The sequence below is a fragment of the Cotesia typhae genome, unplaced genomic scaffold (assembly GCF_013202065.1).
Source record: "Cotesia typhae breed Kobodo isofemale line unplaced genomic scaffold, CoteBio_Ctyphae scaffold_152, whole genome shotgun sequence".
Taxonomy (NCBI): domain Eukaryota; kingdom Metazoa; phylum Arthropoda; class Insecta; order Hymenoptera; family Braconidae; genus Cotesia; species Cotesia typhae.
Window position 1 is genome coordinate 2030996 of NW_027423776.1, and position 72089 is coordinate 2103084.

The following is a 72089-nucleotide window of genomic DNA, read 5'->3' on the forward strand; positions in this document are numbered from 1 at the left end:
AGATCACGATTTTTCCAACAGGTAAAAAAACATTACGAGATACAGCTCTGCCAACGGTCGAACATCAGTTTCTCCCTGTAGCCATACATGACGTTGAACGAAATGTTATAAATCAACTACAAAAACCGAGTTCTAACCATAATAAATCTGAAGAAAAATTAAAACATGAAGATAAATTTAAACAACAAGAACTATTAGTTGATCAGAGAGTCTCTGATAGAGTTATGGATACGATTACACAAAGTAAACACGATTTAGAAATAGTGCAGTTGAATGAAGAAACTCATACTGATCAACAAAATGATAAAGAACCTGAAGTCACTTCTCAGCCAACCTAGAAATTTTTGATAATCTGAAATCTTCTGTGCTACCGCAAGGTTGGATGTATTTTGAAAAACCAGAAGGGTTGGAATTCTTTCGGATGGATGCTAAAACTATGCAAATCGTAAACCGTTTACGAGTAAACAAAGACTTATCTGTTACTGTAAGTTCTTGCAAAATAATTGTATTTGTCTCAATCTCTTTAATACCAATAATTAATTGAAAACACATTATAGGTTATTTTCTCGACGAATGAGGAATTGACTACAAACGATACTATATTTTCATTCAAAACCATCTACGAGTACTTGAAATTCGTAGAAAAATGGCCATTATGCGTTGGTACTCAAATAGACAAAAAAAAAGTATAATCGATTTTTATATTAGCAAAGAAATATACTTATATGACGAGTAAAAATATAATTAACTTTTTTAATTATTCCATCAAATTTTAGGTTTTCACAAACTTGTAAGGGTGTAATTTTTAGTGACGAGTCTTATACAAGAAATCAAGCGAATCCAAGATGTAAATCTTGTAAAGTTTTACGACATCGCTTACAGAATTGTAATTCTGCTTCAAATATTTTAGAAAATACGATTTCTCAAAAACGTCGTACTTCAAATCTACAAAAACGATGTAAACGTTTAAAAAGATCGGTAAGTTATTATACATATACATACCAGAAACTTTAAAGCTAGATTTTATTGTGTGTAGATAATCCGGTGATGGTTTTAAATTTTAGACATTAAAAGAAGCTGTAAAATCTAATGATATTATTTTTTTTCTCCTGCAGGAAAGCCACACAATTTGTGCTTTTTCAACGGTTTTTTGACAGCGACTCTCATTTGTGGGCCCATAAATTATTGTTTTTTTTCATCCATTTGTCATATATTACATTTTTAATTTTTGAATATATTTGTATATTAATGATGTCGTCAAGATAGCTATAATTTTGAAAAAATAATTGTACATTCGTCCTAATATCGAAAAAATTTAAAATTTTTATGTTTTTCAAATGGTACATATTTTAATTCCTATAAAATAATTGTTCTATATACTGCTTTTATTTCCGTTTACAGAATTAATAGCTGTTAATTATTTTATAGAACTCTTTTTATACATTTTACAATACAATGACAATAAATACAAAGTTTTTAAATAATATTTGTGTTGATTAAATGTTATACTCAGTAGCTTCTTCAGATTAAAACGATAATAATTTTAATTTAATCTCGGATTTAATAACTTGATATGAAGAAGGAAATGTTAGTTGTACATAAGTAATACTTTAACGTCAAATGGTGAATGTCGTTCTATTACAACCGAGGTTTATTAGTTATGCTGTTTGATGAATTCCGTAAAATGGCAAATTTTTTTGGATTAACTTTTAAGTATGTAACATTTACAATTTTCTTTTTAAGTTTAATACTAATTATTTACAGAAAATGAAGCTGAGAGAAAAAGTGTATCAGGCGAAATTTGAATGTTCTCAGAAATCAAAAGTTGCAGTTAATAAAGCTATTATGAAGTTACCTAAAACATTTCAGAGCGTAGTTAATTCATGCTTTGACGCAGCTCAAAAGAAAAATTGTAAAGGCCGGCGATATACATTAGAATGGATTTACGAGTGTATTTTAATACGCATAAAAAGCCGAAGAACATATCAATTTTTACGTACTAGAGATATTTTACCATTACCGTGTATTGAGACACTAAATAAATTTATACGAAAAATAAGGTGTTATGTCGGACTCAATGTCCGACATTTTTATTTTATAACAAATAGAATTTAATTATTCATAAATAATTTTATGTTCTTACAACTAATTACATACATTTATTTTATTTTTAAAATTTTGTTACCTTCAAATTTATCAATAGCATTTTCAAAAGAAACTTATTTGTAAAATTTAGTTTTAGTTGGGCCTGACCATACTAAGGGATTTGAGCCTGAACATATACCCTAATAGAATTTTAAACTTTGTCGAGATCCGAAATAGAAGTTTTCGATAACAAAATAAATGTATATATAAACAATAGTTTAAATAAAATAAAAGTAAATAATGATAAAAAAAATAAAAAGGAATGTTATGATAATTCTAGTATCAACAGAAAAAAAAATATTTATATATGTTGATAATTTAAGGAACAAAATTTAATAACTATAATTTAAGTTTAAACAAAAAAAAATAAATAAATGTTTTCTTTTATTTTCGAATAAAATAACGACTTAAATAAAAAGAAAAATTTAGATCTAAAAACTAATGACAATTTGTAATCTATGCACAAATTAATTTTTATCTAACTAATTTAATATGAAAATTTGGTCACAGTAAATAATTTAATGTAAAATAGTACACATGTATGCTTTTGTCTATGCATAAATGCGCTTACGTATACACAAACACATAGATGTATAATAGAGCATAATAGTAAAGGAGAAGCGATATTGTACTCTGACCCAAGTAGAGGGGACTCATGCAACATTATAGAAAAATCTAAGAGAGAGGGCAAGGGCTCAAGGAAATAGAAAAATAATTGGACATTATTTCTCCCATTTAGTAAAAATAAGTAACGCCCTAAAATTCGACACCTTTACGATTTTTCAACAAAAATATCTCTCGTTGTCCTGACGTCCTAGTGTTAACATCGAAAAAGTTTTTATAAGTTTTAATGAAACCACGCGTCAGATTAAAAAAAAATTGTTAGTAAAGTAAATTTCAATTATGTAAAGAAACGGTAACAATGACATTTAAGTAAGTTCTTAATTGAGATTTTTATGTTTGTTTAATAATTCAAATCTTTGTATGATAATTTTATAATATATTTATTAAATTGAATTCATTTTCTTATATTATAACTTCAACCCCTTCCCATAAAGCTTCAGATCCTTATCTATTAGCCTAACGGCTAGGATAAAAATAATTAAATTTTAGTTGCGTTTTCGACGTAACAAAGCAGTTCAGCTTACGGGTTTCGGCCAGCTATTTTTCAAGGATTACAGCAAAAATGTGAATCAATGGATAAATGTCAAAAACGTGGAGTACTTCTTGTTGATGAGATGAAATTGAGTGAGGGTATTTATTTTGATTCTCAAGAAATGAAATTTAATGGATTTGTTGACTTGGGTGAACACACTCCAGAGGACTTAAGAAATAAAACTGCAGATCATGCTCTTGTTTTTAAGTTTGTACCTTTTCAAGGTCGATGGGTTCAAGCTTTGGGTTGCTTCCTCTCTAAAAGTGCTTGTAAAAGTGAACCACTACACAAACTTATTCTAGAGTGTATCATATTGATGGAAAACAGCGGAATTTGTATAGACGCAGTTGTCATGGACGGTGCATCATGGAACTGAGGGGTATGGAAAATATTAGGAGTGAACGAAAATAACATAAGCTGTGAAAACCCTTCAGATAGTTCACGACGTTTGTGGATGATTTCTGATTTTAATCATTTAGTAAAATGTTTCCGAACATCAACTTTGGATGAAAAGATTAGCGAATTCATGGTAACGTTCAAATATAAGTTTATTTCCGACAATCCAGAATAATATAATTAACTAAGGCTATAAATTTTTCAGACGCCCTATGGAATCGTTAAAAAAAAACATTGGGAAGCTCTTCTAGAGGAAGAAAACTATCGTCAATCAAATATGAAAATAGCTTATAAATTAACACCTGCACATTTGAAACCAAAAGGTTTTCAAGTAATGAATGTACCTCTTGCAACTGAAGTATGTATACTTGAATATGTTATTACATACTATTTTCGATTGATAAACTAATAAGATAAATATTCAGACACTTTAAAAATTTTATTCTCAATAGATTTACAATAATTTTTTTATTATTTTAATTATAGGTTTTTGGTCATGAGGTATCTGTCGCGATGGCTCATTACCAACCTATGTGTGATAAGTTGAAAGATTCAACTCCGACACAAAAGTTCATAGATCTTGTTTTTAATTTAATCCAAGCTATAACTTCTCGCACACCTAGAGATGCCCTGTATGCAAGAGAAGATTGTCGTCAAAAACAGGTAAGAATTATTTAGTAAAACATAATAATTTAAAATTTTAACTTTGTAGGTTTCATAAAAAATTTGAAAGTTGAAAAAACATATACCGGAATGACAAAGAATACTTCTCTATTACAAAACTGTAAGGTACTTCATACATTATGATTACTTCATGTACATGGGCTAATAAAATAATGTTTTATCGTTGATTTCTTAAGTAAAAATATTTTTAGATTCATCCTTGATTTTTGTTTTGCTGTGATTGCATTTGTGGTCCAGTTTATTTACCATTGTGATCTTGACTTCATAGTAAAAACACAGTGGAGACATTGGAATCGTGATAAATATAACAGTGGATATTTTCAATTAGTACATATCTTTTAAACAGTTATTTTAGAATGCTTCCGCGTAAACAATATTTCCACCGTGAAGTCAAAACTGCGAAGATTTTTCTTAGCATGTGAACTGCCTCTAATGGCAATAAATGATGATACAGATTAATAACTTCGTACAATTAATCTTTGCCATTCTACGTAATTACGTTTTAAATCATCTCTCTCAAATTTTTTAGTCAATTTTAGAATTCCTGCAGTTTTTGCAAAATTGGGAAAATTTAGAAAAAAAAATTCCCATATCGAAGAGCACTTTACTTGGTTTGAAAGTGACGTTGCGAGCTACCCTTGAAATCCTAGATATGCTTAAAACCGAATGAGGATTTAAATATTTAATGACAGCAACGTTATCACAGGATCCTTTAGAGGTAATTGTATATAATTATTATTGACTATATTTATTATAACATGTTAAAAATTATCATTGATATTTTATTTCAGAGATTTTTTCTGTCATGCGACATTCATGTGGAGGAAATGATCACCCTGATCCGAAAATGTTTGCTCAAGTTTACAGATTGGCTTCTACATTTTCACTCATACGTCCTCCGAAAGGATGTAATGTTTCTGGGGAAAATCTTTTGAGAAGCTTAATCGAACCTGAACTGTCAATTTCTTTAAATTTAGAGCGACAGCTATGGCTTCAAGGTATTGATGACATGCTACAAAATTCTGAACCGCAAGTGGAAAATTCTTCAATTGATGAAGATCATGATTATAATGAGGCAGTAACCAGTGATGCCGTGCAATCATACATTGCGGGTTACATAAGTCGCAAATTGCAAAAAATTGTGAAGTGTTCAGATTGCTTCAAAATATTCATATGAATCCAAGAGATGGCCAACGATTACATAGAAACGATGTAATTCTGAAAATGGATTTATATGGTGGGCTTATTTATCCTAGCGAAGAGTTATTTGAACTGACCAAACAATTAGAGAAGTGTGTTTTAAGAGCTGTAAGCAAAAATTTGACAAACCTAGAAACCATCACTCAAATATCAGATGAACTTAAAAAAGAGTACTTGATAAAAGTTGGGTGCTTTATTCATGAAAAAGAATTAACTGTTAAGATTATTGACATTTATATTGTAATGCGAGCGCATTTTTAGCGAAATCAGAAAATAAGCGCTACGACGCAGCAAAAACGAAAACAAAAATGAATAGAAAAAATGCAAAATTAATTTCTTGAATGTACGACTTATTTTTAAAGAAAAAATATTATACTATATGTTATATAATGTTAAAAAATTAATCAATAAATGACTATTATCTTGTTATAAAATCCTTGATTAAAAAAAATCATTCAAATGGATTCAGAAATTTTTTCGTTGAATTGTATCAAATACGTTTCCATTTTTCTTTATCGACAGGGCTTTTGGGTAACAAATTGGTTTATTTGAATTAATTATTAATTTTATTTTATTCCTGATTGATTTTAATGTAAATAATGAACATTTTTGTAAAAAGCGCGGTTACAAAGAGGAAGTCTTTCTTTCCTTTTTTAATCTAGTATCCTACTCTAATTATTTGTGGCGCTATTTTTAATTACTTTCCACTTGCTACAGTGGCGTCATCTTAATTTGCTGTTTTCCGTGGACACTTTTTGATATATAGAGATGGTTCTCCTTACCTCTACCCTCCATACTACCGGGCTTCCGTAAATTTATCTATCATTAACTAGATAGTGTGCAAGGTGGACTACTCCAGCTGTAATAGTGAAATGGTAGTTCAGCATTGATCACTTAAAATAATAGATTATAAAATAATCTAATGGTAGTGAAATAAATCACAATCAATAGTGTAAAATTTATTTATTTGATTTCTATAAGTTAGTATGAAGTAAAATATAAAGTTTTATGCTCTACAATGATAAAAGCATGAACATATATTACTCAAATAAAAACTTTATTTTTGTACGATAGTAAAAGTAAGTTTTTTGACATTACGCATTCTTTTTTATGTGTGCGTATACATATGTATATAGATGATTCTCTGTAAGGATGTTTTTAATGTCCCGGACATTTTTTGACCCGCTTTTTTTTATTAAAAAAATTGTTATTTTTTAACTAAGTAGATTCTCATGAACAAATAACTTCTCGAATTTTAAATATTTTCAATTTTCTTACCCGGAAGTTTCAAAAATTTATTATGAAAGTGAAAAAATATTTCTATTTGGAGGATTGCAAACTAAAAAGCAACAAATTTTGGTTTTTTTGCTATAAATTCGTGAACTACCGACATCTCAGTCCCCTGGGCTGTCCCTTTCCCAGAATTGGAACTGAAAGACTAAATTTAAAGTTATTCGTCTATGATGTATAATTTTGTCCATAATGTTGATAAACTTAATTAGTTAACTAACAATTTTTTTCAATAAAAAGTAATTTTCTTTTTTTTTTTTTTAATCTAACTAGCCTTAAGTTAATAACAGTATTGCTATTAGCGCTTTATTGCCATTTTATTTAGTATCAAAACACCGTTTGTGTTAGAAATATGTGTCTGGGCTACATGCCCTGATAAAACGAAATGATTTGAAATGATTCAAAATGATTAATTTTTTAATCATTTTTAATCGTACCAAATCATTTAAATCATACCTGATATTTCACAGTTAATCATTATGAATCATTTTAAATACAAATCTATTGACAGGATAAAAAATGATTTGGTATGATTAAAAATTTTTAATAATATTAAATCATTTCTAATCATAAAATACTCTGTGAATTTCTGTCCCCTGGTATGATTAAAAATGATTCAAGTATGATTTGAAATTTTTAACCATAACAAATCATTTCTTATCATAAAATACTCTGTGAATTCCTGTCCCCTGGTATGATTAATAATACACCGGCACACAAAAAAATAAAAGTTGTCTGTGCATTGGACGCGACACATATATTCTCATGTATTTTGACCCGCTCAATCCGAATCCGAGGTCCGTTTGACCCGTATACCTTCAAATTTTCGAGAAAACCTTAAAAAACCGTGAAAAATGACTTAAATTCGGGGTTTTAGTAGTATAAAAAATTTTTTTGATCCAAATAAAGCCTGATGAAACAGAATGATTTGATATGATTAAAAATGATTAAAAAATAAATCATTTACAATCATTTTATATAATCTAAATCATTTTCTAAATTTCACCAATAATCATCATTATAATCATTCTTAATAATAGAATAAGAGCATGATATAAAATGATTAAAAATGATTAGAGATTTTTAATCTTTATAAATCATTTCAAATCATCAAAAAATACTCAAATTTTTGTCGCAAGTTATGATTAAAATTGATTCGGTTAGTATTAAAACTTTTTAATCATTTCAAATTCTTCGTAATTGTTAAATTATGTTAGAATTTTTTTACTCGTTATTATTGAAAATGATTTCATTAGTATTAAAACTTTTAATCATTTCAAATCGTTTTTAATCGTCAAATAACGTTCGAATTTTCGTTATTTATTATGATTTGAAAGGATTCTGTTGTTATTAATAATTTGAAATCATGATAAATCATTATTAACCATAAAATATTTTCTGAATTTGTGAGACCACTTATGATTGAAAATAATTCGGTTAGTATTAAAACTTTTTAATCGTTTTAAATTATTTTTAATTGTTAAATACTGTTAGAATTTTTTTAATCGTTATTATTGAAAATTTCATTATTCGTATTAAGAATTTCGATGGTAAATTGTTTGTATTGCAGAAATTCCGATTAAATTAAATAAATTGATAAAATCATCCATGGTCAATATTAAAATTATTTTAACTGCTTTAGAATTGTGTACAATACTATGAAAATTTATTTATTTTTATTTGAAATCTTAGGAAATTACTTTCCTCGGCTAGAAATATATCTGAGTGAAGACTGAATTTAAAATATTTCGACTTGTAATCGTTGTTCATAATCTACATAGAATTTTCTTCACTGTTAATTTTACTCTAAACAGAATTAATGGCCGAAAAATTATTATTTTTCTATTCCTGCCTTGTATTTTTACAATGTATCTTTGCCTTCAAGGTTTATCAGTCATTGAAAAAAAAATTTCGCTCACGCAAGTAAAAAAATTATATATATTTCTGTAATAATCACGAAAAAATTTTTACTGATTATAAAAAAATGGAAAACGGTCGACCCTAGAGGCCATCCCTGCAACTGCAACTTTTCGCTCATCCATATATATATATATATATATATATATATATATATATATATATATATATATATATATATATATATATATATATATATATATATATATTATTACGTTTTTTAGCTGTTCAAACTCAAAAATCCGACAGCCCACGGAAAAAAATGATATGTTAAAATTACAGTAATATAGCTGCAAAATTTACATTATTAATAAAATGTTAATTTTACAAGAAAAAACTCTAAAATTTTTAAAAATAAAAGTGTAAAAATTACAAAAATTCGATTTATAACTTTAACAAGAATAAGCTGTCAAATTTACTAAATAAGTAGATTAAAATAATACTAGTTACTTACTTAATATCCACAAAATAATAAATGTTATTCTTACAATAATCAATCGATAGTAAAGATTGTTCTACACGGAAAGAAAAAAATATGGGAACTGTTTCCATAATTATAAGAACTGTTACCATAATTATGGGACAATTCCAATACCTATAGGAATGGTTCCCATAATGATAATGGAATGGTTCCGATAATTATAGGAATGATTCTTATACTGTCATGGGAACCATCCTATATAATTTTGGTAACTATTCGAAAGGGCTTTACTAAACTCAAATTTACTGTAAGCTTGAACCAATTCAGACCGATAGATTTTGAAAAATACTCGTTTAGAAAATTGAAAAATCTACACGAATATTTTTTTTTTTTTACTAAGAAATTCAAAATTGAGTTTTTTTATATTTCAAAGTAAAAGAAATTAACAATAAAAGATTTGTAACATTTTAAATTGTTAAAATTTTTACAAATATATAAAATATGTAAAAGATTGATGTGGATACTCGAATGAAAGGTATCGATGCCTGTAACATCGGGATGCCCTGATTAAAAAAAGTATTTAGACGAAGGAAAAAGTATTAAAAAGAATTAGATTGATGATAAAAACTAATTCTTTTTAATACTTTTTCCTGTGTTTGGGATACTTTTGTTTAATCAGGGTGAGCTTATATCTCCAAAAATATCAATATTCGATAAAATACAATACCATTTCTTAACTATTGACATTTTTACATTTATACACTAATAAAAGAAATTAGTTGAACTAGGAAACAAATCTTGACTTAAGATAATAAATTTGAAGAAATTGATTGCCATGAGCTAAAAAGAAAAATTCTGAAACTAAGAAAAATTTACTTAAACTGAGAAAATGTTCTTGGTTCAAGAATTTTTTCGTCGTGGCTCAAGATGATTAATTCTTTCAAAATTATTTTGTTGAGTCAGATTAATTATTTTTTCAGTGTACAGAGAAAATACTGAACTTTCAATAAGTATCATTTTTTAGGTGTAAAATTAACATCTTTTCGAAGCAAAGTTTGCTTTTTTTTCATATAGATATTATATTTTGCCAGCTGTAATATTTGCATTTAAAAAATGTAAAGTTAACATCTTTTCAAATGTATGTTTAACATTATTGATTTCACAGTGCAATTTAATAAAACACTATTTGATAAATTTTCAAATTGCGATAACTTTTGAATGGATGAACCGATTTTCACGTTCCTGGCGGCAATTGACGCGGTTTTTCGAGTTCTAAAAATCTTTTCATTGCATCAAAGACGATCCTATCAGAAATGTCGGAGTTACGTTAAAAAAACACTTTTTTTTATTTTCTTGGGTTCACGATATCTTCCGAACGAATCGATTGATTTTGACCAGATTGGTCCCAATCGACGTGGTCTTGTAAGCTTTAAAGTTGATTAGTTTTTGAACTTGATCAATTGAGCCGTTTAAAAATAATTACAAAAAATCACATTTCAAAAATTTTTTTCTTCGTTTTTTTGAGATTTTTCAAAAACTATCGGTCCGAATCGGTTCAAATTCTCAGGAAATCTAAGTTCAGCAAAGACTTTTCGAATGCTGCCAACTATTATTGGATCGCTCAAGCCGTTCAAATGTTATAAGCGGGTTACACACATCTACACACACACACACACACACACACACACACACACACACACACACACACACACACACACACACACACACACACACACACACACACACACACACACACACACACACACACACACACACACACACACACACACACACACACACACACACACACACACACACACACACACACACACACACACACACACACACACACACACACACACACACACACACACACACACACACACACACACACACACACACACACACACACACACACACACACACACACACACACATTCATAGACATACGGATATTATAGCTAAAATTTTTGAAGAAGCTTCCTTGGACCTCAAAACGTCAACATCCGTTGAAAACTAGATTTTCGAAAAAAAAAAAAAAGAGAATGTAACCAATAATTACCTGAATTTAAAAAATTTTCAATTTTTTTTAACGGAAAGTGAAAAATAAATAAAAATTATTTGTTAAAGTATTTGAAAGTATTATGAATATGCTTAATAATTACTGATAATTTTCATTAATACTTTTATAATGAAAAATGATTAAATATTTCTAATAGTTTTAAATCATTTTCAATCATATATTTATAAATAAAGATCATTTGAAATGATTAAAAATTTCTAATCATTTCAAATCATATTCTTATGATTAAAAATGATTTAAAATGATTCAAAATTTTTAATCATTTCTAATCATTTCGTTTTATCAGGGTGTACATATATATATATATATATATATATATATATATATATATATATATATATATATATATATATATATATATATATATATATATTAGGTGGGTCAAAAAAATCGAATAATTTATTTTTGATTTTATACTCTGAAAAATAGGTTCGTAGACACCTAAAAAGAATTCTCTCCAAGTATAAGCTCTTAATTATAACGGGAAGGTCCTCCGCTTTGCGGGTTTCTATTTTTTCGAATAATCAGATAAAAATTTATATCTCGCTTCCAACTGCTTGGAAAAATATTCCGTGGCATAGATTTTGTGAGAAATTGAATGCTTTACAAAAAGGTCTCTTATGACTTTTTCAAAAACTCAACCGATTAAAAGATATTCATAGTTGAAGTTTGGCTATTTTAAGGAAAATATTCGTTTTTATTATGAATTTTATAAGTCGATGAAAAAAAATTATTTCGGATTGCGGAACTCATGATTTTGTAGGAAATTTACTGCTCTATAAAAATGGTCTCCTATGATTTTTTGATTAAGTGAAGCCGTTACGAGATATTCATCGTCAAACATTAACGAATATCAATATTTCCAGTTTTTGATCAATAATTCGATAAATTTTAATTTAAACTATGAGTTTCAGGAAAATTTACATAAATTTGAGTTTCGATCGATAAAGAAATGTTATAATAAGTTAGATAAAGAATTATTGGAATTATCATTGATTTTCCTTGGAGAAATGCCTCAAGAAAAGATTTCTTTCAAACGTCCTGGTGCTGTTCATCATGCTAGATGGATGGCTAAGGCCATTTATAGTTTGAAAATGTATCTATTCAGAGATGAATTCAAACTCTCTCAGAAAGAATTGCATGGTCTTCGTCATTTCTGTATTTTTATAGTCACTTTGTATTTAAAAGCTTGGTTTTCATCAACTTCTGCAACAACTGCTGCTTATCATGACTTGCAGTTTATGAAAAATTTATTGGAGTACAAACATATCAATCCTTTGATTTCTTCAGCTACGTGTGAAAAAATGATTTCGCACTTATGGTATTTGAGCGATGAACTTGCCATTTTATCACTGTTTGACGATGGCGTTCCATTAGAAGTAAAAAAAGTATTGTTGAAGCTGTTAATACTCGTGAAGGTACAGATTCTAAAGCTAAAAGATTTGTAATTGCTAAAAAGATTTGAATTCATTGGCGCAGAGAACTGAGTGACTTTGTGTCTAAAAAGTCATTAAATCTTTTTCAAAATCTTCGATCTACCGTATGACTTTCTTGATGTCGATGTTGAATTATGGCCTACTAATGAGAGTTATCTCGAAAATAAAGAATACTTTCAACAACTAAAAATTGTCAATGATTCAGCAGAGCGAGCTGTTGCATTAGTCAGTGAATATAATCAATGCTTGACAAAAATGAAGAACAATTCCAGTACTTATTGCAAGTTGTCAAAGAACATCAAAAACATTCCCAAATTGTAATAAAAGAAATTATTTATAGTAATAGCGTACTGTTATGTTAAAAATATAGACAATTATATTGCAATTGATAATTCAATAAAAAATTTATCTATAAAAAGTTAAATACTGGTTGTTTCTCACTTGATTCAATACTTTTCATATTAAATTTGACAAAGAAATATGTCATTCACTTCAAATTAAACTAATCATTGGCTATATGTCGAAAAAAATGCTCTAATTTCTTGTTTTAATGCAATCAAACAAGCTCAAGACTGAAAACAATATTAAAAAAATTGTTTATAACATTTCTTTATCGATCGAAACTCAAATTTATGTAAATTTTCCTGAAACTCATAGTTTAAATTAAAATTTATCGAATTATTGATCAAAAACTGGAAATATTGATATTCGTTAATGTTTGACGATGAATATCTCGTAACGGCTTCACTTAATCAAAAAATCATAAGAGACCATTTTTGTAGAGCAGTAAATTTCCTACAAAATCATGAGTTCCGCAATCCGAAATAATTTTTTTTCATCGACTTATAAAATTCATAATAAAAACGAATATTTTCCTTAAAATAGCCAAACTTCAACTATGAATATCTTTTAATCGGTTGAGTTTTTGAAAAAGTCATAAGAGACCTTTTTGTAAAGCATTCAATTTCTCACAAAATCTATGCCACGGAATATTTTTCCAAGCAGTTGGAAGCGAGATATAAATTTTTTTATCTGATTATTCGAAAAAATAGAAACCCGCAAAGCGGAGGACCTTCCGTTATAATTAAGAGCTTATACTTGGAGAGAATTCTTTTAGGTGTCTACGAACCTATTTTTCAGAGTATAAAGTCAAAAATAAATTATTCGATTTTTTTGACCCACCCTATATATATATATATATATATATATATATATATATATATATATATATATATATATATATATATATATATATATATATATATTAGGTGCTTTTTTTTTTGCGACTATTTTTTTTTCGCTCCCATCCCGAAATTTTGTTGGAAATACACCAAAAAATTCCTGAAAGTTTGAGCCCTTAATATTAATATTAAGTACTCCTACACAGCGTGTGAAGATTTCCCATTTGAAATATACGAGAACTTTCATTTTTTTTTTTTTAATTTCTATAGCTCAGTGGCATTTCATAGCATCGCTTTGATCATGGACGGGTTTTTTTCAGAATTGAATGCTCTACAAAAGTGTCCATTGTCGCGAAGTCGTAACTCATACTGGTGGGGTAGTACGGACCGCCAAACCGAATTTTTCATAGAATTCTTGTTTTTTCACTCATTATCTCATAAACAACAAGACATACAGAAAAAATGTAAATGATAATTTTGTAGGAAATTCAATTCTCTACAAAAAAGGTCCTTAGTCCTTGAGTCAGAGCTACTCCTCGCTCAGCAGTATCATTTACAACTTTTAACTTTTTGAATGTTTCAGAACATTTTTGGTACTCAAAATTTGATTTCCATGTATGAAATTCAGAATTTAAAAATTCATATGAAAGGTTAAACTGTTTAAAGATGAAAACTGAATTTGGTGTCACAAAATCACTGATGTTTTTTTCACTGAGTGAAGTAATTGTTTTGTAAGGCTCTTAGTAATGCTTATTCGATTGCTTTACAGCGGGAATAGCATTAATTTTTTTCGCAATTTTCAATTTTTCTTCTGGTAATACTGTATTATCAAACAGCGCCAAGCAAGCAAGTTATTCATGCAAATACCATAGATGTTTAGATAATTTTTCAAGAGCTGCATTAGCGATTTCCGGATGAATTTTTCGATGTTCGATAAGATCTTTTACTAATTGTAAGTCTGAGTTTGGGGCTTTTATCGCATATGGAGCAGTAAACCATATTTTCACGTAAAATAATACAACAAAAACACAAATTTTTCGCAAAGCATCTGTTTCTTTCGCTGGTACTTTAAACTGCTTACGAAATAAATATATCTTAAAACAATAAAGAGCTTTTGAAAGCCATCTTGCATGGTGACAATCGCCAGGGGCTTTAAATTGAACTTTATCACCTCCACCATCTAAAAAGATACTGCTTAGTTCCAGTAATTCTTTATAGTCGTCTCTTGGATGATGATTCTTATTGAAAAATATGAAAAGAAAGAAAAATAAAAAAGTGAGAAAACTGTAATCATTATCAGCAACCAATGGGTTTCTTTGATAGTGAATAATAATGTCATTAGTTAAATTTGTAAATAAAGTTAATGAAAAAATACACTTTGTAAAATATTCGAGTAAAAAGATATTTGAAATTTATCAATTAAAAACTTATAAGTCCTTAATACACACAAAAATGTGTCAAAAACTAGTTCATCATTTAAATACACAATTATTAATGTAAAATTGAATTAATTCATACCTTTAATTGATTGTCAATAAAATCGAGAATGTCTTTTTTTTTGTCGTTCAAAATGTCGGTAATATGTTCATCATTGGAACCGATTTCATATACTACTTTATCAATGTTATCCCAATTGTCTCTAAATCGTTTGAAAATAGGTACATTTGGACCATTTGTGGCTGGCCAAGCAACCTCTGCTACATTTCGTAACATCAACTCTGACGTATGATGACGACAAGCAAGGTATAATAAATCACGACCAACTTTTTTCTCTAGTAAAGGACAAGCACTTTTGGTGTCACCTTAAAAAAAAAAAACATTATCTGTTTTGATTGAAATGGTTGATAAAAATATACACTAGTCACAAACATTATGGGACATAAAAAAATTCTAAATTTTTGGGTATTTTTCAACGAGCTGTAACTCCGAATAAAATGATCGCAGAGCAAAAACAGAAAACAAGCAAATAGTTGCTCTAAGTGTCTAGTTTTCAGATACGATCATGACAATTTTTTATCACGTTTAAGTCTGAAGGAATCCTAAGGAAACTATAAAAAAAAAATTTTCCAAATTTTTTCTTGTCTAAAAAAAGATCTACGGGCTTCAAAGATGGTTTTTCATTCTTTTACTCAAAAGCTCTTTTAGAAAATTTAATGCCCATTTATTTGACAGAATCAAAAAGCCTGTGAGATGATTTACCGCGGAGTTATCGTCATCAAAGCAAAAAAGTTCTTTTTACTTTTGATAAACAATAACTCTGGGAATAATGATCGTATGTGAAATCAAAAAGGGTTTTGAAAACTACACGATATTTTCTATGAGATACAGTGAATTGTTTTTGACGAGAAAATTTTTTCTGAATTGAAAATTTTGACTGAAAAAAAGACAAAAATTTGCATAATTAAAGATATTTGGATAACTTGGTATAACTTTGGATAAAATGGATGAACGAAAAATTTCATGGGTAATTTTTAACCTTAAAGTATCTCCTAAAATCCCTGGAAAATTCAAAGTGCTGCGATTTTTTGTTCCATAGTGTCCCGAAGCTTCAAATTTTTTGTTTTCGCAAAAATCGCCATTGTGAGCAATTTCTCAATTTTTATTTATTTTCTTGAAATTTTTGTTTTTTTTTTTCAAATTTCTAAAAAAATCAATCTTTTTGATTGAAAAAATAAAGATTCTTAAGAAAAAAAATTTTTTTTCATTGAGATTTGGATTTTCAATTAAAAAAAAATTTTTTTTTGTCAAAAGCCATTCTCTGAATCTCATAGAAAATATCGTGTAGTTTTTAAAACTCTCCTTCAATTTCTCATACGACCATTATTCCCAGAGTTATTAATTATCAAAGTTAAAAAGAACTTCTTTGCTTTGATTGACGATAACTCCGCGGCAAATCATCGCACAGGCTTTCTAATTCTGTCAAATAAAAGGACATTAAATTTTTTGCAAGCGTTTTTGAGTGAAAGAATGGAAAAACATTTTTGAAGCCCGTAGACCTTTTTTTAGACAAGAAAAAATTTGAAAAATTTTTTTTCTTGTAGTTTCCTCAGCATTTCTCCAGACTCAAACGTGATAAAAAAATTATCATGGTCGTATCTAAAAACTAGACATTTAGAGCTACTATTTGCTTTTTTTTGTTTTTGCTCTACAATCATTCTATTCAAAATTACAGCTCGTTGAAAAACACCCTAAAATTTAGACTTCTTATTATATCCTTTAATTATTATGACTAGTGTAGGTTTGAAAATGTAATTTAACAATCTGACAATTTACCTGTGTTTGAAGTAGTCGTATCGAAACACATTCCTTTAATATTATCGCAAATATTGCGTGTCGTCAGAGCCTGAAATACGGCTGAAGCTTGACTTATACCTGTGCCGTCAGAAAGCAACGGAGCTTCTAAAAATTTTTCGCCACTTATTCCTGAAATGTGTATCGAGAGCCGTTCTGCTTTTGATGTTCCTTGTCCTGGAGGTAGCATTTTTCCATCCCAATGAACTACGCAAGATTCGTCTATTTCTTCTTTTTTAATTGCATCGACAATTTCTTCTCTCTTAGAAATACGTGCATTGCGAATAGAAGAATAACTCACATTATATTTATCAATATCTAACCCAGACTTTCTATAACAGCTGCAATGATAAACATTGCACCTCTATCACTAGTTCCAGTGCGATCTAAATCTGATACAAGTTCTGGAGTTAAAATATTGATTTTTTTCTTTTTACGAGGTACAGGGAGTTCATTCTCAAAATCAGAATATGTTCGTTTCAACCCACTGGAATTTGATGATAGACTACAAAAACTTGCTGGCATCGAATGTTGCGATAATTTCATGCCTAAAACAATTTTTTCAGAATTAAATAAATAAACCCAATCGATTAAAACATTTTTCAAATTTTATATTCAGCTTCTGTTATTCAGAAGCAAAGATATTCTTTGAATTGAGTTTCCGTCAATTTTCCCCGATAAAAATAAGATAAAATGATATGTATTTTAAATTTATTGGTTACAGTGACTTCAATTTTTTAATAGCGTGGGGATTTTCGACTGCAAAAAATCGAAAACAAATTTTTGAAGTTATACTTCTTTTGGCGCGTTAGATTAAATTAAATAAATTTTGATTTATCTCACTTATTCAGATTTACTTGATAGAAATTTTACCAAAAATGATAGACTAATAATTAGAAAAAAAAGTTATGAATCTAGAAACAAATTTTAAAATATTGAAAAATTATATAGAATTCAATTTTCAGAAAATGAGGTTAAGAAAATTAGAATTTTAATGCGAATTAAATTTTACAAGTAAGTAGAAAAAATATGAGTCTAAATTATAAGAAATTGTTTTCGATTATTAAATAATGATTGATTGTTGAGCTTGATAATTTCTAGTTGTATGGGAGAAGAAACTAACCAAATTCGTCTGTATTGTTCTCATTATCTTCATTTGCAATCTCCTGTTCAGTATCAGATTTATTCTGAAAAGTTTCCACCGGCAAGAAAGTAGTAACGGGCGAGTAAAGATTGCTTTTTCCCTTTTGACACTCATTCAGAAATTGTTGCTGCTCTTTTGGCAAATTCTTAACCATTGTGGAATTGGAAATATCGAACAATTTATCTAGTTTTTGGTTAAACTTTTCAACATTCTGTTTTTGTGCTTTCGATCTTTTTTCCCTCTTATGATGTGTCTTCACTTTTATATATTCGGCATAAAATTTTTCCAACTTCGCAAGACTGTGTTGAGGACGTATAGTTGGAATCTTGAAACTAGCCCAAATAGTATTAGTATCGTTAATAACACTAGTAGCACTATTTCGAATAGTTAATTTTAAAGACTGATGTTTATACATAAACAACTTCAGTAAGTCACGATACGAAGGCAGCTTATTATTATTTATTTGGCTTCTTTCAAATCCAATTAAATAATTCCAAGTTTTATTACCAATTTTTTCACTCATTTTAATGATTGTTAAAGTCGATCTAACCTCAAATTTAACAAAGTATACATACAACGGCGTCACACTGATTAATGCACACTAAGCTTTGTTCTTACTCTCGCGGGATTAGTACGCGAAAACAAAGAAAGCGCTGCAATTAAAGGGGAAATTTGTTGAACGCATTCAAGGTCAAGTGAAAGCTCAGTAGTACTACTAGAGCAATAAAAATAAACTGCAATTAATCAGTATCACAATACACAGCAACAAAGAAACATCCCATATTCTTCGTAATGATCATACACAATATATTTTTAGCTAGAATTTCATTAAAATTGAATTATTAAATGATAAATTCAAATATTATGGTGTGATTTAAATGAGAAATTTATTTAAAAATAAAAAAACTTCAGAAAAATACAATTAAAAATTTTTTTCGTTGAATTTGCAACTTAATCAATAAGTAATTACTAATTATAATTATGATACGAATAAAAAAATCAATATTTTTTAAGATTTGATTCAACATTTTGTGGAAATTCAATGCTACGTAAACTTCAATGACTAATATCTCAGAAAATATCGATCTTAGTGATTTGGTGGTAAGGACCTTTTTGTAGAGAATTGAATTTCCTACAAAATTATCATTTACATTTTTTCTGTATGTCTTGTTGTTTATGAGATAATGAGTGAAAAACAAGAATTCTATGAAAAATTCAGTTTGGCGGTCCGTACTACCCCACCAGTATGAGTTACGACTTCGCGACAATGGACACTTTTGTAGAGCATTCAATTCTGAAAAAACCCGTCCATGGTCAAAGCGATGCTATGAAATGCCACTGAGCTATAGAAATTAAAAAAAAAACAAATGAAAGTTCTCGTATATTTCAAATGGGAAATCTTCACACGCTGTGTAGGAGTACTTAATATTAATATTAAGGGCTCAAACTTTCAGGGAATTTTTTTGGGTGTATTTCCAACAAAATTTCAGGATGGGAGCGAAAAAAAAAAATAGTCGCAAAAAAAAAGCACCCTAATATATATATATATATATATGTAAGCATGTAAACCCCTTATAACTTTTGAATGGTATAACCGAGTTTATCGCAACTGGTGCCATTTGAAAGGGCTTGGCCAAACTTAGATTTTGAATACAATTTGGACCGATTCGGACCGATAGATTTCGAGAAATCTAAAAACTGAAAATTTTTTTTTTCAAATGTGATTTTTTTGAAATAACTTTTAAACGGCTTTGTCGACCAACTTTAAAAACCAATCAGCTCTTAACTTTGAAAAACCACGTCGATCGCCGCTCATCCGGTCAAAATCGGTTGATTCGTTCGAGAGATATCGTGAAGGAAAGAAACTAAAAAAAGTTTTTTTGGAATTACTCCGAAATTTTTTATCTAAAAAATTTTTGTTGTCTTTTAAAGGACATGAAAAATTGCATAAATTGCTGCCAATCGCTCAAAAATCGGTTGATTCATTCCAAAGTTATGACAGTATGAAATTTCAGAAAATAGTGTTCTATTAAACTTTTATCAGACTTTCGATCTCGAAGAGCACATATAAATTATATTTTTAAGCTCGAAAAGCTCAAAAGCGTCATAAGTGCAATTCTAAGCGTTTAGATGTGGAATTAGTGGGAAGTGCAGGGATGTCCTTTAGGGTCAACTGGTTTCCAGATTTTTAAAATTTTCAAACCGCAATAACTTCTAAATAAATGAACCGATTTTCACACGATTGGCAGCATTCCACGCAGTTTTTTAAATTCTATGATGTACTTTTGAACACAAACTGATGAAACCAAAAATTTTAAAGAAAATTGGAAAATTCACTTTTTCCGAATTTTTTTGACTACGATAACTCACGAATCAATCAACTGATTTTCACGTTCTGGGCAGCGTTTGACGTGATTTTTTAGGCTCTAATAATTGTTTTATTTCATCAAAAATGATCCAGAGAAAAATGTCGAAGTTATGTAAAAAAAACACTTTTTTCGAAATTTTTCAAGGCTAAGTACTGATTAGTTTTTAGAATCGATCGGTAAAGTCGTTTAAAAGTTATTTCAAAAACACAATTTTTCAAAAATTTTATTTTTAAGATAACTCAAAATCTAACGAACGGAATCGGTTCAAATTTTTAGGAAATTGAAGGGCTTCGATACTCTTTGGATCACCACTAAGTTGCTTCCGATCGGTCCAGCCGTTTCAAAGTTATCAGCGGTTTGCACACACACACACACACACACACACACACACACACACACACACACACACACACACACACACACACACACACACACACACACACACACACACACACACACACACACACACAGCCGCACGAGCACCACTGTTAAAACCATCAGAGAAGCTTTTTAAGACCTCAAAACATCAACATCCGTTGAAAACTCGATTTTCGAAAAATGGGGTATAAACAATAACTTCCCGAATTTTCAAAAATTCACAATTTTCCTTAGCGGGAAATTAAAAAAACTCCTCTTTCTTTCCCCGTGGATGGTACGAAGATGATTAAACTGGAACCGCGTGAGCATTACTTTAATACAGTCCATGTTGCTTCTCACGACGCCTACTCCTGGCTATTGTTCCCTTTCTGCGGTTTTTTCTTTTAGAAGGAGCTCGGCGTAGGCTGCAACAGCTGACCAGTTATCTTTATTTCTGAGTATGCATGCTATCAAGATCTCGAGGGAGAGTGTGGTGCCAATAATTTCTTCGGTGCTGCTTCTGTTATTCTTCCACGGATCACACTCGAAGAATGTGTGTTCGGCGTCGTCAATTTTGTCTAGGCAGTATTTGCACGTTGGCGTCGGGTGCAGTCCCATCTTAAAAAGATAGGCGTTTGACTGTCCTCGTACTGTCAATAGCTGGGTTAGGAAGAAATCCGTCTCCTCGCCTTCGAGAAAGCCAGACGTTCATGTTTGGGATCAGGCGCACTGTCCATTAGCCCGTCTCTCCCGATCTCCATCGGTCCTGCCACTCCTGATGCGTTTCCTCCTTTATCCTCGTTTTTGCCTCCGTCATGTTTTCGCGGCTCCTGCTATGACCAATACAAAAGCTTTTGTAGGAATGGAAAAATAGATTAATGAAAACTAAAAAAAATTGAAATTCACATGAATAGTCATCAATAAAAAGAGAAACAGTAAATATGTAAATCTCTCAAATAGATAATTGTTTTTGAAGTTTACTCTTTAAGAATCGATTTGAGTTATAAGGCCCGGTACGGAAATTTTATGAGGAGAAAAATCAAGTGTAACACGAAAAGTTGACGCGTTACGTAGAAAGAGACAAACATATATATCTGTAGGATTGAGGGTGTAAAAGAATGAGATGGAATACATTACACAGCGTATCTTATTCTCGGGGTCTCCTCTTTGCGCTATACTTCGTAGTCTCACTGTATAGTTCACTACCTCCAGTCTGAGAGTTGAATGTGTGCGTATGTTTGTACGTGTGTGTTGCGCGCCTGCGTATTACGAAGTTCTGCCACAACTTGTATACTGCTGCCGAGTACAAGGTATGCATGCTGTATAATAAATGCATATAGTAGCATTTATTGTATACATCTATATACAACGTACATAAACAGCAACCTAACCATCAAGTTTTAATGTTTTGATTTTAAAGTTTTCTTGTACTTCTATGCATTGATACGTGTATTTTCATGTACTATTAAACAAATCATCAAGTGATTAAAGTTGAAAAAATATTTGAAAATATGCAAGAAATTGATTGACAAACCTATAATTACAGTATTTAGGAATGATATTATAATTCAAAGTGAAAGAAATCAATCATTCTAAAATTGGATTTGTATAAATTGAACACTATTATTATTATTATTATTATTATTATTATTATTATTATTATTATTATTATTATTATTATTATTATTATTATTATTATTATTATTTTGTTATTAAATGCTCAGGGGGGGTTATCCCCTGAGTCCGATTCTCCAAGGGCCCAGCCTGAGCTCCATCCGTTACTGCTGGACCACTCCGCACAACAAGGCAGTTAGTGATCACAGCAGGCCAAAGTCATTTCCCTTAAGAGACGGAGAGAACCAAGTATAACAGCCTTCTGCATCCTAACTGCCAAGAACTCAGCTTTTGATGAGCAAGCTGGAACTTTGGCAAGTGAGGATACAAAAGACTGTTTCATCCCTCCTAGGACGCCAACAATCAGGATGACAAGCTTGAGACGGTAACCTGGGTAAAGTTTGCCAATTTCAAACAGGAGATCCTGATATATTTGTTTTTTGTGCTCTTCTTTGGCTGAGATGTTGTATTCAGCCGGGGCCGAAAACTCAATGACATAAATGTCACGAGTGGCCTTGTCGAAGAGCACAATATCAGGTTTGTTGTGATCTATCCGCCGGGTTGTTGCAAATGGCATGTTCCAATAAATTTTGCAACTGTCTTTCTCAACAACCCGGGGAATATCTCCTGGCAAATAAGGCAGCACTGGTGTCACGTCAATACCGTAGCAATGACGAAGATAGTAGTACAGTACTCTCAGGGCAGCATTGTGACGCTGGATATATGCACCTCTCGCCAGAACTGGACATGCCGACAAAAGGTGCATAAGCGTCTCCGGATGTTGTCTACACCTCCTACAGGACGTGTCCGGAAGCTGCACCTGGAGCACCTTGCTACGGTACTCAAGAGTGTTAATGACACCATCTTGGCAGGCAAATATGAACCCTTCAGTCTCGGACATCAGGCCAGCTGACTTTAAGAAGGAAAACGTCAGCTGGGTGGACAAGCCATGATCACGCACGTGTTTAACGAACACGCTGTGCATGGACTTGTTCATCAGTTCGCCAAGGAGTAGTTTTTCCTCGGCGTTCCTAATGACGCTCTTAAATTCCTCCTTTCGAAGTTCCATAAGAGTGTTTATTTCTCCAAGACCAAGGGTTCGTGCCGCATATATTGCTGCCTTATACAAGAATGACCCCTTATGCGCATTTTCATGTTTATGTACAATTTGCATAAGAAAGTCATCCTCGTCTGCAGTGAAATTGACAACTTCGTGTGTTAAACCCAGGACCAAACGGTCGTGAAGCCGCTCCAAACTCTGCAAACCTCTCCCACCGATGGACCGGGAGAGGTATAATCTGGCGACTGATGAATTAGGGTGCATGCTCCGATTCATATTAATGATCTTACGGGTTTTGATGTCGAGATCTCGTAAATCCTTTCGGGCCCATTTCAGGACACCGAAGGAGTATAGTAAGACTGGGACAGCGAGCATGTTAGTAGCTGAGACTTTGTTTTTGCCGGAAAGTTCGGAGGACCAAATTTTCCGGAGTCTCCTAACATACTCGCTCTGGAGAGTTCTTCGGACTTCAGAGACCGCATGCATGCGGTGCTCTTCCATTCCTAGATATCTATACAACTCCCCGGCGTCTAATTGGCTTAAGACGCTCCCATCCACTAATTCGACATCATCACCAGTATCAGAGCACTTACCCCTCGCCAGATGTACGACCGCACACTTGTCCAACCCAAAAGACATTCCGACATCTCGTGTGTACTCTGCTACGATGTTGAGGGCTGCTTGTTGATAATCTTCATTAGCACTATATAGCTTCAGATCATCCATGTAAAGCAGATTATTATTATTATTATTATTTTGTTATTAAATGCTCAGGGGGGTTATCCCCGGAGTCCGATTCTCCGAGGGCCCAGCCTGAGCTCCATCCGTTACTGCTGGACCACTCCGCACAACAAGGCGGTTAGTGATCACAGCAGGCCAAAGTCATTTCCCTTAAGAGACGGAGAGAACCAAGTAAAACAGCCTTCTGCATCCTAACTGCCAAGAACTCAGCTTTTGATGAGCAAGCTGGAACTTTGGCAAGTGAGGATACAAAAGACTGCTTCATCCCTCCTAGGACGCCAACAATCAGGACGACAAGCTTGACACGGTAACCTGGGTAAAGTTTACCAATTTCAAACAGGAGATCCTGATATATTTGTCTTTTGTGCTCTTCTTTGGCTGAGATGTTGTATTCAGCCGGGGCCGAGAACTCAATGACATAAATGTCACGAGTGGCCTTGTCGAAGAGCACAATATCAGGTTTGTTGTGATATATCCGCCGGGTTGTTGCAAATGGCATGTTCCAATAAATTTTGCAACTGTCATTCTCAACAACCTGGGGAATATCTCCTGGCAAATAAGGCAGCACTGGTGTCACGTCAATACCGTAGCAATGACGAAGATAGTAGTACAGTACTCTCAGGGCAGCATTGTGACGCTGGATATATGCACCTCTCGCCAGCACTGACATGCCGACAAAAGGTGCATAAGCGTCTCCGGATGTTGTCTACACCTCCTACAGGACGTTTCCGGAAGCTGCACCTGGAGCACCTTGCTACGGTACTCAAGAGTGTTAATGACACCATCTTGGCAGGCAAATATGAACCCTTCAGTCTCGGACATCAGGCCCGCTGACTTTAAGAAGGAAAACGTCAGCTGGATGGACAAGCCATGATCACGCACGTGTTTAAAGAACACGCTGTGCATGGACTTGTCCATCAGTTCGCCAAGGAGTAGTTTTTCCTCGGCGTTCCTGATGACGCTCTTAAATTCCTCCTTTCGGAGTTCCATAAGAGCGTTTATTTCTCCAAGACCAAGGGTTCTTGCCGCATATATTGCTGCCTTATACAAGAATGACCCCTTATGCGCATTTTCATGTTTATGTACAATTTGCATAAGAAAGTCATCCTCGTCTGCAGTGAAATTGACAACTTCGTGAGTTAAACCCAGGACCAAACGGTCGTGAAGCCGCTCCAAACTCTGCAAACCTCTCCCACCGATGGACCAGGAGAGGTATAATCTGGCGACTGATGAATTGGGGTGCATGCTCCGATTCATATTAATGATCTTACGGGTTTTGATGTCGAGATCTCGTAAATCCTTTCGGGTCCATTTCAGGACACCGAAAGAGTATAGTAAGACTGGGACAGCGAGCATGTTAGTAGCTGAGACTTTGTTTTTGCCGGAAAGTTCGGAGGACCAAATTTTCCGGAGTCTCCTAACATACTCGCTCTGGAGAGTTCTTCGGACTTCAGAGACCGCATGCATGCGGTGCTCTTCCATTCCTAGATATCTATACAACTCCCCGGCGTCTAATTGGCTTAAGACGCTCCCATCCACTAATTCGACATCATCACCAGTATCAGAGCACTTACCCCTCGCCAGATGTACGACCGCACACTTGTCCAACCCAAAAGACATTCCGACATCTCGTGTGTACTCTGCTACGATGTTGAGGGCCGCTTGTAGATGATCTTTATCAGCGCTATACAGCTTCCGATCATCCATGTAAAGCAGATGGGTAATCGAATAGTATCGATCACCCGGAGGCCCCACAGAGTACCCATGAGTTTTACGGAGAGCAACAGATATAGGCAGCAGTGAAATGCAAAACAGCAGAGGGCTCAAGGAATCGCCTTGGAAGACCCCTCGTTTGTACTCTACAACTCCGGTTACGTGCAATGCGTTTCCACTTCCAATGTGAAATCGCGTTCGCCAGAGCTGCATTGTACGCCGAATGCATTCCACTATTTCGGGATTGACTCCCAGGCATTTGAGTAGATATAAAATCAACTCATGTGGAGTTGAGTCAAATGCCTTGCGATAGTCAATCCAAGCCATTGACATGTTGCGTTGATAGTAGATCGCATCTTGTAAGACGCATCGATCCACTATCAGGTTCTCCTTGCAACCTGACAGGCCTCTTTTACTGCCACGTTGTTCATATATCTGTTGCCATACAGGCTCTATCTGCTGCAAGATACGGTTATTTAAAATTTTTGTAAAAATTTTATAAACCGCATTCAAGCAGGTGATAGGCCTGAAATTCTTAGGGTCAGACAAGTCACCTTTTTTAGGTATCAGTACGGTTCGCCCTTCTACAAGCCAGTCCGGAATCGGATCGTCAGCTCTAATGTATGATGTAAATATGCGGGCCAGATGGAGGTGGGTAGAAGTAAACTTCTTCCACCAAAAGACATTAATGCCGTCTGGTCCCGGGGCAGCCCAATTTTTGCTGCCATTTAGAGCTGAACGAACTTCATCCACACTGACTGCAGGGCTCTCTTCATCAGCATTCTGTCGACGGTGTTCCCGACAGAATACTTTGAAGTCGTGCAGAGCTGGAGTGTTGGCGTTCACGTTTGGTTGATCTCCATACAACTCAGTCCAAAAAGCTTCCACCCGCTCAGGTGTTGGATAATTCCCGGTAACATCGGTCTTTGGTGTCAGAAACCGTGAAGGGCTGGATCGAAACAACGAGTTGTCGACCAACCGCTTCAGCCTTTTCTCTAATGACTTTTTAGCAGCCACTAGAGCCCGCAATTTATTAAGAGACTCTTCCTTGATGACATGAAGAGTACTCTTGTTCAGTGTGTGATGACGCCACCGAAGTTCAGCAGCAATGCGCCGAATTCGGGGCGTGTATGGTGTTTGAGTTGTGTCGTACTCAATCACACACTGAATGCGGGAGACCTGTTTCCGGGACATGTCAATTTTCAAGCCAAGTTGTGAGATGCGCTGTTTCAACCTTGCCTCGATCGAGAGACATTGTCTCTCTCTCGGAAAAGCCGAAACTGCTGCACCATACACAACCTGGCTCACAGTGAGCAGGGTGGAATCCTCCAGGATGTTTGCACGGAGATCTTCGTTTACCGCGTCAAGCTGTTGTTGGGAGTAAGTTATCTTTTTAGATATACTTACTTGCCGTCCTACAAAGGGATTGTTGTTGTCCAAGGAGGAACGGCGTCGCTCTTGGTGTAGTTGCGCCGGAAAGGAAAGTCTATTAGACTGCCTTCTGTCCGGCACAAGCGATCTTCTATTTCGCCGAAGATGAGCGGCATAATTACGCAGGTGTTTGGGCGTAAAATGCGCTAGCTCCGGATGTATATCACTCCAAAGAGTGTGCATCCGGGCCATATAGCCGCTCACCCCCGGCTCGCTACGTTGGTAGCACACCAAGAGATCGACTCTCAGTTCCTCCGTCCACTTAAAGTAAGTCCTTAAGGCGCCAGGGTCGTCATCATTCATCGGGTCCGGCGTGCTCCTCCCACCTGATGAATGGTCCTCATCCGAAAAGGACCGGTTGTGGGGAGCACTTCTGAGTTGGTATCTTGTGGTAACTCAGTTATTTCCATGCAGTGGGTAGTTGGCCCACTGCACGGGCTACGTCGTTCGCCTACAGACCTGATGTTATGGTCTGCGTTTCCCGCGATGCGCCGCTTGGAGGCCACGTAGCAAGCATCGCTTGCTTATTATTATTATTATTATTATTATTATTATTATTATTATTATTATTATTATTATTATTATTATTATTATTATTGTCGTGAACGGACGTGTTATTTTCTACTCCGTCAATAGTAGTATTTAGTAATGTAATTTGAGCAAATAAAATAAGTTGTGTGTGTTCAATACATAGAATGGATATTTTGTAATTTATTGTGTTAAAAAGTTCTCAAACAGTGTATCTTATTGAAAAATCTTTTGAGTATTAAACATTAAGTTTTTTTTTTTGTGTTTTTGCATTTATGGTTAGTTTTTGATAGTCTATAGTCTATATTTATTAGAGAAGGGCTAGAGTTGGTGATGATATTGTGGTGATACCTATGGGGACTTTGGGAAGTTGTAGTTTTTGGATGTATAGTACAACATGAGTCCACCGACAAATTCGACTAGATATACTTGTGCCCTCTGTAAACAAACCAATTTAAAAACACCTTATTATTGCAATCAGTGTAAGCAGACCTTTCATAAGGCATGTCTCACAAAGAATCATAAATTTATGAATAATCAAGGAGAAATTATAGACTGTCCAGGTCAAGAGATTGATGATGTCGAGAGTGTTTTTTCTACAGCATCAATTGAAAGTAAGAGAGAAAGGAAAAGAACTTTTGATGACATGGATTTGTATGAAAAGGTGGAAGAGTTAGTAGATAAACTAGAAGATATTGGAGTTGATTTGAAAGGATTGAAAAATGATGTACCGGGGATTATAGCCGAAAAATTTAGCGGTTTCAAATTGGAGTTAGAGTTGCTTGTCAAAAAAACTGTACGAAATGAAATAACGAAAATTAATACTGAAAAAAATGAAAGTATTGAAGAAATAGGAAAAGCTAAGAATGTACAGAAATTATACGCAGAAAAAGCTAAAAATGCACAAGTAAGTAATGTTGTGATAGAACCTAAAGAAATACAGGATAGTATAGAAACGTTTAATGAACTTAAAAGAAAAGTAAAATTAGGAAAAATAGGTGTTGGAGTGGAAACTGTAAAAAGAATACAAAACGGAAAAGTGGTAATTGGGTGTAAAGAAAAAAAAGGAATAGATATTTTAGCAACAGAATTGAAAAGTAATATGGGAGATAAATATAATATAAAGATTACTGATAAGAAATTACCGAAAATAAAAATAGTAGATGTAGAGGATGAAATAATGGATATGGAAAATGAAGAAGAAATATTTAATATGATTATACGACAAAATGCCATGGAATATAAATCAAACATCAAAATGAGCATTAAACGTACGATTAAAAGAAACAAACAAAATGGAATGATGATTATAGAAGTCGATCCAGAAACACATAAATTCCTAGTAGAAAAGCAACGAATTAAATTAGGATGGAACAGATGTAGAGTTTTCGACTGCATGAGTGTATTAAGGTGTTTCAAGTGCTGGGGCTACTACTATTTTGCAAAAGAATGTAAAAATGAGCTGAGATGTAGAAAGTGTGCAGGAAATCATATTGAAAACGACTGTAAATGCAATAAGAAATTATGTGTTAATTGTGATATAATGGCTAAAGAATATAAACTGACTCATGTAAAAACAGACCACTACGCAAATGATGTAAATTGTGAGTGTTATGTAAGAGTAATAAATAGAGCTCAAAAGAATATTAATTATTACTCGAAATAGTAACTATATCAAAATAGTAGTGAAATTCTTGTAGATAGTGATACCTTTAAAATAGTGGTGCTAAATATTAATGGACTGATTAGACATAAAGATATGTTAGAAAAGTGGATTTATTTAATCCCTTGTAGAAATAATTCTCTGAAAAAACTCTTGACAAGTCTTTATAACTCTAAATAAGACTTTTCGAAATTCTTCACATCCCTCACTAAGTGAAGGAAAGACTTAATAAGTCTTCAAAACTCTGCAATACTCTTCAAAAGTCAAATTTTCCCTGCAATTTCGGAATTTCTCAAAGAGTTATTAAGACTTGATAAGACTTGTTCAGTTTTACAGGAAAAGAAGAAAATATTTCTTTTCAAAAAAATTACTTATCAGAATTAAATAAAACTATAAAAAAGAATTAATGCATGTTTTAAAAAAATTTTTTTTAAATAATATTTTCATCACGAAAATACTTTGTGGGCATCGAATCACTTATAGTTGAGCAAGTCAAAACATCAACAGCAAATGAAGTGCACTTGCTGTTGGAAACAGATATTACTCAAAGAGTAAATCCAATCGGTATTTAATTTGGACTATCAAATATTAAAGTCAACTTTCTAGGTAGGAAAGAATTTTCTAACCACATGCCACCTATTAGAAACTAAGAACACTCAAAGATTCTAACTGTAAATTCGTAAACTAAAATATGTTAGGTATCAATTAATTCCAGCAGATAGCGTGTGGATAGAAAATTCTTTCCTACCTAGAAAGTTGACTTTAATATTTGATAGTCCAAATTAAATACCGATTGGATTTACTCTTTGAGTAGTATCTGTTTCCAACATCAAGTGCACTTCATTTGCTCTTGATGTTTTGACTTGCTCAACTATGAGTGATTCGATGCCCATCAAAGTATTTTCGTGATGAAAATATTATTTAAAAAAATTTTTTTAAAACATGCATTAATTCTTTTTATAGTTTTATTTAATTCTGATAAGTAATTTTTTTGAAAAGAAATATTTTCTTCTTTTCCTGTAAAACTGAACAAGTCTTATCAAGTCTTAATAACTCTTTGCGAAATTCCGAAATTGCAGGGAAAATTTGACTTTTGAAGAGTATTGCAGAGTTTTGAAGACTTATTAAGTCTTTCCTTTACTTAGTTAGGGATGTGAAGACTTTCGAAAAGTCTTATTCAGAGTTATAAAGACTTTTCAAGAGTTTTTTTAGAGAATTATTTCCACAAGGGATGAAACCAGAAGTAATATGCTTAAATGAAACACACGTAAATGAAGATGTTTTGGATCATGAAATAAGTTTAAATTGTTATCAACACATACGTACTAATACAACAAATAATAGGACTGGTGGTGTTATTACTTATATAAAAAGAGATAGAAAAGTCGAAGTTTTGATAAATAGTTCTGAAATTAGTGATAAAACGTGGATGAACATTATTAAATTAAAAGAATATGACAACTTAGTTATAGCTAATGTTTATCGATCACCTAATAGTTAAGCTAGTCAATTTATAAAGAATGGAGTTAGTTTATTTGCAGAGTATATTGATAAGAATAAGATATTAATAGTAGGTGACTTCAATTTAGACATTAGTAAAAAGATAAATTATTATGGTCATAAAATGTTAAATCAGTTTGCATTTTTAGGACTTAAGCAGTTAGTAGATGTGCCAACTAGAACAACTTTTACTTCAGATACACTAATAGATCTTGTATTTGCAAATTTTAAATTAAAATGTGAGGTATTATTAACGCCAAAAATATCAGATCATAACATTATTATGTTAAATATGTATATAAATAAGAAAAGAGATGAAAAGGTTAAAAAAACAATCACTAGAAATTTCAATAACTTAGATGAGGATTTAATTTATAATAGCTTAAGGAAGAATCTAATTAAACATGATATCGGTGATATTATTGAATTTAATGGTACCTATGAATAATATCTAATATTAATAATATGTATGATTTAGATAGCTTTATAGATAAATTTAATATTTGTGTAACTGATGCCCTTGATGCTATTATACCGAAAGTTGAGAAAATTATTAAGTATCATTGGAAGGATAAAAGATGGATAAGCAAAGAATTAGTTAATAAAATGAAGCAGAGCGATAAACTATTCTATATAGCTAAAAGTACTGGAAGACAGATTGATATTGATAATTATAAGAAATTAAGGAATAGCATAGTTAGTGAGCTAAGACAATGTAAAAAGATATTTAATGATAAGAATATTGATCAAAATAAAACTAATGGCAAAAGGTTATGGGCGGAATTAAAAAAATTAATGGGCGACAAAAAATTAAAATCAAACATTGAAAGTATTATATTTGATGAAAAAGTAATCACTGATAGTCAGGTGATTGCAAATCAATTTAATAAGTACTTTATTGAAAGTATTACAAATATTATTGAAGATATTAGTATAAACAAAGTAGATGTATATAATATTAATGTAGAATACAATAAATATGAAATATGGAATGATTTTGATGAGGTATCTATAGAAAAACTTGAAAAGATTATAAATAGTTTAGATGATAGAAAAGGAAATAGTTATGATATAAATCCTATAGTTTTAAAATGTATTTGGAAATACAACAAAAATATAATATTCAATATTGTAGATAAATCATTGAAGTTAGGATTGATACCGAAATGTTGGAAAATATCGACAATAATCCCAATACAAAAAACAAAAAATAGTATAAAGGCGGGTGATTTCAGACCGATAAATACATTACCTGTTATTGAGCAAGTACTGGAAAGTATTGTGAAGGATCAATTAGATAAATATATAGAAACTAATGGCATACTTTATTTAGATCAGTCAGGATTTAGGAAAAAGCATTCGTGCGAAACAGCTATACAATGTTGTCTTATAGATTGGAGGGATTATATAGATAAAGGAATGTATATTGGTGTAGTTTGTGTAGATTTTGCAAGAGCATTTGAAACAATTGATCGGAAAATGTTACTTCACATATTAAAGGAATTAGGAATATCTGGAACAGTATTAAGATGGTTCGAGTCATATTTAATTAATAGAAAGCAAATTGTCAATTTTAATGGTTCAAAATCAGATGAATTAATTGTGGAACATGGGGTGCCACAAGGATCCAAACTTGGACCATTACTATTTATCATCTACATTAATAAGGTAGTTAACATTATAAATGATCAAGGTATACATTGTAAATTGTTTGCAGATGATATGTTGATTTATTGGGCAAGTAGAAACGTAAAAGAAATTGAGAGTAAAATAAATAACTGTATGATTACGTTGATAAGTTGGTTGAAAGCACATCAATTAAAAATAAATACTAATAAAACTGTTTCTATGGTATTGTGTGATAGAAGAAAAAAATACGAAAAAGGTAGCTTTAGAATTGAAATTGATAATGTAAACATATTGGAGGTAACAGAAACTAAATATTTAGGTATTATTATCGATAAGAATCTTACATTTAATGGGCATCTATGTAGTATAACAAAAAAAAATTGCAAAAAAATTGAATATAATGTATAGATTAGATAATTCTATAAGTTGTTACGCGAAAAATACTATGTTTAAAGCTATTGTAAGTCCACATCTAGATTATTGTACAAGTCTATTGATAGACTTTAATAAACAGCAGTTCAATATATTACAAAAAGTACAAAATAGAGCAATGAGGCTGGTCCTAGGTGTAAATAAATACACTAATATTGCAACTATGTTAGAGGCATTAGGATGGATGACTGTGAGACAGCTAATGGTTTATAAATGTTGTATTTTGATACATAAGATGGTTGTGGGTGAAGCTCCTTCTTACCTGGTGGACAAAATAACATTGCTAAGCGATAAGCATCCATATAACACGAGACAAACATCATTAATAGACATAAGGCACTCTAGGACACAGTCTGCAAAGAATAGCTTGATGCATCGTGGTTTTAATTTATACAATAAATTGCCAGTTAACATTAAAAATGAAAAAAGATTGAAAATATTCAAAATTGAACTAAAAAACTATGTAAAAGAAAAGTACTAATGTATATTTAGTGTATGTTGTAAATATGATAGCAAATTTGCTAACAATAAATTATTATTATTATTATTTATATTGTTTTGTAACATACTTTATGTAATACGCTTTATTGAAGTAATATAAATAATCCGAATAATTACAGATATATGTTTGTTTCTCTTATCATTTTAGCAGATGCGTTCATTTACCCTTTTTTTCTATTCGATATATATCATAATTATCGTTCGTAAGGAGTAAACTCTAATCGTGCGTCGTAGCTGACACACACACACTTTTTTTTTCTTTTTTGAGAACTAGCGAGAATTTCCAGCGGCTCTGAGAATTTCTTATCGAAAGGGAGGTACCGAAGATACCGGAAGCTTGACTACCAAGACATTTTCTCCGACAAATCTCGCGGAAAACGCTTAAAAACATTTTATATCATCAGTTATTATGAAGGGAGCCATAAAAGAAATAGAAAGCTCGACTACCAAGACGTCTTCTCCGACAGCTCTCTAATTAAACATCTCATAAATTAATTTTCACGTAACTTTAAAAATTTCTTAAACTAACAAATTATAGCAAGAAAAATTTATTTTAAAAATTCCATCTTTAAAAGTTTTAAGAAATTGTAAATGATATTTTTTGAAAATATTTTTCTAGACGTTGTTTATTTTTAAAGAAAAGTAACAAAATTTTCAAGTGCCTACTAATTTCAGTGTCATCATTATTTATACTACTATCATTGAGGCGCACAGCAGCCTATCGGATTCGGCCCTTGCGTCCAAAATGCATTGGACCGGGTTCGAGTCCGGCGTACACCAATGAATATTTTCAAAATTTAAGTGTATTATTCTGCTGAGCCCAAAAAAGTTAAAAACGAGTTCCAATCTCAAAAGTTCCCCCCTAGTAAGTCGCTCATGACCTTAGTAGTTTCTGCGACTTTAAATAAAAAAAAAAAAACAAAAAACTACTATCATTAATTATTACTAATAATTTCATTTATAGGAGTACATTTAGTACTAGACGACGTAGAAATGCATCAAGCAGCTCTTACTGAACCAATGTCATGTATAGTCCATAGTTGGGACACAATAAGCCCTATAAACCTACGGAGATGTCTCGGTAGTCAAGCTTCTTATTTCTTTTATAGCTCCCTAGATGATAATTCATGATTTAAAATATATCATAGCGTTTTCCGCAAGAACCGCCGGAGAAGATGTCTTGGTAGTTGAGCTTCTGGTTTGCTAGATACCTCACTACATGATAACTGATGATTTTAAATTTGTTATAGCGTTTTCCGCGAGATTTGTTGGAGAAGATCCTTGGTAGTTAAACTTCCGGTATGCTCGATACCTTTGGTAAAGAAATTCTTAGGGCCGCTGGAAATTCTCGCTAATTCTTAAAAAAAAAAAAAAAAAAAAAAAAAATTATTTATTTGAGGGATTTCCATTTTTAAATATTTCCGTTTTTAGAGATTTCCATTTTTAGAGATATATTTTGAGAAATTTCTATTTGGGAAGATTTACAAATTTACTGTTTTTCTTTTTATTGATAACCATTTATGTGAATTTCAATTTTTTTGAGTTTTCGAAAATATTGAATTCCATTTCTGCGAAATTTGAAAAAACCGTTCGGCCGTTTATTCATATGTATATCAATAAACAATTTTTTTTTTATTAATTGCCGTAAATACTACAGTACAAACGCAAGCTTTTCCGAAAATGACACTATCCATAAGGTGAGAATTACTTTTATTCAACCGGAATATTGAAAAGATATCCATTTACATAAATAACTTTTTCTCACCTCTGGGCGGAAAGCGTCAATTTTCCTCCCACTGCGATAAACGAAAATACCGCTTTCCGCCTCCGTCGAGGAGAAAAATAGTATACTGAAACGGGATGCCGTTTGCTCGTTGGTCGCCCCTTTTATTTATTTAAGGACGCCACTGGATTTTTGGACTCAGTATCCAGAACTGGACCAGAATATGGAGTTATAGGTCAGGGTCGTGAGAGATTGCTGAAAGGAACCAAAATTTAAACACAGAAAATTCGTTTTACAAAATTATATATTTATCCATACCTTTTTACAATTGAAATAAAGGCCAATATAACAATATATAAAAATTTGCAGGATAAACACATTCACACACAACTCACATACGGTTATATTTCGCGCTGTCTAGCTGACCCTTATGTCACTGTAGTGCCCGCTATCCACTAGACCCTTACGCTACTCTATCGACTTCGCACTGTCCACTGGACACTCATGCTACTCTATCTTAGTTCACGCTGTCCCACGGACCCTCACGTCACTGTGCTGGATCCTCACGTTACTACACATGCTGTCCACACAGCGCACGCTGTCCCACGGACCCTCACGTTACTCTAAAAGATCTACCCCGAAGCCAGAGGAGTATACCATGAAACCGAGGTAGACTCTTTACGCACACACAACTACACTATTAGTAAATTCCGTAATTACAAAATACAATAAATGATTTCCCATTAATAAAATAATTTCAATTCTTATTTCTTAATTATCGTTTCTTAATTCCTATTTTCATTTTTCCGATTTCCTAATTATAATTTTCCTAATTACTAAATTAATGCCGTGTTCTTAATATCACAACAATAATTATTTAATCCTAAGAGTTCTTTGTATCTTGAATTAATCCCATTTTCCAAATCCAAGATTTTATTAAATAAATTGTAATCCATTTATTTTCGTCCAAGTTAATTTATTCCGATATTCGAGTAACTTTAAGTATTGTGTAAATTATTTTCATTTATTTCAAGCCATTTTATTTAATCTATTTTAAACTGTATACTTTTACTAAAAATATTTTCCTTGTAAATGTAAAATATGTGATGACAAAAGTATTTCCAGTGTAAGCCGAGAAAACTTAGTTTTGACCTTGAGAAGGTTTTATACTGAGTTGTAGCGTGTAAGAAAATGGTTGACTATCTCTCTCGGTTTTGCGTCCTTGTCGCACAACTTTTGATGATTTCTTTTTCAAACGAAATTTACAAATATTTCATTCTTTACTTTTGATTAATTAATTTAAACAAACATTTTAACAAATATTATCTGATCCTAATTTTTACTGTTGTTTTATTTTATGCACTTCAAATTTATTCCAAATTATTTATTGAATTATTTCCTGCTTTTAATTTAATTTTAATTCTGCTGAATTTTACAAAAACTTATTACTGAGATATTTTAATAGATTAATTTTAGTGTTGATTAAATTTTGTCTTAAATAATTTTAATTTCGATCTACTCAATTTTAATTTTACTGGCTTAAGCCAAATCATTAATGTTGGAGTTAGTGTAATACATACACACACACTGTCACACATCGGGCTACGGCACATACTGTTCGCGTCGCTTGGACACCGGTAGCTTAGGTGATTCATGCACATGGGTCATCCATTCATATATCAAAAAAAAAAAATATATACCTATTCGCCTCGTGTAAATGTAAAGCAAGAATATATCTTTTGCTATTTGTTAATTAACTCTCATCTTATTATTTTATATTCACTAAACCCTTCCTAACTCCTACAATTAATTGCTTGATTACTAATAATTATCATTTTACACACGACATGAGAGTCTGAAATTAATAACCCGAAATATGTTCCTAGTTCAACAGATTCGGTAGAATCTGGCGCCAAGTTCCGTTCTCAAGCCAGACTATCGAGTGTGTATATACCGTAAGCAGAATCGTTTTTTGAGGTTACAAGTTTTTTTCAAATTTAATTTGATTTTTTTTTATATGATATTTTATAATAGTAGTTCATGCTTTTTATTACGTGTATTATAAATACGTTCCAAAATTGTTTCTTTTAATTTTTAAATTTACAAAAATTTTTTTTTAATTTTCGAAAATTATATACAACCATATCGGTTACTTGGATTTTTTAATTTTTTATTTTATATCTTTTTGTAAAGAAATAAAATTTTTTTTTTTTTAATAGTTTATGAACGTGGACTTGGCACGATTTTTTTTACAGTGAAACTGTTTTTGTTCGGATATTATTATCCCAGATAGGCCTGTGTGAAAAATAAGTAACCTGACTAAGACAAATCATTTTTCCTAAACAAATTAATTAATAACCCGAAATAGGTCCTGGTATTATTAATTAACTGTTTTATAATTTTTCTAATCTTAATTCTAAATTAAATTTTAATTCATAAAATTCGTGATTGTGACCGAACGCGAAATGGCGATCACCTTCAGTCGACATAAGGCCTGGCTGACGGCGCGAACCCGCGAAATTAATCAGACATGATAATTGTACTTGGAGTTAATTTTCCTTTCCTTAGTTTTTTATCAGCAATTCCTCTTGTCGCTGCACTCCTTGTTTAATTTTTCTGCGTACAATTGTCCTCGGTGAGATTCTCAATTTTGCGGCCATGTCCCAGATCACCACGTCGCGTTCTATTCTCCTCAGATATTAATTCCCTGTAACAGCAAGCTGGCATTAGAAATGTGTTATAATTCAATCAAATCTAAGCGAGCTGGCATATTGGCCTAGCAGGTATTAAATTTGTCAAGTTTTCATCGCCTCGTTCCACTTAGATCGAGCGAATCAAAAAATAATTACCTGATTCGAACTTTTCACGAGGTGTTGGTTTCGACAGTTCAGTCACAATGATCTTTCCAAAATTTCTTGGTGCGTTTCTTTCTTCCTCTGCTCTCCCCACTCTCACTACACCGACACCTTCACCTTGGGGACTCGCTTACGAGTCTCGAATTATGCCTACGAGGGCTTAAAATCACAGCGCTCTGTGATCCGTCGATAATTAGACAAGTGCGGGTAAAAGGGCTCTTAGCGGGTAACGATCACTCCGTTACAAATCTCAAAATAACTACGAAAAAAAATTTTTTCAAATGTGTTTTTTTTTTAATAACTTTTAAACGGCTCGACCGATCAATTCCAAAAACTAATCAGCTCTTAACATCGAAAAACCAAGTCGATCGCCACCAAGCCGATCAAAATCGGTTGATTCGTTCGTGAGTTACTGTTGATGAAAAAAATCGACTAAAAGTGTTTTTTTCGGATTACACCGAAATTTCCGGTCTAATCAATTTGTGTTTGAAAGTATATCATAGAATTTGAAAAACTGCGTCGAATGCCGCTAACCGCGTGAAAGTCGGTTCATTCATTCAAAAGTTATTGCGGTTTGAAAATTAAAAAAATAGTGATTTATTAAACTTCTATCAAACTTTTGTGCTCAAAGCATTGAAAACCTATCTCTTTTTGAACTTGAAGAGCTTTAACTAACACATAAATTGAATTTTTGAGCTCAAAAACATCATAAGTGAAATTTTAAGCGCCTGGGTATGGAATTGGCGGGAGGTTGCAGGGACGGCTTTAGGGTCAACCGTTTTTCTAATTTGTTTTTATAAAATCAAAAATAATTTGGTCGGACAGTTTTGTATAGATTTAAGACGTTCTTACAGAGAGTTACCTATATATTAAATATTTTTATTTACGCGATATCAAAGTTTAAAATTTTTCTATTAAAATTATTTACTTTTTTTCAATTTTCTTAAATTGTTAAAAAAAACTAAAAACCATTGTAATTAGCAATTTAATTTGCAACCTTAAAGGGACCTGGTGGTCTAGAAGCTTAGAATTACATGAGTTTAAAAAAATTGTTTTTATATCAAAATAACAACACAAAATTTTGAAATTTTATTACTATTTAAGTATACAAGAATGATTCTTAAAAAAAAAATATTATTTCAAGTAATTAAAAATTGCGCTGAAGTCAGTTCCCTCAATAAAAAAAACCTGGGTGGTGCACGATGTTTCAGCTCTTCATTGGGTCTGAAATAACAAGAAAAACGGATTTTTAATTGTTAAAAATATACGTATAGGAATGTAGCGAAATTTTTTAAAAGTTCCGTCATGAAGACCAATACAATAGTTATATTTCTATAAAATCTACGAAAAATAGTGTTTTACGAAACTTTGTGATGTTACATTCTGTGTATTGTTACATTCGCATGTTGTGTGAGTACGGTAATGTACCAGTATTGAGGACTATCGTGTACTGGTAAGTTAGTTGTCTCGAAGATGTCGAGTTGCACTGAAGAAAAGTGACCGATGAAGCGTGTCGCCCGGTCAGTTACCGAAGACTGAACTAAGTTTCAGCCTCTTGAAGCGAGGTGATTACCGCGGAAGAGCGACTGAAATGTCGTTGTCTCAGAGTACGGAAATTTAGCAGGCTCATGCGGTGGCTTGTGAATGATAGGCCTCGATTGCAGTATGCTTAAGAGTAGTCGCGAGCGTTGTTCATGCTCTCAGAGAAGCAGAATTACTGGTCGGTCTAAGGCACTAGCTGTGTAAATGGGGGAATGAATGTGGGAGTAGCGTGAAAGTCAGTTGAGCACATGTAGCATGAATGTAGTGGGGGTACTGTGAGAGGTAGTCTGGCTGGAGTAGTAGATGAATAAGGTGCGTTTTTTGTGGAAGTCCGACTTAAGACCGGACAAAATAACAGTCTTGTTGAGATCTTTGTAAAGGACAGACGTACCGTAGCTGCTAGGCAACGATAAATATGTAGTGTAAAGAGGGAGTTAGTTGCGAGATCTCGTTGAGTAAGCATCGTGCTTGAAAGTAGAGTTAAGCTTTCGTCTTGAAGCTGGCATGCCTCACACCTACTGTTACCGTGGACGAATGGCACGGACCATTATCTTTGTTTCGTATTCATTTGGGACTGCTTTCGCGGTATTTGGGGTATTGATTTAGTTTATTTTTCAACTGAGGAGGTGAAATTTTAGTTTGAGAGTACCGGTTTGTGTGCCAGGTTCCGCTTGAGTCCCGTTTTGTAAGGAAAATATTTTCTCTGAAAGACCAAACCACGACCCTCTTTTCATAACCAGTATAACTGAGCGACACTGAGGTATTCCGTCACCGTTGAGGCCAGTCTTGGTCTTCTAGGAACTTAGAATTAAGTTCTCCTATTCCGGTAACCGATACTGGTGAAACAAAAGTCGGCTGGCGCCTGTTAGAGTTCCTGGAGAAACGAGAGATGGCTGAGATGGACGAAATGTAACGTAGTGAATTATGGGATTATCGTGAACATCTATCACGTGAGGAAAAAATCTACGTTACAACATTTATCAGACTTTAAGCTTGGAGAGCTCAAAATAACACAAAAATTAAATTTTTGAGCTCGAAGAACTTAAAAAGAAAATAAGTGAAATGTTGAGTGCTTAGGTATGGAATTAGCGAGAAGTTCCAGAGATGGCCATTAGGGTCAACCGTTTTCCTAATTTTTTTTTTTTCATTCTAGTTCCTAAGATAGGTATATTTTTAAGGATCCAAAATCCGTTTTTTTTTCTTAATTTCAGACCCATAGAAAAGCTGAAACATCGGGTACCAATCAGCTTCTTTTTTTTGTTAATTACTTGAAAAGCGCCAATTTTAATTATTTGAAATAATTTTTTTTTTTATAATCATTTTCGTATACTTAAATTGTACTAAAATAGTCCTTTAAAATTTGAAAAGTTTTAGTTATTATTTTAATATAAACAAAAATAATTTAACAATTTAAATAACTCATGTAATTCTAAGCTTCTTGACCATCGCTTCTAGACCGCTAAGGGGGTCCCCTTAATGCGAGACTCTTTATCGAAAATAATTAAAATTTTTTTCAGAAAAACAAATACATATAATGAATAAGAATTTTATCAAATATTATGGAAAAATTTTTTTCGTTATTCATCGGATTATTGAATTTTTTGGTCGATGGATCTTTCTTCTTGCGGCACGATTGTCAGGAAGGCCAGAAATACTGCCACCAATCGATGATGGAATTGTTTTAATGCGAAGTGCAAAAGCTCTTTCAATTATGATTCTGTTTAAAAAGGTATGTATTTTTTTATTTTATTTTATTTTATTAACACGATAATATGCAATAGTGAGATAACAAATTATGAATATGAATAATTATGTAGATAAGTTCCGAAACCGTTGTCCAGGCTTGTATTGATCGAATCGAAAAAATTCAGCCGGTTCTAAATTGTGTGGTTGAAAATCGATTTACGGAGGCCTTAAATGAAGCTCGTAAATGTGATCGTATTTTGAAATTTGCCGATCCATCCACTCTTGAACTTATAAAAAAAGAAAAACCTCTGTTTGGGGTACCATTTACAACGAAGGTAACCAGTAAATGTCAGTCACATTATTATAAGTATTTTTATATAAATAAAACATAATTATTTTAGGATTGTATAGGTATTAAAGATATGAAACAAACTGCTGGATTGTATTCACGAAGAAATGTTCAGGCCGAGAAAGATGCAGACGTCATTCAACTATTAAGACAAGCTGGCGCGATTCCAATTGCTACTACTAACGTTTCTGAGTTAGCAATGTGGTGGGAAAGTGCGAATTGTATATACGGAAAAACCAATAATCCATATCATACTTGGTGACGATTTATATATAATACTTGGCACGAATAATCAATTTATTGTAGATTGGATGATTACACTATTTTTTTCAATGGTTTGAAAGTTCTAATAACAAAATCATAATTTTTAGGCACATTGTTGGAGGTTCTTCAGGTGGCGAAGGCTGTCTTCAAGCTGCAGCTGGTGCACCATTCGGTATTGGATCAGATATTGGAGGATCCATCCGAATGCCTTGTTTTTTTAATGGAATATTTGGCCATAAACCATCGAGAGGTTTTTATTAACATAATTGAATGAACTATCGTAATATTTTTTACTTGGAAAATGTGCTAAACTTTTGATACTATTAGGCATTGTATCAAACGTTGGTCAATATCCATCTCCACATACTGAGAAACAAAATCAATTATTAGCAATCGGTCCAATGTGTCGTTACGCAACTGATTTGAAACATGTTTTAAAAGTTATTGCTGGTGATAATGTTTCGAAATTGAATCTTGATGCTACTGTGGATATTTCGAAACTAAAAGTAAGTTTAAAATTCATCATTTATAATTATGAATAGTTCAGTCCTTACGTAATATGTATGACGTACCCATGATGTAAATGTGACGGTTGCATGACATTTGTGACGTTTATATGACGTAATTATGACGTCCTTGTGATATATAACTGATCTCAAAATTAATTACGCGGGAGAAAATTTTTATAAAAAAAATTAGGAATACGGTAGACCCTGAAGGCCATCCGTGCAACTTCCCGCTAATTCCGTACCTAGGTGCATAAAACTGCACTAATGATGTTTTTGAGCTCTTCGAGCTCAAAAATACAATTTATGTGTTATTTTGAGCTCTTCGAGCTTAAAAGTCTGATAGAAGTATCATAGAACAATATTCTTTAAATTTTCAAACCGCACTAACTTTTAAATAAATCAACCGATTTTCACGCGGTTGGCAGTATTTGACACAATTTTTTTAGTTTCATAATAAATCATCAAGTTTGAATTTTGGAGTAATTTGGAGTAATTTCAAAAAAGCACTGGTTTTTTTTTGTTCATGATATTTCTTAAACGAATTGACCAATTTTGACCGGCTTGACGGCGATCGACGTCATTTTTACTGCTAACAGCTGATTAGTTTTTAAAATCGATCAGTGCAGCCGTTGAAAAGTTATTCCAAAAAATGTCGGAGTTATGTTAAAAAAACACTTGTTTCCAAATATTTTATCGATAATATCTCTCAAACCAATCAACCGATTTCCACGTTTTTGGAGGCGATCGCCGCGGTTTTTGAGGCTATGAAATTATTCTACATCATCTAAAACGATCCGAAAAGAAATGACGAAGTTATGTCAAAAAAAAACTTTTTTCGGTTTTCTTTCGTTCACGATATCTCTCGAACGAATCAACCGATTTTTACCGGATTAGCGACGATCAGCTAAGTTTTTCAAGCTTACGGGTGGATTAGTTTTTGAAGTTGATCGATAGAGCCGTTTAAAAAATATTCCAAAAAAACCACTTTCAAAGTGATTTTTTAAAATTTTTTGGAGGTTTTTAAAGATTTCTTAAAATCTATCGGTCCGAATTGGTTAAAATTTTCAGGAACTCTAAGTTTGAGGAAACTCTATAGAACGCCGTTTAGTTCGTTCCGATCAGTTCAGTCATTCAAAAGTTATAAGCGAGTCACATACACATCTCTCTCTCTCTCTCTCTCTCTCTCTCTCTCTCTCTTGACATATAAATTTTCCTTATGTGTTCGCTGTGGATTGAAAAATAATTAAATATAAATTACTCATCATTGAAGAGGTTAAGTTGACAGTGGTTTTAGTGTACAGTGGATTGTTAGCCAAATTAGCGTCAGTTGATGTCAACTCTCACTTGAAGTTTACCAGTTCTGAAAAATATCATCTATTTGATAACTACTCTGTTCATCTACAGTGTGTGCAACAAGGAGGTTTAAGTGACACTATTCATGACTGGCTAATTACCTAGTGATTTACCATTTACTTTACCTTCTATCAGTGATAACTTGTCAGTAAAGTTCTATCAAATTCTTTCTGACCATTTAATTGTTATGACTTGAGAATTTACAAAGCACCAATAATGTGTGTCACGGAGCTTAGATAGAAGGAGCTCGAACGTATAGTATCAGAAGTGTCCACGAAAAGTAGAGAAAATAAAGTTTCATTACAGAGTGCGCTGCTACTGCTGCAATCCAGTTTTTTAATTTAGCGGTTAAGAGTATAAGTATAACGAGAAGTAAGCTATACTTAACCTACAACTCCAATGTTTACAGATTTTCCAATAAATAATTAAGAATTCGAAAATAATATTGAAATAACAAGTTAACGGCACATTTAATTTTTTAACTAAATTGTTACTTTTATAATGACTTAATTATTTTAAAATTTTTGAGTAAATAATAAATTATTTCATATAAAAAACTGAACATATTAAGAGAAGGACCTGTTGAATAGATTTAAAATTATTAAATTTATTTTCTAAAAGAAGCCTTATAATTATAAAATACCAAAAATAGTATTAACGATGAATTCCTTGGTCTGTTTATAATTAGCAGGCATAGAAGTGAAGTATAAAAAAATAATTTCTATAAAGATAAAAAATCAAATAATAAACGTAAACATCTATTAAAAAATATATATTGTTACTTAAATGTTTTTTTTTTTTTACATAAAAACTCTGCATAAAAATAATTAATAACTATAAAAGTTATCATTATAAAATTGTTAAGTTTGACGAACATTTGTAAAAATCTTTTAAAACTCCGATAAGCACAACTTATACTAATTTTGAAATTTTACGTAATTTTTATTTTTAATACTTTTTGCTTATAATTCTTATTAATATGATTAGCTAAGAAATGACCTCTAATAGTTATAAAGTAATTTAATATTTTTTCATCAACGTGAATTGATGTTCTTGGCAACCAACGAAAGGTAGTGATTTTTCTTCTGCGACTTTATCTAAAATACAATTCATCGTATCAAACCTAACTGTCTTTGTCCCAACAACAGTCAATACAATATTTTCCAATTGCTGGATCAAAGAATATAGATTATTACTTGGACGTATACATTGTTCACTCATTAGATCAATGACTCGATCTCTATGAGAAGATTTATCAGACTCTAGACTCGCCAAGCAAAGATGACACCGAGAAAATCGCTGCATTTTTCTGGCAACGTAACCAGCAATATACGACACAACAAACTCGCTTGTACTAACAACATCGTAGTCATGATGTTCATGAGGATCATTAGCCTGTAATCCATCAGCAATAGCAGAATCCAAATTAACATTATTGTTTTCATCTTCACTAGAGTCAACTAAACTCTCAAAAGGTTTTTAGCTACACTCCTTTTTCAAGAAAATTCATAGTCCTTGACTTTGATGAATCATTGGTGGCAGACGTGACGTCAGTGTCATCTTCACTCGTATCAACTAAATTCTCAAAATGACTCACTGCGACGCTTTTTCTTCGGTAAATATCGTCTTCTTCAATAAATCCATTGTCAATTATAGAATCTAATTTCTGTAGCCACTTTGATTTTTTATCTTGAATTAGCATCAGTGATTCTTTTGTCTCCATCAATGATTGCAAAAGTTCAACGGCAGTTACATTTGATCCTTTTGGTGGCGTAACTAAAGAATAGAAGCAGAGTAATCTGAATACTTGTCCAAATATGATAGGATCTGGATGTTCATTACACCCACAAGCACTCCTTACGATCCCAAAAAATTGCTATAAAGTATGAACAAATGAGAAATTTAAAAAATTTATGAAAGCTATAGAGCCGTTTAAAAATATTGATTGAAAAGAATTAAAAATGATGAAATTCAAATTTTTTTCAATAATTTTAATTCTTTTGATTGTATATATAGATATACAGTTTGCATGGAGTGATCACTTTTCAATTCTTTTCAATCAGTTTTTAAACCAGGGAGACTCTATGAGAGTATGATATTTCGAGAAGTGACTGTATACAATTAAATCTTCATTGTACTTACTTCTAACTTGTCTTGATTAAGACGGGCAGTCATTAAATAGTCAAAATTACATTTTTCAGTCAAAAAATCCAATAGTTCAAGTGTCCCTCCTAAAGTAATCTTCAATCCTGTTAGCGTGCTTTTGGTAATAGCGAGAAAAAAATGTTTTTCAATACTGTCATCACTTTCTACATTTTGATTTTTCTTCTTGCGACATTTGTTTTTGTTATCAACAGCTTCAGCTTCCCATTCTCTCAAATATTTGTCAAATTCTTTGATAATCTACAGCGTAAAAATAGAACTATATCAAGAAGTGTTGGTGAATTGGAAAATGTTCATGCAATGAAATAATTTGAAGTGAATGGTTATTACATATGTACATGTGATTATTAATTTTAAATTCATAACGAAAAATGAAATTCATAACAATACATAAGAAAACAGAGCGGCAAAGCATTACTAACTCAAATTATAAGAAATGTTTTGTCTTAGATTTAGTAAAAGATGTATGATGCATAAAATATTAATTATTTTTTTACTAAATATTGGGAATCAACATACTACAAAATTGTTTGTTATTATTTGTTATTGTTATTGCCGAATGAAGAACATGGAGTATCTGAACTGTGAATAGATGTGTGTAGAAGTGTGACTCTCCTCTCTCTTCAATTTTATATTGTTTACTTACTCCTTCTGATAAATATTGTGATGGAGAAAAAAACTTTCGAAGGTATTGATATTCGTTTTATGCGCCGTTAGCTGTGATATACCGATTTCATTTCCACTTGGTCTTTAACTGAAATAATCAATTATTTCTACTTTATTGAAAATAATACAATACCTGTCTCATTGGACATTCGTCATTAGAACGTAAAGCAGATTCAGGAGTGCAAGAACTCATCGCCTTTATCAAATTATCTACTCTTTCCATAAATTTGATAGTGGGTCCACAATCTTGCAGTTCGGTGCAATCGTTTTGCCAAGTCATCATAGCAACTCTTAATGGTTTAGAGAATAACTAAAAGAATAAAAATTGCAATTTCTGTTGAAATTAAATTTTGATTTTTTCAGTGAGGTAGTCGTTCTTCGGAAATAGTAATGTCGGAAAATTCTAAACTTTTGTATACTTAATAAGGATATTGAAATGCACTAACCCTTTAAATTTGAAATTGATTAACTATCCCTAATGCGAGATTATTGCAATTTAAAGAATGACCAAACCGCATATTCTTGTTTTCACGCTGAGTAGACGGTCTGATTGATTTAAAAACAAATATTATACGAATTTATATATTCAAATCCGAAGAAAAAAAAAAACAGGCATTTCCGGCCTCTTAGTTTTCTTCCGAAATTATTATTAAGTTAGTATAGTGAACGTAAATGGAATACCAAATTCGCGATAATTATGAAAAAGCTGAACTACCAATGAATGAATAAAGAGACCAATGGCGGAATCTGTATTTTACAAGGCAACTGTTTCAACTAATATTAATTTTTCATGAAAATAAAAGAATCAGATAAAAAGTTAAAGATTAAAGATTAAAGTTTACTTACTTCTTCCGCTAAACGAACATTCATTTTTGATATCCTTCGGGGTGTATATGTTCAGGTGTTAATTTGTACGAAACTTTCAAGTTAGGTCTATATTGAAGCTCGTGTTGCAATAAAACTTCCCAATGGATTTTTTCACAATCCCATCAGGGGTCTAAAAATGTATTAAGCTATTTAATTACCGTAATGAGAACAATTTTTCATACCAAACATGATATTTTTTCTTACTAAATATTACGCATCGTCAATTTACATACTATTTACAAAATTATAAACATATATATTTGACTTCTTACCCAAAACGAAGGTCCCTCAAGAATTTTGGTTCGGAAACACTTCAGCAAATGAGGAAAGTCTGACATAAACCATAGTTGTCTAGATGTATCATAAGGATGCGTACAACTGAATTTTTGGTCTTCGATACCAAAATTTTCCACGCTCCGCGGTTCCACTGAGCACCATCCGAGGTGACAACATCTACTTGCATTCCAGCTTTCTCTAACTGGATGATGCAGTCTATGATTAATTTATGCAGAACGTCTTTCGTCACTGCACTTTTGCTTAAAAATATCCCAACACTTGGACCCATGTACCACGGAAGGGTTGGTACATAAAAACTAGTGCATGATCAGCTCTCTCGTTTATTAAGTTTTGTGGCGTGTAACTGCTTAAATTGACGAAGCCATTAAACTCCATAGTTTTAGTATTTAATTTTACAGCTTCGCTTAAAGCGATTTCGTCAATTAATAAGGTACCTGCGAAAACACGAAGATGAAAGTTAGTGTAATAAAATGCTTGGAGTACTTGTATTAAAAAATTGTAAGCAAAAGTAATTTATTTCTAATTAAGCTATGTTAATAATGCATTATCTACGTATTAATAAGCATATTAGCAAAAATGATATTAAGCCTATGTAAATTATTCGAAATTTAGTACTACGCAATTTCTTTGTAAATGTAAAAATGACACAATGTGTATCATTGTTGTGTATGTCATAATTGTATTACTGTAACAAATGCTTTTGAAAAATAATAGAAATAAAAAGTGGATAATTTATAACGCTAATAAAGCTCAACAGCTCATATTCACGTATAGTTTAACGTAATGTTTCGAAGAAGCAATTGTTATATTGTCTTTGCATTGATTGTTAGTAACCAACTGTAGAAAAATTGTTAGTATCGCAAAGTTTACCACGTGTCACGTAAAATAAATTATACCCCTTTTGTCATAACTTTCCATTCGCGATGCCTTCAAACGGAGAGTGTCAAATATAGCTTTCGGAAAACCAAAAGCGCTATCTAATTTGTTTATGTATCTGTTTAGTGTGTCCTTACAAGGTAATGGTAATATTTGACGTTCACGCAATTTATCATAAACCGCAGGACCTTTAATTCTAATCATTAGACACTCATATACCCACTCAATAGTATAACGTCGTTGTTTCGAATTTTTGACTTTAGTAGCTTGAAAACAAGCACGAACTGCTTGTTTTTGGGCTTCTGGGAGATCCGCGATTTCTTCTTCAATAACACTATCTTTGATTACAGCACACTGGTGTTTTAATTGTTCCATCTTTTCCTTCAATTGATGATTCTGTAGAACAACAAATAGTATAACAGCAATTACATTATAAAACCAATATTACCTTTTTCTTCAGACGATGTAAATTTTTTTGTTTTACATGCAGTTTACGTTTAATCGTAATGTAACGTTTCGTTATATCGTTGTTTTTTCGTTTTGACGACATTAACAATCTTTTTCGTAAGGATCGACAACTGAAACATCGATTCATTTTCATAAATCTTTTATATTTTTCGGGTGATTGTAAAATACCATCACACCTGGTTGAACACCTACAAAAAAGATAAAATTCGTAATTCATTTTATTCATTACTTCACAAGGAAATGAAGATAATAAAAACCTTCCGTTGTTCACTCCAGCACCACTGCAAAACTGCGATTTTTCAATTTCTTGGAGCATATTAAAAAAATGTATTACTGATGTTAATGAATAATTGTAATTAACAGTCACCCCTGTTTCCATAACAGTTATCTAAATAATAAATGATAAAAATTGAAAGATAAAATTTATATTTCCGGCCGATAATATACTAAAGTCTAAGTACCTGAATAATTAGATTATTACTAATTTTAACTTCTAATTTTAGTTTTTTCAAAAACTATCTATGTAATATAGAATTAAAAGTTTTTGTGGTTCTGATTGTTTTGACCAACACCAATTTTGTGGTAAACCTTGATCTTTCAGTGCTTGCAATATTGTAGTTAACGAAAACGTTCCAGGATTGTCATCAAAAGCTGCAGGACGATAATTTTCTTCGCATAATATTTGCCATTCCAACTCAAGATCTCCAGTATGACTTGTTGTATCTTCAATTATTTCATTTACGATACTTGAACTATACATTTGTTGGCGACAATCGGAAAAATTGTCACTTATGTTGCTGTTCTCTTCCATATGTTTTCCGGCAGAACAGCCAGTATCAAGTTCTTCGTTTATAACCACTTCCTCCGAAACTATTTGCATAGGTAAAGGATTTGTATTTGAAGAATCTAATACACGTGCATCATGGTGGTCTACGATCATATTTGCCTGTACAGGAATTGCACCTGCCTTTAAGTGGAATCTTTCTTTTGGTAAATCAAAAACCTCACCATTTGGCAAGTTTATTCTGTCAAATGTTCTAATGATATCATCATCTTTAAAATGCAATTCACAGACAAAGTTTTTATGAAGAAGATGTTGTGACAATGCCAAGTTCCAATTTTTTAATGCATCGGGACACTAATTTAAGAAAAAAAAATTATATTTCCAACGATTATTCAGATATTAGTACGCATCTATTACGCTGAATCAAAAAAATGTGCAATTTCTCTTTTTTTTTTTTTATACTTTAAAGTTTGAAGTGTTAGCAAAAACAGGGGAAAAATGCTAGCACGGGTAAATGCTAATAGCCACACTCATAGAAATTTGTTTGAAAAAAAAAAAAATTTAAATAAATAAATAACTGTGATGTCTTTAATCAATTATAACTTTTAAAAATTTTATATCTTATTTATCCTCAACTTTCATTCTATTAATTATTGATTATAATTCCCGTAATTTTTGATTTTATAAACTAGTGATTACAAAATAAAACTCGACTCTTTATTGAAAAATCACAGAATATAAATTAATTAACTCTTATTATTACTTAATTTAAATCATATATTATTAACTTATAATAAAATGGATTGAACTTATTGGTTATATTACCTTGGGTACTTGAAATAAAGTCGTTTGACGACGGTTTAATTCAACGTTTCGTTTTCTTTTCAGCAGTTGAGCCACTTAAGCAATTTTTAACTGAACACTTTTTGACCATTTTCTTAAATTATTTTATCAATTATTTTCACACTTTAACAGCACTGTCCAAGCAAACTTAATTTTACATTTGTTTATGTTTACATACTTCATAAAATCTTAACGGCTTTTTGTGACGTCACAGAGATTGTAGTGATCGTTGCGCTACTCTGGTGGTGAAAATAGGTACATGTTATTTGCTGCTGTTTTTGAGGACACATTTTATACCAAATGACCTATGCCGTTCGAGCTCCTTCTATCTAAGCTCCGTGGTGTGTGTACTGAGAAGGTGTAAGCTACACTATAAATAACTGGTTATCTATCTTGTTCTAACTAATAACTTGAAACTTGATATTAAATTGTCTGATCACCTTACAGTAATTTTACTTTCAATCTTCTGGTTATGCCATTGGTGCCTGACACATGTATTAAATGCAAGAGACCTGTTAAATCATCTATTTGTAACACTTGTCAACAGCATTTCCATCCTGGTTGTGCACGAGATTATGTAAAAAACAGGCCGCTGACTGATTGTTGCAGAAAACAATTTAACTATCTCCTGGGAAATTTAGAAACAAAAACAAGACTTGCCTCGATAAAATCTACTAGCTCTAATACCTCTTCAGTTTCCAGTTTCAAATCTGCCAGCTCTTCTCCTCTTGATCATACATTTAAAGCTCGCGGATCTACCTCACTTGTTCGTTTATCAACAGCTCGTGTATCAACCTCATTGAAATCACCTGTCACACCAAATACACCGATATCGATTGGTCCAGACTCAGTGTTTCATTCACCTATCACACCTCCAACAATGGCCCAACTACCTTCAAATTGGTCTGAAAAGTCGCTTGACGATAAGATGACAGCTATGATGGAACAGTTTTTATCATCCAACATGTTGGTAAATAAGAAACTTGAGGAACTTAGTACGCAAATCGCTAACCTCAAAGATTCGCAAGCTGCTACTGTGTCTGACCTTTCGGAAGTTAAGGAAAATATTAAAATAAATGCTGATTCAATTTCGAAATTAAACTTAGACATCAAAAAATTAAAAGAAGACAGTAAAACTAACATGAATATAATGCATAATAAACTAGCTGATCTGAGCAAACTAGTTACTCTTGAAAACAGTGTAGCTTCATCTACTTCATCTCTATTAGGAAGTACTACTGAGTTGGTAATCTCAGGTATTCCTGATTTAGTGGCTGATAAACTATCACCTTCTGAAATTCCGTCCGCTGTTTTAAATGCTCTAGAGTTACCACATTTGGTCAGCGATGTTTTGAGTGTTCGTAAATTTGTAAATAAAGATAGATCTAAACAACATAAGACTACCTATCATTCCTACATTATTGATTTGAAGTCTTCTCGAGTACGTGATTTCATTATAAGTTCGAAACGCAAGTCAAAAATCTTTTGGCTAAAATTGTGTTTCCGGACTATGTTGATCAAAATTCCACATTTGCTATATACGTCAATGAATTTTTATTACCAGAGACACATAAATTACTTTTACAAACTAAAGAAAAGGCTAAGTTAAAAAGATCAAGTATGTCTGGGTGACAAGTGGACAAATTTTTGCTAAAAGAGAAAATGGCTCTGAAATAATTAAAATTAAATGTGTTTCTGATCTCACTAAACTAGATTAACAGTCAACTGATTCAACTAATAGCTCAACTAAAACTGCCTGAAGAGATTGTAAACTCATCTAGTCTTGAAGTGTTCAAAAATAAAATTTTTGACCATTTGTTGAATTTGGATTATTAATTTTGTTATTGTAAAGTGATAAGTTCTCTGATAATTACTGTTAGATTCTAAGTGTTAAATTCTCCAACTTTGTTCTTTTATCAGCTGTTATTTAATTGAATAATTTATTGAGTATGTTAGTTGAATCAGATAAAATAAATATAAATTTTTATATTAGATCTTTATTATAGTTTATGTACTTATATAATTTTTCTATTATTATTGTATTTGTAAATCATATTGTATTTAAAATTGCCATTTGGCTTGTGCCTTGGCATTAATAAACTATCAATCAATCTCTCTCTCTCTCTCTCTTAATCACTGGATCACAACTATTATTGTCATGTATATATCGCAGACCGAAAGGACTCTTTCTTACTGAGTTTTTTGATATCTTTTATAAATTAGCACCGAATTTCAACAATATCATTATAGCTGGAGATTTAAATTGTAACTTGTTAGAATATACTTACACTGCAAATCATCTGAGAGACTTTATAACTGAGGCATCGTTGTATTGTGTACCCTATGGAGCTACATTCCATAAAAATAATTGTGATTCCTGGCTAGATGTAATTTTGCTGGATAGTGCTTCTAAACTAGTCTCCTATGTGAAATCTGATTCTCCATATATTGATGGTCATGATTACTTGTTCTGTCAGTATGATCTGAATAACCCAAAGCCTGCACCAAAGATTATAACTTACAGAATCCTAAGATCATGCGATTATCAAGCCCTATCGACTTCGCTAATGAATTCTTTAAAAGTTGAAAATTCTGTGCTTGAAAATTCTGATCCAAATATTTTACTGTCTATTTTTAAAACTGAAATTCTGTCATCTTTAGATTTGTATGCACCCTTACTTACAAGTAAGGTCTCTCGTCGTAGTAATCCTTGGTTTACTAGAGAGCTGAAGGCTAAGTGTAAAGAACGTGATGAAATCTACAAAAAAGCAAAAAGATGTAAGGATCCAAACTTGATTGCTCTCTTCAGATTAAAAAGAAAGGAATTAAAAATCCAGTTGAATCATGCTCGTGAAGAATACCTCAAAACTGCTCTTTCCAATCTGCCGTATGGTTCAACTGTCTGGAGTAAACTCAAGCACCTTGGCTTAATCAAATCTAATCCCTCGTCACCGCTTAATTTCTTCGATGCTTGTGAATTAAATGAGTATTATGCAAACATAGTTAGGAAACATCAACCGAGTGATGTAAATTTCATAGATAATTTACCTATCGACCATACAAAGAAGGTTGATTGCTCATTTCATTGGACAAAGATTGATATAGTTGATGTTACCAAAGCATTGCATCTCACTCTATCTAAATCAAAAGGGAAGAGCCCTGATGGTCTTGATCTGAGATGGTTGAGAGATCATCTTCCGCAAATCTCAGTCTTTCTCACAGCTTTATTTAACAGATCTCTTGACACCGGTATTTTTCCTGATATTTGGAAGATCGTCTACATAATACCCTTAAACAAGATCACACCACCTAGATCTCCATCAGACACTCGACCGGTTGCAAATTTGTCGCACTTGGCTAAAGCCTTTGAAAGAATTATTGCAAATCAGGTGACATCATATCTGGAAGATAATGAACTTTTGGATCCTTTTCAGTCTGGATTTAGAAAACACCACAGCACGCAAACAGCGTTATTGAAACTCACTGATGATATTCGACAAGCAATGGACAACAGCAAACTTACTGTATTAGTATTGTTCGACTTGAGCAAAGCTTTTGATTATGTAGATTCCAAAAGTATACTGATTGCGCTATTTGAGCTTGGTTGCTCTATGGAAACAATAAATTGGTTCTTCTCTTACTTGTCGGATCGATCTCAGTCAATATTAAACGATCTTGGGACTCCAATTCAACTACTCAAAACGTCATCTGGTGTTCCGCAGGGATCTGTTCTGAGTCCAATCCTATTTCTAATAGTCATGAATTCTGTGGCTCAGCGACTGGTATATTGCAAACATGGATTGTTTGCTGATGACAAATATATATACTCTCACTTCTTTTTCTATCAGCTACATGATGCTATCTGGAGGGTCAACTTGGATGCACAATCAGTCGCTGATTGGGCAAGAGACCATGGATTGGAAGTCAACCTAGCTAAAACAAAGGCTATGATCTTGGGTTCAAATAGTAAGTTGAAAAAGCTTGAGGACTTGGATCTACCACCAATAGTAATAAATGGTGTCATAATACCCTACGTTAATTGTACCAAGTGCTTAGGCATTCAGCTAAGCAGAAATTTGTCATGGAACTACCACGTCACTCAAATAGTTAGTAAAATGAACTCGGCTCTGCATTGCCTCAAAGTTAGGAAAAATATCTTTTCAACTCCTATAAGGAAATTACTAGTATCGGCAACCATTCTACCACTCGTTGACTATTGTTCCGTTGTATTGGTCTACTCAACTTCTGATAACAATTTAAAACTACAACGTGCAATCAACTGCTCTATCAGATTTATTTTTAATCTCAAAAAGATGAGCACATTTCACCTTTCAGACGCGAATTGGGATGGTTGTCTGTGAAGTATCGCCGAATATACTACATGAGCTGTTATTTCTACAAGTTACTCCAAGTTGAAAAACCCAAGTATTTACGAGATCAATTCACAGAAGACACTGATGTTAGACGCTCTAATAGGCTTGCAGCCAAAAAACATTCTACCTTCAAGCTACCTCATTTTGCTACCACCTATATGGAGCATTCCTTTCTAGTCTCTGCGATTCGTCTATGGGAAGAATTGCCTGATGAAATTATAAATTCGAGTAGCAATGAAGTATTCAAAAACAAAGTTTTTGACTATTTACTGAACTTAGACAATTAATATAGTGCAATTACACTTTTGGTGGCTGTCTTTATTTAATAATTAAATAGACTATTATATTGTGAAGTGTGGTAAATTATTTTCTTGAATATTAAAATTTTTATGAGTTGAATTTTTAGTTTAGAATTAGTTTAAAATTAGTTTGAAATTATGAATTAGATTAAATTTATAAAATAAGTATGAAATTGTTACATTATGTACTTGCTCTAATAACTCTTTGATTATGTAAAAATGTATATTTTACTGTTGTACTTGAAATTTTGCAATCTGGCATCTGCCTTGGCATAATAAAACGAAATCAATCAATCAATCAATCTCTCTCTCTCTCTCTCTCTCTCTCTCTCTTTTACATACATACATACGGACAGACATAGTGACAACATCGCAGGGGTAGTCAGGGAAGCTTCCTGTGACATTCAAACGTCGAGATATGATGAAAACGCGATTTTTGCAAAATGGGGTGAAAAAAATAAATTCACGATTTTTGAAAATCTGAGATTATTAGCGGGAAGTTAAAAAGAATGTTCTATTTAAGTAATCTTAAGTTCTATATATAAGTAATCATCAACTTCTATAAGTAATTACAAAATATCCTCTGAAGTAAAAACAATTATATATGATTTATATATAATTATATGTGGTCATATATAATTAAATGTCAATAACAGATAATTACATATAAATGTTATATAATTATATATAAGTATTAGGGTGATTCAAAAAAAAAGAATATTTTTTTTTTCGTTTGGTACTCTGAAAAATAGGTTCCTAGACACCTCTAAGAAAGCCTCTCCAAGCATGAGTTCTTAATTGTAACGGGAAGGTCCTCCTTCTTACAGTTTTCTATTTTTTCTTATTATCAGATAGAAAAATTTATATCTCGCTTCCAACTACTTGAAAAAATATCTTGTTCCTTAGATTTTGTAGGAAATTGAATGCTCTAAAAAAAAGGTCTCTTACGATTTTTTCGTAAACCCAACCGTTTAAAAGATATTAACGGTTAAAGTTTGATTATTTTTGGGAAAATTTTTTATTTCTTATGAATTTTATAACTCAATGAAAAAAATCATTATGAATGATGAAACTCATAGTTTTGTAGGAAATTTACTGCTCTATAAAAATGGTCTCTTATGATTTTTCGATCAAGTTGAGCGTTTACGAGATATTCATCGTCAAACATCAATGCATATCAATTTTTCTAGTTTTTGATCAATAATTCGAAAAATTTCAATTTATTTTGTGAGTTTCAAGGAAATTTAGACAAATTTGAGTTTTTATTATAAAAGCAACTCCTATAGATGTTTTCTGTTCAAAAATTCATTTGAAAGTTTTTATTCTAATAATATTTTTTTAATTTTATCTTTAATAATTTAAAATCTTAATCGCGTTGTCATTTATTATTATGAAATTTGTTCAGTGCGTATTTTTAAATTGTTTTTCACAAAATATACATAAAATTTTCGTTCGAGGGGATTTTTGTTTTGAATTCCATTTCTTCTTCTGTTTGTCTTCTGAAACTAACGCCATCTATGTTTTTACTCTCAACTATCTTCAGTATCTACCCATTTAATACCGTATTTTCAGTGTTCCTAAAACTGATCATCTTGAATACGTAATAAAATAATTCATTTTAAATAAGTCTTATAATCATCACATAAATTTATTTATCATCAATTAACCTACAATGAATAAAGAAATACGTTTTATCGGAATACCTCTACAAAGAATTTCGGAACGTAAGTTACCAAAAGTGAAAGAGGTTATGCGTGTGTTTTTCTACCAACTTAAAATTTTAAAGTATTCAATCAAACAAAGTGCTAAAAATTCAGTTGACCAAGTTATTGAACTGTGGAGAAAAAATTAGATTCCAACTAGTGGAGCTCCTAATGCAGTCAAAAAATTTCTTCGCTATCACAGTCAATGGTTAAAATTACAAAAAAATTTCGATAAAACGTATTTCTTTATTCATTGTAGGTTAATTGATGATAAATAAATTTATGTGATGATTATAAGACTTATTTAAAATGAATTATTTTATTACGTATTCAAGATGATCAGTTTTAGGAACACTGAAAATACGGTATTAAATGGGTAGATACTGAAGATAGTTGAGAGTAAAAACATAGATGGCGTTAGTTTCAGAAGACAAACAGAAGAAGAAATGGAATTCAAAACAAAAATCCCCTCGAACGAAAATTTTATGTATATTTTGTGAAAAACAATTTAAAAATACGCACTGAACAAATTTCATAATAATAAATGACAACGCGATTAAGATTTTAAATTATTAAAGATAAAATTAAAAAAATATTATTAGAATAAAAACTTTCAAATGAATTTTTGAACAGAAAACATCTATAGGAGTTGCTTTTATAATAAAAACTCAAATTTGTCTAAATTTCCTTGAAACTCACAAAATAAATTGAAATTTTTCGAATTATTGATCAAAAACTAGAAAAATTGATATGCATTGATGTTTGACGATGAATATCTCGTAAACGCTCAACTTGATCGAAAAATCATAAGAGACCATTTTTATAGAGCAGTAAATTTCCTACAAAACTATGAGTTTCATCATTCATAATGATTTTTTTCATTGAGTTATAAAATTCATAAGAAATAAAAAATTTTCCCAAAAATAATCAAACTTTAACCGTTAATATCTTTTAAACGGTTGGGTTTACGAAAAAAATCGTAAGAGGCCTTTTTGTAGAGCATTCAATTTCCTACAAAATCTAAGGAACACGATATTTTTTCAAGTAGTTGGAAGCGAGATATAAATTTTTCTATCTGATAATAAGAAAAAATAGAAAACTGTAAGAAGGAGGACCTTCCCGTTACAATTAAGAACTCATGCTTGGAGAGGCTTTCTTAGAGGTGTCTAGGAACCTATTTTTCAGAGTACCAAACGAAAAAAAAAATATTCTTTTTTTTTGAATCACCCTAATAAGTATATGCAATTATATATAAATTTTTTCATCCCTAGGTGTGTAATATACTATTTGACTGTATAATATACTATTTGACTTTTTCAAAATTTTTTAATATACATAATCGTTAATTTATTTTTGGAACTAGTTTTACTATATGGAAGATGATGGGGGTCAACTCTTTGTATCACCTGTTTCTCAAGATATAAGACAGAAAATCAATAAGGTGATTTGGTATTTGAAAACAGGTTACAAAATAAAAGCAGAAAAAGTTGAAATTAAAAAATTAAAAAATAGTCTAGCGATTTGGCTTGCAAATATGGTTTCTCCCATTGGAGAAAATTTTGCTCATGAATTAAGTAATCGACAAGGACGTATAAATATTTGGTGGGAATTCATTAAGTGGATGATGTGCTATAGTTGTCATACATTTATCGCCTTAGTGACCGCAGCATTTGAAAGTTTTGGTATGAAAAGGGACAATGAAAAAAGAGCAAAATTATTAACACAAACTCTTGAACTTCGCGATGAATTTCAAGTAAGTATTTTTGTTGTAACTATCATTTTAACTTTACACCTCTCGTACATAAACTTACAGAATATGCTGGGTTCCGATGGTGTCTTCTTATATCCAACTCATCCAACGCCCGCTCCACTTCACTATGAAACAATATTGAAACCCTTCAATTTTTCTTATACTGCGATCATTAACTGCCTTGGTTTACCGGCAACTGCTTGTCCTTTAGGATTTAGCAATGGTCTTCCAATAGGAATACAAGTTGTGGCAGGTCTCAATCAAGACCACTTGTCGATAGCTGTTGCGGAAGAGTTAGAGCGTATATTTGGTGGATGGGAAAAACCGAAATAGTTTTTTAAAGAACTGTACAAATTATATAAAGAAATTGAATTATTATTATTATCTGTCCATGTACAAGTTTTCCAATGGAAGAGAAAAACACAAAAACTTTCTTTTTTAACACACCAATCTAATATATAAAGATGTATACTAATGTTTGTAAACTACTGAATAATTATTTTCAAAAGTTTAATATACTCGGAGATGTAAATATTTAAAGTCATTTTTTTACAACTGTTCATGAAATTTTTTGATGGATTTTAATAATATTAAAAGACTTATTAAATTAAATATTTTTATCTGTATTACTTTCTATAAATATACAAAATTCCATTCCACTTATGCTTAAATTGGTTTTTGAGGTTTATGTGATGTTATAAAAGCCTGTCAGTTGCTATTTAATAAGTATACACTTTGAGTTCAACTTTCAATTACAATGTATAATGCTAAACAAGTTAGCCGAGCTAATTAGCTAGCTGACTGTTCGGCTTAGCTGGTTAACTTAAATCAGCTAAAGGCTAAGCCGGATAATTCGCTAATTTGATATTAATATTTAATATTTGAAATTTAAATCAAGAATTTAGAATTATTAATATTTTATGACGTATTTATGGTTTTAAATATTGTAAAGGTAAAAGTCGACATACAGTCATTTGCATTTGGTGCCCCAGTTTAAGTACAATATGACGGTTCCTAAAAAATATTTAGTACGTTTATTGACTATAGGTACGTACCATGACATTTTTTCTAAAATTATTTGTTTGTTCATAATTAAAAAAAAATATCTATATACATATAAGCGAAATACCACTAACTCATCACCAGATCTCCGAAACTATTGGACCGATTCATTTAAAATTTGGCATAGGTACTCCTTTTTCACCGTAGACGAGAGATAAGAAGGGATTTTGCGCAATTCCTAGCCAAAATGGATTTTTCGATAACCATCAAGTATGCTACCCCCTCCCCTCCTTCTCATTCTTCCCCTCCCGTGCCCTATTTCCCGTGCCTTCTTCCCGCTTCCTTATCTCTCTCTCTCTTTGGGAGGGGGGGGGGGTATCATTTTGATTCTCCAATCTAAGAAACCATCAGTGGCACCTATCAATTATAGAACTCAACCCCATCTTACCCTCCCCCACAACTACCCACGCTAATCAATCGTTGCCATGGTTACCGTTGCCATGGTTACCGTTGATATGGATACCGTTGCTATGGCTACCGTTGCCATAGTTACCGTTGCCATGGTCACAGTTGCAATAGTTACCGTTGCTAAAACAACTGTTAAAATTAGATAGATAGATAGATATGTTTATCTATGCCAAAGCCTTAACTGGCCAGATGGCAAAAGAAAAGTTTACATTAAATTAATATATTTTACAAATTTTATGCTTAATTTAACAATATTTTATAACTTACTAAATACTTAACTTAAAGTATGTTTTGACAGAGTAAAAGAAGAGTATAATTTAACAATACAGATTAAAGGATAACTTAAGATTAAGTAACATTTTTGTTTGATGACATAGTTTTTGATGATTTAACTGAATTTAACAGACAATTTTTTAAATATCAAGTTCGAAGAGATAATGAAAGATCTTATTCTTGAAAATATCAATACTAGGCGCTTTGACTAGATCCTCTGGCAACTCTTCCCAAAGACGAATGCAGCTAACAACAAAAGAAGATTCGTAAACGGTCGAGGTAAAATTCGGTACTTTAAAATTTATAAAATTCTTTTTCGCTGCCAGTCTTTCAGAGCGTCTAGTATCTAAGTCTTCAATAAATAACTCACGCAAGTAGAGAGGTTTGCCTATGCTTAACAGCTTATAAAAGTAACAAGCTAAGAAATAGATTCGACGTTTACTTATGGATAGCCATCCAAGTTCACGCCTAAATGGTGTAATATGCTCGTCCCGCTTTAGGTTGAAAATAAAACGAATTGCTGAGTTTAGCGCACGCTGCAGCTTATAATTGTCCTCAGTAGTTGTGTTTGTTAAAACAATAGAGCAATAATCAATAAGTGGTAATATCGTTGCTGAGATTAATAACCTCCTAATATCTTTAGTGTAAATATTTTTCTTTACTTTAAGGGTATATAAAGCTGAGTTAATTTTACTTACAGTTTTCGAGACGTGTAAATTCCAAGATAAATTATTAGATAGATAGAGGCCCAGACACTTGGTTGATTCGATATAAGGTAGCGATGTTCCGTCGATTTCTATTTGAAGTATGATATCGCTCTGTAGATTTTTCAATTTACGATGAGAGCCAAATAACATAGCCTTGGTTTTTAGCAAATTCAATTGTAGGCCATTTTCCCTTGTCCAATCTGCGACAGCTTGGGCATCTAAAGTTATCTGCCTAATTGCTTCTTGCAATTGATAGTTATAAAAGTGTAAGTAAATAAATTTATCGTCGGCAAATAGACCATATTTAGAGTACATTAGACGCTTAGCTACCGAGTTCATATCTATCAAAAACAATATCGGTCCAAGAACTGAGCCTTGCGGGACTCCTGAGGTAGTTTCAAGAAATTTTACAAGTTTTCCCATATCATTCATAACTGATTGTGAACGATTTGTTAAGTAAGAAAAGAACCAACTTATAGTTTCAAACGAAAAGCCAAGTTCAACAAGTGTGCTCAGTATGACCTTATGATCTACATAATCAAAGACTTTTGTTAAGTCAAATTGTAGGAACGTTAATAATAAAAAATTCCCGTTTTTAAACAATAGCTCCTATCGATTCCAAATTTGGTAGGAATCTTCTGTGAGAGATGTAGAAGAAGTCCATGGGAAAATTTTACGATAGCTCATCTCACAGGGGTTTGCGAAGGTGGGTGCTAACATAAAAAATTTTTAATTTCCAAGCTATAGCTCCTATAGACTCCAAATTCTCATTTCAAATTTTTTTCTTCGTGTCAATTATTATTCATTTTTGAAAAAAAGGCCACGCAAACATTATAGTGATTGCACATTGAAAGTTACAATGAATATTAGCTGGAATAATTTCATAGATAAAAGGTATATGCTTATTCGATGAAATTTAGAATTTGTGAAAGTCAAAACAATACTCTAATCAAATTTTAAGTTTAGATCGAAAAATACAATTCTATAAAATGCCCAGCGAAGCAGGCGGGTAATAGCTAGTATATATATATATATATATATATGTATATACATTGAGACACTGCAAAATGTCCCGATTTTATCAGCCTGGCGAACTACCACCCGAAATTTCCGTTACCGACACTAACTAAATTAATGTGTAGCCCCTGTGACGTCACAAGACGACACGAGGAGGGGCAAATCAGCTACGAGCCTCAAAACCTGAGCATTGATCGACACTTCGATCTATCCCCCGGTGTCAACCACCACGTTAGATTATCATAGTCAACTTACTACTATACCACTATTACCACTATTAGGTGACTACTCACCAAAATCTATAAAACTTACTACTAAAATCTACTAAAATTCTATTAACAGTTTAACATTAATTATCAGAAATATTTCACATTACTTCTACTAATTTTTTTATTCTGCATTAGGTGATAATTCACCACGTTTATCACTATTCTTTAATTATTTATAACACTAAGTTTAATTACGTAACCGAAATACTATAAGTTTATATTAAAAGTGCTTATTTTGTGTAATAAAGTTAAGTTTATTGTTATCACCGCGATACACTATTACTAAACTACCACTAGCCCTCTATCTATTCAATACGACTATCTATCTACAACCCGCCAAGGGTCAATCAAAGACGAAGGGTCATCGTTGCAGTTAAAATTTGTTAGTAAGTAAATTAAATTAACTGGTACGCGTGAGAACTTCTGTCTAAATCTAATAAATTCATCTAAAGACAAAGACACTCATTGGTTCAAGGGAGTGGAATATTCCAGGGCAGCGAATCCCAATTTTTAAGAAATCTAGGCGATTATTCTTTATCCGCGAGGTTTAGTGGCCTAGACAATTAAATTTTTAAGATAAGCAAAAATTTAGTGTTTCAATATATATATATATGGCTCTAAAGCTCTTTACCGTAAGATGGACGGTGGTGTTTATTACTCGATAGGTCTTATTAGGTGACTGAATAGTAATTACGGACAGTGTCTTGGATAGCTTAACTGGTAGAGCCTTTGGCGCGTAACCAAACGATCCGGGTTCGAGTCCCGGTCTGCGCTGTCCGAATTACTTTTTCAGTTACCGAAAATTCCTACCGAGTAAAGGTCCTCCCCTTCCCCCTTATCCTTTATTTCCCTAATTCCCAAATTTGTCTTTAATGATGTTATGTAAAACAATTTTTTCTTTAAATAATTTTTAGAAATAATTTCTTTTTATTTTTCCATTAAAAACCGACATAATTTTTCCTTCGTCTGTAGATTAGATAATAAGATATATAGGGCCCATGTCCCTTACTCAGGTACTTAGTCTAAGACCTCAATGCATTTAAGACTTCAAAAACCTAAGTAAACAGATAAATGGGAGTTTTATTATACAAGAGAAAAACTAAATAAAAAAAACATTTAGAAGATAATATTCGAAATTTTCAAGGACATTCTTAAATGCATTGTGGCATTTGAACTTAGACTGGGAAATATTTTTTTTTCTCATTAAAAACTCATAAAAAAAAACCCCCATTAAAAACTCATAAGAATAAAATAGTTTTACTGCCTAGACATATAATAAAAACTAATAATTTAAGTTTACAAATAAACTAAGAAATTTATTTAAAACACGCGTTGAATTAAATAATAAAATAGGCAAATACTGACTCAATATAAATAGTCTAGTTAACAATTATAATATAAAACAAGTTTTAAATGCTAACATATGTAAATGAACAAATCAAAATTATTAATTAAATCTTAATAGGGATTGATAAAAATTTAATATCAGTTAATTGTTCGATTAAATTATTTAAATATTAACTAAGTTTAATAAATAAAGTCTAATATTTAAAGTTCTAAAATAACGTAATGTACATTAACATTGGGGTCTCTAATGCATTTAGTGTGTGTGTATAGATGCGCCTATACACTATCACAGATGTATAGTACGTAACCTGTGACCTGTACTTGTACGCCAGTATACTGGGTAGACCGCCCTCGCAACATTTTCCGACGCCTCCGAAGAGAGGGAAAGCGTCCCCGAAACTCGAATGTTAATTGGACATTGAGTTCTCCCTCCAATTAACATTCAAGGGACCACAAAAATCTTAGACCCGGAAAACTGCTGGGTGTTCCGTCTCTTCGTGCTTTGGCCGTCCTAGTGGTAACATCGCCTAAGTTTTAATAAGTCTTAACCGACCACGCGTTAATTTATCGTATCGAAACTTAAAACATTGTAAAAGAAAGTAAAATAAAGTAAAATAAAATCGTAGAGGAAACCAAATAAAATTAAATTAGATCGACAAGGCTCATCAACTTTATCAGGTATATTCTGAATTATTCAATATTTGTAGATTTGATATCATTGTAGAATCGTTATATGAAAGGAAACATTAATAGTTGATCACTGTGTAATAGCTATAATAATTGTAATAATTTTAATTCAACTAAAATTATAAATTTTCATTTATTTAATATTTGTGGACTTGATATATGAAAGAAAACATTAATAGTTGATCACTGTGTAATGGCTATAATAATTGTAATAACTTTAATTTAACTAAGATTATAAATTTTCATCTACTTAAAATATATATTAAAATTATTCAACGTCCAATTTATTCAAAAAAACCTATTCTCAATAAATAAAACCTCAGAATTCCCGGTCTATTAGCCTAACACGCTAGGACCAAATATCTTACATTTAATAAAAAATCAAATAATTTTTACATAACAATTTGGCGCTCGAACAGGGACACTGAGGTTTATTAATTGAGAAAAATACATTTATTAGAGAATTTTTGAGAACTAAAATTTTTGTTAGTAAGACACAGAGAAATATTTTTTTTTTGAAAACAGTGCAAATAATATTTTCTTTCAATTTATACTTTATATTATTGTGAATAATGAATTAATGTGTATAGTGTTTTATTATTTTCAAACGTTTGGAAATTGAAACTTGGTTGTTCAAATAAGTTGAAGATTGTGAATTAAAATCATTCATTTTGTTACGGTCATGAATTAATGTCGGATAACGATAAATCTTACGATCTAAGAAAACACGGACGAGCACCTTTTTCAGAAGGGTTACCCCCAACCACTAGGGAAAAAATTTCAATTCTCAGATTCACCCGACGCGAACGCGACCGTAGATTCAGGGATTGGAAAATCTTTGATTCGACCGGAAATCACTTCAGACGAGGACTCAGAGGAAGATCCGATCGCCAAAACCCCAAATAATTCTGATTTAGATAATCTTAGTGCTAATACTCTTATCGATAATAGCGGAAATAATTCAGTCGTTGACGATCTTAACGTAGAAGGTGATTTGCCGGTTCAAAATCAAGTTGATCCTAATTTAGATAATCAAATTATTCAAAACGATTTAAGAGATTTAGACAACATGGCGTTAACAGCTAACCAAAATATCTCACTAAATGACGCGCTTACTTTTGTTCCTCGGTTTGATGGAGTCCCGAGTGAATTAATTGACTTTTTAAATTGTTGTAGGGACGCAAAGTCCGTTTTACCGGAAGCTGCGGAGAGTAATTTAACAAAGCTAATATACGGTAGTAAACTCAGTTCCAAAGTACGAACTTCCCTTAATAATCAAATACCGGAATCAATCGCGAATTTAACAACGGCTTTGAAGAAAATATATGTTCCTTCCAAAACCTTATTCCAACTGCAAGGGGAATTAGGTACGATCTACCATTTAGACCACGAATCTGTTGTCGATTTTGTAAACCGCTTGCGAAAAAAGGGTCGCGAAATAGTTGAGTGTCACGTGTGCGCTAATGTTGAGGAAGCGTTAGAAAATGCCATAAAAATAGAAAAAAAATTAAACGCCCGAAAAGAACTGCGCCGCGAAACCGAAACAAAAACCCCTAATAAAGAACAGAAAAAGAGTGATGAAAAACTTAAAAATTCTTTTAAAAATGTCAATTTTTTATCAACAGAAACTCAAAATAATTCTAAGATGTCGAGCAAACCCTCCACATCCCAAATTAATAATAAAAACAAAAATAATAATGGTCAAAATTTTAATAACAATCAAAAATTTAATAGAAACCAGAATAATAATTCGAATACCGCAACTTGTTACAATTGTCATCAACCAGGCCATATTAGTAGGAATTGTCCAGACCTTCAATGTCAAATTTGTTTTGGAAAAGGGCATTCTGCCAAAAATTGTCCCCAATTAGCAGGGAGAAATAATCAAAATAACGTTTATACTCGCGCGCGGTGTCAGTTGTGCGGAATCCAGGGGCATACAGCGAAATATTGCGACCAAAATCCGAATAAAGTAAATTCAAACACAAATTCAAGTTCGCGAAGTAATAATAACTGCAACGCTAACACGAGAAAGTTTTGTAGCATCCATCAATCGACAACTCATAACACTGAAGAATGCAAATTTGCAGAACGACTACAGAATGCTCAACAAGCTCCTTTTCCAAGGGAGTCAGAGAAAAACAATCGACCGATACACATGGTAAAAACAGCGGGAACATCGAGCGGAGACGACTCCGAGTAATGAAAGTAAATTTAAATTTAGATTTGGATAATTTACCGTACGCCGTAGTTGGTAAATCATCCACAACGGGTGACGTGATAATGATGCTCGATTCAGGCGCGTCACCAAACTTGATCAAAGCTAAATATCTAACAGACAATACAGAAATTGATGTAAATAATATAATTGAATTGCATGGGATATCGAACGTCCCGGTTTTTACTTTGGGTAGTGTAAAGATTAAACTTTTTGATAAGGAAGCTGTATGTCACGTGGTTCCGAACGATATGACTATTCCCCACGCTGGTTTAGTCGGATCAGACTTTTTGCGAAACATGGTGCGAAAATAGATTATAAAAATCGCGTTTTAGAAGTGGATCACGAAAAATATCCCTTCAAACAGTCTAATAGAGTTGAAAACGGGGTCATGTATGTTCCGCAACGCAGTGAATCCACCTTTTTGTTAATGTTAAGAACCCAGAAGTTAAAAAGGGTTATATTCCAAGGTTAAAAATTTGTAAGGGTGTTTTTGCCGGGGATTGTTTAGTTAGAGTCCGGAAAGGACGGGCCTATTTACAAATTTATAATACAACCGATAGTGAAGTCGGTATTATGATCCCTACTCTCAGGGTCCAAGAAGTCGAGCAAATAAATGAGTCTATCCCTGTTGATCCAAATGATTCCCAAAAGGATATACATCAAAGCCTGGGAATTTCTAAGCGTATTTTTACAGTTGTCAAAGATTTTGAATTCACTAACAGATTTGAACAAATTAAACCCTTTTTGCAGTTAGATTATTTAGATAACGATGAAAAAAGACATGTCGAACGTTTAGTAAGAAAACACGCGGACCGGTTTTACATTCCAGGGGAGCCTTTAAAGTCTAGTAGTCTATACAAACATAGAATCCCAACAAATTGTAATTTTCCGATTTCTACAAAACAATATCGAATCCCCCATCATTTAAAAAATGAAGTCGAAGCTCATGTTAAAGAGGGCCTCAAAACAGGCATTATAAGGCCTTCTGAGTCGCCCTATAATAGCCCCATTTGGATTGTCCCGAAAAAACCGGACTCACAGGGAAATAAGAGATGGCGTGTCGTGATAGATTTCCGTTTGTTAAATGAAAAAACAATTACTGACGCGTACCCTCTCCCAAATATAATAGAAATTTTGGATCAACTAGGTGGCTCGCAATATTTCTCGGTCTTTGATTTAGCGTCAGGTTATCACCAAATCGAGATGGACCCTAAAGACAGTCATAAGACAGCTTTTTCTACTCCACAAGGGCATTGGGAGTATACTCGCATGCCTTTTGGATTAAAAAATGCCCCAGCAACCTTTCAGAGGTTGATGGATACTGTGTTGACAGGTCTCCATGGAGTCTCGATGTTTGTGTACCTTGACGATATTATTGTTTTTGCCAAAGACCTGGATGACCATGAAAAGAAAATCGACGAATTAATGAATAGATTGCGACGAGCGAATTTACAATTACAATCGGAAAAATGCAATTTTCTACGGCCAGAGGTGAGCTATTTAGGTCATATTATAAGTCGCGAGGGATTAAGACCAAACCCTGATAAAATAGATGCAGTCAAAAATTTTCCTGTTCCAAAGAAACAACGAAACATCAGGGAATTTTTAGGTTTAACTGGATACTATCGTCGGTTTATTAAAAATTTTTCGAGAATAGCTAAACCCTTAACAAGGTTATTAGAAAAAGACGTGGATTTTAAATGGGACGATAAAACTCAAACGGCTCTTGAGGAATTAAAATCAGCTCTATGTACCGCACCTGTATTACAATACCCAGATTTTTCACAACCCTTTATAATAACAACTGACGCTTCTGGACTCGCGGTCGGGGCTGTACTATCACAAGGGGAAATCGGCAAAGATCGACCTATCGCGTATTTCTCCAAGGTATTAAGGGGGCAGAATTAAGATACGACACTTATGAGAAAGAAGCGTACGCCATGATTCAAGCGGTTAAAAATTTCCGAGCGTACGTGTATGGTCGTCCATTTGTAATAGTAACGGATCACAAACCTCTAGTTTGGTTTCGCACTGCAACGGACGGAAACTCTCGCGTTCTGAAATGGAGATTAAAATTAGCTGAGTATGAATACAATGTTCTTTATAAACCCGGCAAGATCAATTTAAATGCGGACGCGTTATCCAGGAACCCCGTGGAACTGGTGAATGTCACTACCCGAGCACAAAAACAAGGGAAGAAAGCAACGAAAAATTACAGCCATTAAGAGATTATTACAAAGAACCTGCAGTAGAAACACCGAAGACTTCTCTGCAGGAAAAGGAACCTGCAGTAGAAACACCGAAGACTTCTCTGCAGGAAAAGGAACCTGCAGTAGGAACACCGAAGACTCCTCTGCAGGGAACAGTGGGCGCCCCAGCCAAGAAGAGGGGAAGACCGCCTAAACATCGAGAGAAACCTGATGAAACCAGGATCGACCCGAGCCAGTTGATGCCTTCATTAGGCCCCGGTGTTAATAACGAATCTTATTCGACGTCCGAGGATGAATCCAGTTCCAGCGAACCGGACAGTTCAACTGAAACTGCCAGCGAGTTAAAAAGGAAGGAATACGATAAAGCCGCGAATATTATAGTAACGAGAGATTTATTTCAGTATCGACATGATAATATGGTTTACTTTTTAAATGGAGATGGGCAACCTTGCGATGAGGGTGCTCGATCATTGAAATCAATTGGTAAATTTCCTAATGTTGGGTTTATCGACACTGGTCAAGTGTATTGGACCAAGAAAGGGAACACGAACCATTTCGGATTGGTGATTCGCGGAACAAGCGGGGAATCAATCATACGTATCAGAAGCAACATCGCTAAATGTCTAGTGAAGCTCAAGGGAATATTGAAGGACAAAGGAATAACAAATTTTTCAATAGCATTCTCAGAATTCATCGAAAATATACCTTGGAAAGGAGTGTTATCGTTAATCCATGATATCTATGAAAGGGAACCGATAAAAGTTATAATCTGTCTTGGAACAATTCGCTATGTTCCATACGACAAACGCGATCAAATATTCTACGAAGCCCACAAATCAGCAATTGGGGGGCACAAAGGAGTCTCGAAGACGTACAATCGTATTAAAACAAATTATTATTGGGAAAATTTGAGGCAAGATATCCAGATACGCATCCAACAGTGTCTGGAGTGTCAGCTCAAAAAGCTCGTTCGCGTCAAGACAAAGCAACCGATGTTGATAACCGATACTCCCGGAACGGTTTTCGAAAAAATCGCTATGGATATCGTTGGTCCATTGCCGGTTACTGAACAGGGTTTTGAATATATTTTAACTATTCAAGACCAACTCTCTAAATTTTGCCTAGCGGCACCATTACATAATATGTTAGCAACGACAGTTGCTGACGTATTTATCAAACGTTTTATTTGTACATTCGGGGCCCCGAAAGTCTTATTGACTGACCAGGGCCGAAATTTTATAAGTTCCTTCATGCAAAGAATTAGTAAGAGATTTAAAATTAAAAAGATACAGACAACTGCATTTAGGCCGCAATCAAATGGCTCCCTAGAGCGTTCCCATCACGTTCTGGGAGAATATTTGAAACAATTTGTAAGTCGAGACAATGAATGGGATAGCTGGCTTGAACTAGCGACCTTTTCCTATAACACTTGTGTTCATGAGGGAACTAAATTTACTCCCTATGAACTTGTGTTCGGAAAAGTCGCTCGTGTACCGACTAGCGAACCCCTTCATGAACTCGACTGCTTACCAACCTATAACGATTATATTAGTAAATTAGTGAGTAGATTAATAAACATTCGAGAATTAGCCCGCGAAAATTTAATTAAAGCAAAAGAGAAATCTAAGGAAATATACGATAAACATATAAAAATTGTAACCTTTAAAAGAGGAGAAAATGTTTTTCTTTTAAAGGGGCCCAAGGCCAATAAATTCGGGGACCATTACGATGGACCATATAAGATTTTAGAAGTTTTCCTAATGGAAATATAAGTATAAAAATAGGGGGTAGAACGAAGGTCGTACATCCGAATCGGTTAAAGAAAACAACCATTGAAGTTTCAACTCCCAAAAGGAAACGAACTAAAGTCGTGGACCCAGATCCCGACTTTAGACCTTAATTATTAATTTTTGTTTCAGATATGAATATCCAACTACTTATTGTAATGGTTATGTGTTGGGGCTGTTCCGAGGCAATAATCGGGTATGACTGTGGTAGTAAAATTTTAAATATGACTACGATATCGCTGGTAGACATCGATGAATGTGACATAGAGGAAGATCGGGTAGAAACGTCTCTCCCTGATATCGCACTCTTACAACTGAACGAGTATCAGCATACTAAAACAATCCAATGTAAAATAGAAATTCGTCGTGTCATCCAACATTGTGGGTGGCAGTCATATAATTCCATAGTCAGCCAGGGAATAAACGAATACATCTACCCGATCTCCCGCGAGCTATGTCAGGTCGCGCATGACCATAAGACGTTACGTATAGGAAATACATTCATCGATGGTCTCGAAGTAAATACCACCACAGTACGTAGTATCAGTTTGGCAGGCAGTGTTAACTCTAACGCTGACTGTACCAATTCCCAATATTCTGATCCCTTCGGTACGTGGGATAACGTTTTTGTAATAGGAACGGCTAAGATCACACTTAAGGTACAATCAATTAGAGTTAAAGTTTCAGAAAATAAGGTTTATTTCCCATCCGGACATCAATGTAATTTAGATAAAGGTAATTGTATTGATCCCGAGTACGGATATTCATATTGGAATTCGCTTCCACAAAGATTTTGTATTACCAATACATATTCAGTATTGTTTAAGGGTTTTGCAACTAGATTAAAGT

General features: G+C 32.5%; 5 protein-coding genes across 13 annotated transcripts in view; 3 read left to right on the plus strand and 2 right to left on the minus strand.

Moving 5' to 3' along the window:
- Positions 1 to 1824, plus strand: part of LOC141535820 (uncharacterized) — a 2379-nt gene extending 555 nt beyond the window's left edge. Inside the window, exons 2-7 of one of the 7 annotated variants that reach the window (XM_074255955.1) lie at positions 1 to 484; positions 558 to 686; positions 777 to 978; positions 1116 to 1340; positions 1429 to 1713; positions 1765 to 1824. The exon at positions 1 to 484 is cut by the window's left edge and continues 127 nt beyond it. In XM_074255955.1, the coding sequence (XP_074112056.1) occupies positions 1 to 338 (338 nt within the window). In that variant the 3' untranslated portion in view covers positions 339 to 484; positions 558 to 686; positions 777 to 978; ... (1 more) ...; positions 1429 to 1713; positions 1765 to 1824. Of the gene's footprint in view, positions 485 to 557; positions 687 to 776; positions 979 to 1115; positions 1341 to 1428 lie in introns of all 7 variants that reach the window. The other 6 variants (XM_074255957.1, XM_074255956.1, XM_074255953.1 and 3 more) reach the window with 6 other exon arrangements.
- Positions 1825 to 2509: 685 nt separating this feature from the next.
- On the plus strand, positions 2510 to 6015 carry LOC141536646 (uncharacterized). Its single transcript, XM_074257306.1, has 6 exons — positions 2510 to 3078; positions 3204 to 3830; positions 3903 to 4055; positions 4184 to 4360; positions 4921 to 5099; positions 5173 to 6015. The coding sequence occupies exons 2-5, from the start codon at positions 3756 to 3758 to the stop codon at positions 4954 to 4956; spliced, it is 441 nt and encodes a 146-aa protein (XP_074113407.1). The 5' UTR covers positions 2510 to 3078; positions 3204 to 3755; the 3' UTR covers positions 4957 to 5099; positions 5173 to 6015.
- Positions 6016 to 6523: 508 nt separating this feature from the next.
- Positions 6524 to 59868, plus strand: LOC141536644 (fatty-acid amide hydrolase 2). 2 transcript variants are annotated; one of them, XM_074257299.1, is made up of 8 exons: positions 6524 to 6660; positions 41520 to 41731; positions 41820 to 42023; positions 42090 to 42295; positions 42409 to 42551; positions 42629 to 42807; positions 58866 to 59255; positions 59316 to 59868. In XM_074257299.1, the coding sequence occupies exons 2-8, from the start codon at positions 41537 to 41539 to the stop codon at positions 59583 to 59585; spliced, it is 1587 nt and encodes a 528-aa protein (XP_074113400.1). In that variant the 5' UTR covers positions 6524 to 6660; positions 41520 to 41536; the 3' UTR covers positions 59586 to 59868. The 2 variants fall into 2 exon arrangements, with proteins under 2 accessions (XP_074113400.1, XP_074113399.1); XM_074257298.1 differs by having other exon boundaries at positions 58866 to 59868.
- On the minus strand, positions 45193 to 47866 carry LOC141535852 (uncharacterized). 2 transcript variants are annotated; one of them, XM_074256009.1, is made up of 4 exons: positions 47839 to 47866; positions 46973 to 47302; positions 46306 to 46566; positions 45193 to 46039 (listed from the first exon to the last, which is right to left on the minus strand). In XM_074256009.1, exons 3-4 carry the CDS (start codon positions 46336 to 46338, stop codon positions 45647 to 45649), a joined length of 426 nt encoding a protein of 141 aa, XP_074112110.1. In that variant the 5' UTR covers positions 46339 to 46566; positions 46973 to 47302; positions 47839 to 47866; the 3' UTR covers positions 45193 to 45646. The 2 variants fall into 2 exon arrangements, with proteins under 2 accessions (XP_074112110.1, XP_074112111.1); XM_074256010.1 differs by lacking the exon at positions 47839 to 47866 and having other exon boundaries at positions 46846 to 46985.
- Positions 48397 to 51167, minus strand: LOC141535851 (uncharacterized). The gene is made up of 6 exons (XM_074256008.1): positions 51110 to 51167; positions 49962 to 50638; positions 49758 to 49888; positions 49481 to 49688; positions 49053 to 49428; positions 48397 to 48590 (listed from the first exon to the last, which is right to left on the minus strand). Exons 3-6 carry the CDS (start codon positions 49877 to 49879, stop codon positions 48397 to 48399), a joined length of 900 nt encoding a protein of 299 aa, XP_074112109.1. The 5' UTR covers positions 49880 to 49888; positions 49962 to 50638; positions 51110 to 51167.
- Positions 59869 to 72089: the final 12221 nt, after the last annotated feature.

Bases quoted from the DNA above. Each gene is read 5' to 3' on its own strand.
- LOC141535851 (XM_074256008.1), bottom strand. From the start codon at position 49,879: ATGGAAACAGGGGTGACTGTTAATTACAATTATTCATTAACATCAGTA. The intron at 49,429-49,480 runs GTAATATTGGTT...GTTGTTCTACAG, and splicing joins TACATCGTCTGAAGAAAAAG to AATCATCAATTGAAGGAAAA. The intron at 48,591-49,052 runs GTATAATTTATT...GTGTTTTCGCAG, and splicing joins GGAAAGTTATGACAAAAGGG to GTACCTTATTAATTGACGAA.
- LOC141536646 (XM_074257306.1), top strand. From the start codon at position 3,756: ATGATTTCTGATTTTAATCATTTAGTAAAATGTTTCCGAACATCAACT. The intron at 3,831-3,902 runs GTAACGTTCAAA...TAAATTTTTCAG, and splicing joins AAAAGATTAGCGAATTCATG to ACGCCCTATGGAATCGTTAA. The intron at 4,056-4,183 runs GTATGTATACTT...TTTTAATTATAG, and splicing joins ATGTACCTCTTGCAACTGAA to GTTTTTGGTCATGAGGTATC.
- LOC141536644 (XM_074257298.1), top strand. From the start codon at position 41,537: ATGAATAAGAATTTTATCAAATATTATGGAAAAATTTTTTTCGTTATT. The intron at 42,296-42,408 runs GTGACGATTTAT...CATAATTTTTAG, and splicing joins AATAATCCATATCATACTTG to GCACATTGTTGGAGGTTCTT. The intron at 42,552-42,628 runs GTTTTTATTAAC...TGATACTATTAG, and splicing joins TGGCCATAAACCATCGAGAG to GCATTGTATCAAACGTTGGT.
- LOC141535852 (XM_074256009.1), bottom strand. From the start codon at position 46,338: ATGACTGCCCGTCTTAATCAAGACAAGTTAGAA. The intron at 46,040-46,305 runs GTAAGTACAATG...CATACTTTATAG, and splicing joins TTAATCAAGACAAGTTAGAA to CAATTTTTTGGGATCGTAAG.